This window comes from Cherax quadricarinatus, unplaced genomic scaffold (genome assembly GCF_038502225.1).
Source record: "Cherax quadricarinatus isolate ZL_2023a unplaced genomic scaffold, ASM3850222v1 Contig2372, whole genome shotgun sequence".
Taxonomy (NCBI): Eukaryota; Metazoa; Arthropoda; class Malacostraca; order Decapoda; family Parastacidae; genus Cherax; species Cherax quadricarinatus.
Genome location: NW_027197398.1, coordinates 1 through 62,336, shown reverse-complemented (window position 1 = coordinate 62,336; position 62,336 = coordinate 1). Strand labels below are relative to the sequence as shown.

Below are 62,336 nucleotides of genomic sequence, written 5' to 3'. Positions count from 1 at the left end.
CTCATCAAAGGTGAAGGTATATCAAAGGTATACTTTATTTACTTTATTATAAGTACTCTACTGTGCTATAAGCACTCTGTTGTGCTAGAAGTACTCTGCTACACTTTATTTATTAAAGGTAGTAGGTTGGTAGACAGCAACCACCCAGGGAAGTACTACCGTCCTGCCAGATGACTGTGAAACAAAAACCTGTAACTGTTTTTGCATGATGGTAGGATTGCTGGTTTTCTTTTTCTGTCTCATAAACACGCTAGATAACAGGGATATCTTGCTACTCCTACTTACACTTTGGTCACACTTCACAGACACGCACATGCATATATATATATATACATACATCTAGGTTTTTCTCCTTATTCTAAATAGCTCTTGTTCTTTTTTATTTCTTCTATTGTCCATGGGGAAGTGGAAAAGAATCTTTCCTCCGTAAGCCATGCGTGTCGTATGAGGTGACTAAAATGCCGGGAGCAATGGGCTAGTAACCCCTTCTCCTGTATACATTTACTAAAAAAGAGAAGAAGAAAAACTTTATAAAACTGGGTTGTTTAAATGTGCGTGGATGTAGTGCGGATGACAAGAAACAGATGATTGCTGATGTTATGAATGAAAAGAAGTTGGATGTCCTGGCTCTAAGCGAAACAAAGCTGAAGGGGGTAGGAGAGTTTCAGTGGGGGGAAATAAATGGGATTAAATCTGGAGTATCTGAGAGAGTTAGAGCAAAGGAATGGGTAGCAGTAATGTTAAATGATGAGTTATGGAAGGAGAAAAGAGAATATGAATGTGTAAATTCGAGAATTATGTGGATTAAAGTAAAGGTTGGATGCGAGAAGTGGGTCATAATAAGCGTGTATGCACCTGGAGAAGAGAGGAATGCAGAGGAGAGAGAGAGATTTTGGGAGATGTTAAGTGAATGTATAGGAGCCTTTGAACCAAGTGAGAGAGTAATTGTGGTAGGGGACCTGAATGCTAAAGTAGGAGAAACTTTTAGAGAGGGTGTGGTAGGTAAGTTTGGGGTGCCAGGTGTAAATGATAATGGGAGCCCTTTGATTGAACTTTGTATAGAAAGGGGTTTAGTTATAGGTAATACATATTTTAAGAAAAAGAGGATAAATAAGTATACACGATATGATGTAGGGCGAAATGACAGTAGTTTGTTGGATTATGTATTGGTAGATAAAAGACTGTTGAGTAGACTTCAGGATGTACATGTTTATCGAGGGGCCACAGATATATCAGATCACTTTCTAGTTGTAGCTACACTGAGAGTAAAAGGTAGATGGGATACAAGGAGAATAGAAGCATCAGGGAAGAGAGAGGTGAAGGTTTATAAACTAAAAGAGGAGGCAGTTAGGGTAAGATATAAACAGTTATTGGAGGATAGATGGGCTAATGAGAGCATAGGCAATGGGGTCGAAGAGGAATGGGGTAGGTTTAAAAATGTAGTGTTAGAGTGTTCAGCAGAAGTGTGTGGTTACAGGAAAGTGGGTGCAGGAGGGAAGAGGAGCGATTGGTGGAATGATGATGTAAAGAGAGTAGTAAGGGAGAAAAAGTTAGCATATGAGAAGTTTTTACAAAGTAGAAGTGATGCAAGGAGGGAAGAGTATATGGAGAAAAAGAGAGAGGTTAAGAGAGTGGTGAAGCAATGTAAAAAGAGAGCAAATGAGAGAGTGGGTGAGCTGTTATCAACAAATTTTGTTGAAAATAAGAAAAAGTTTTGGAGTGAGATTAACAAGTTAAGGAAGCCTAGAGAACAAATGGATTTGTCAGTTAAAAATAGGAGAGGAGAGTTATTAAATGGAGAGTTAGAGGTATTGGGAAGATGGAGGGAATATTTTGAGGAATTGTTAAATGTTGATGAAGATAGGGAAGCTGTGATTTCGTGTATAGGGCAAGGAGGAATAACATCTTGTAGGAGTGAGGAAGAGCCAGTTGTGAGTGTGGGGGAAGTTCGTGAGGCAGTAGGTAAAATGAAAGGGGGTAAGGCAGCCGGGATTGATGGGATAAAGATAGAAATGTTAAAAGCAGGTGGGGATATAGTTTTGGAGTGGTTGGTGCAATTGTTTAATAAATGTATGGAAGAGGGTAAGGTACCTAGGGATTGGCAGAGAGCATGCATAGTTCCTTTGTATAAAGGCAAAGGGGATAAAAGAGAGTGCAAAAATTATAGGGGGATAAGTCTGTTGAGTGTACCTGGTAAAGTGTATGGTAGAGTTATAATTGAAAGAATTAAGAGTAAGACGGAGAATAGGATAGCAGATGAACAAGGAGGCTTTAGGAAAGGTAGGGGGTGTGTGGACCAGGTGTTTACAGTGAAACATATAAGTGAACAGTATTTAGATAAGGCTAAAGAGGTCTTTGTGGCATTTATGGATTTGGAAAAGGCGTATGACAGGGTGGATAGGGGGGCAATGTGGCAGATGTTGCAAGTGTATGGTGTAGGAGGTAGGTTACTGAAAGCAGTGAAGAGTTTTTACGAGGATAGTGAGGCTCAAGTTAGAGTATGTAGAAAAGAGGGAAATTTTTTCCCAGTAAAAGTAGGCCTTAGACAAGGATGTGTGATGTCACCGTGGTTGTTTAATATATTTATAGATGGGGTTGTAAGAGAAGTAAATGCGAGGGTCTTGGCAAGAGGCGTGGAGTTAAAAGATAAAGAATCACACACAGGGTGGGAGTTGTCACAGCAGCTCTTTGCTGATGACACTGTGCTCTTGGGAGATTCTGAAGAGAAGCTCCAGAGATTGGTGGATGAATTTGGTAGGGTGTGCAAAAGAAGAAAATTAAAGGTGAATACAGGAAAGAGTAAGGTTATGAGGATAACAAAAAGATTAGGTGATGAAAGATTGAATATCAGATTGGAGGGAGAGAGTATGGAGGAGGTGAACGTATTCAGATATTTGGGAGTGGACGTGTCAGCGGATGGGTCTATGAAAGATGAGGTGAATCATAGAATTGATGAGGGAAAAAGAGTGAGTGGTGCACTTAGGAGTCTGTGGAGACAGAGAACTTTGTCCTTGGAGGCAAAGAGGGGAATGTATGAGAGTATAGTTTTACCAACGCTCTTATATGGGTGTGAAGCATGGGTGATGAATGTTGCAGCGAGGAGAAGGCTGGAGGCAGTGGAGATGTCATGTCTGAGGGCAATGTGTGGTGTGAATATAATGCAGAGAATTCGTAGTTTGGAAGTTAGGAGGAGGTGCGGGATTACCAAAACTGTTGTCCAGAGGGCTGAGGAAGGGTTGTTGAGGTGGTTCGGACATGTAGAGAGAATGGAGTGAAACAGAATAACTTCAAGAGTGTATCAGTCTGTAGTGGAAGGAAGGCGGGGTAGGGGTCGGCCTAGGAAGGGTTGGAGGGAGGGGGTAAAGGAGGTTTTGTGTGCGAGGGGCTTGGACTTCCAGCAGGCATGCGTGAGCGTGTTTGATAGGAGTGAATGGAGACAAATGGTTTTTAATACTTGACGTGCTGTTGGAGTGTGAGCAAAGTAACATTTATGAAGGGATTCAGGGAAACCGGCAGGCCGGACTTGAGTCCTGGAGATGGGAAGTACAGTGCCTGCACTCTGAAGGAGGGGTGTTAATGTTGCAGTTTAAAAACTGTAGTGTAAAGCACCCTTCTGGCAAGACAGTGATGGAGTGAATGATGGTGAAAGTTTTTCTTTTTCGGGCCACCCTGCCTTGGTGGGAATTGGCCAGTGTGATAATAAAAAAAATAAAAAAAAACATTTCTGAACAACTTAAAATTTATTAGAGACTGTTTTTTTTTGGGTGTATATTGCTTCAAGATTGTGTGTGTTTCTTGTATGAATGGGAGTCCAAACAAAACAAAGCTGAAGGGGGTGGGGGAGTTTCACTGGGGAGAAATAAATAGGATTAGGTCAGGAGTATCTGAGAGAGTTAAAGCTGCGGAATGTGTAGCAATAATGCTGCAAGGATCGGTTATGGAAGGAGAAGAGGGAGTATAAATGTATAAAGTTAAGGATTATGAGAGTTAAAAATAAGGGTGGGGAGCTAAAAGAAAAGAGGAGTGTTGAGGAGAAAGAGAGAGAGAGAGATGTTAAGTGAGTGTTTAGGAAGTTTTACCAAGTGAGAGAGTGATTGTTGTGGTATGGGACATAAATGCTAAAGTGGGAGAAACAGTTATAGAGGTGTGGTTGGTAAGTTTGGGGTGCCAAGTGTAAATGATAATGGGGGACCCTTGATTGAACTTTGTATAGAAAGAAGTTTGGTAATAGGTAATACATATTTTAAGAAAAAAGAATGATAAATAAGTATTCAAGATATGATATAGAGAGTAATGACAGTAGTTTGTTGGACTATGTATTGGTAGATAAAAGATTGATGGGTAGAATTCAGGATATGCATGTTTATAGAGGGGCCACAAATATATCAGATAATTTTTTAGTTGTAGCTACAGTAAGAGTAAAAGGTAGAAGGGATACAATAAAAATGGCATCAGCAAGTAAGGAAGAGGTGAAGGTTTATAGACTAAAAGTGGGCAAAATCGACGATGTGTAAATATCGCCAAGACCGCTGACTTCGCTAGAGTGTAATTCTCTAAGTTTTTCATCAAATTTTGAACTTTTGGTTTCATTACCTTTGGAAAAAGATTCTCTGTCATTTCATAGGAAAAAATAATTTTTTTCAAATTCTTCAACACTATGAGCAAGTTTGTGTGCAGGAGTCTTGACACTCAGAAGGTTAAGTACAAGGTAGAATGATGCACGATGAACAGGTAAACATTATAGAATGGGAATAAGGTGACCTAAACTGAGAAATTTGTAGGCAGAATGTGAGGTATAAAATAGGTATAAATTTGTCGCTAAGTGAGGAGCGTACTATAATGGTAGTGGGTTTGTGACACCCGTCTTTGATATTGCTTGAATGTCACTTTTGCACCATTTGTAACATGTCTGGTATATTTTTAAATGTTTTTACAGGAGTGTACTGTACATGTATACTGTAATAAATAGAATAGAGGAAATCAGCTCTAATATACATTATTTAGGTATGGATACTGGTCAGAGAGCCTGTCACAAGTCCGAGTCATCAGTAAACGAGTACATCACTAAGTAAGGAGAGGCCGTGTACAGTGGACCCCTGGATTACGACGTTAATCCGTTCCAGAGAGTGTGTCTTATACCAAATCTGTCGTAATCCGAATTAATTTTCCCCATAAGAAATAATGAAAATCCAGTTAATCCGTTCCAGACTCCCAAAAGCATTAAACAAAATAATTTTTTAAATGAAATATACGTTTCCCTACACAGAAAACAATGAGACATGCAGAATAAATAAATAATTAAATGACACTTACCTTTATTGAAGACTTATTGATGAGTGATGAGATGGGAGGGGAGAGGATAGAGGTGTACTAGTGTTTGGAAGGGGAATCCCCTTCCATAAAGACTTCAGGTACCAAGTCCCTATCTGGGGTTACTTCCCTTATTTGTTTTTTAATGCCACTAGGACCAGCTTCAGAGTCACTGGACCCCTGTCACACAAAATATCTGTCCAGAGAGCTCTGTTTCTGGCGTCTCTAAGATTTCCCTAAAATGGGACACAACACTGTCATTGTAGACGTTGCCAACACGGCCTGCAACAGCTGTGTCAGGGTGATGTTCATCCATAAATTTTATTTTTTTTTATTATCACACCGGCCGATTCCCACCAAGGCAGGGTGGCCCGAAAAAGAAAAACTTTCACCATCATTCACTCCATCACTGTCTTGCCAGAAGGGTGCTTTACACTACAGTTTTTAAACTGCAACATTAACACCCCTCCTTCAGAGTGCAGGCACTGTACTTCCCATCTCCAGGACTCAAGTCCGGCCTGCCGGTTTCCCTGAATCCCTTCATAAATGTTACTTTGCTCACACTCCAACAGCACGTCAAGTATTAAAAACCATTTGTCTCCATTCACTCCTATCAAACACGCTCACGCATGCCTGCTGGAAGTCCAAGCCCCTCGCACACAAAACCTCCTTTACCCCCTCCCTCCAACCCTTCCTAGGCCGACCCCTACCCCGCCTTCCTTCCACTACAGACTGATACACTCTTGAAGTCATTCTGTTTCGCTCCATTCTCTCTACATGTCCGAACCACCTCAACAACCCTTCCTCAGCCCTCTGGACAACAGTTTTGGTAATCCCGCACCTCCTCCTAACTTCCAAACTACGAATTCTCTGCATTATATTCACACCACACATTGCCCTCAGACATGACATCTCCACTGCCTCCAGCCTTCTCCTCGCTGCAACATTCATCACCCACGCTTCACACCCATATAAGAGCGTTGGTAAAACTATACTCTCATACATTCCCCTCTTTGCCTCCAAGGACAAAGTTCTTTGTCTCCACAGACTCCTAAGTGCACCACTCACTCTTTTTCCCTCATCAATTCTATGATTCACCTCATCTTTCATAGACCCATCCGCTGACATGTCCACTCCCAAATATCTGAATACGTTCACCTCCTCCATACTCTCTCCCTCCAATCTGATATTCAATCTTTCATCACCTAATCTTTTTGTTATCCTCATAACCTTACTCTTTCCTGTATTCACCTTTAATTTTCTTCTTTTGCACACCCTACCAAATTCATCCACCAATCTCTGCAACTTCTCTTCAGAATCTCCCAAGAGCACAGTGTCATCAGCAAAGAGCAGCTGTGACAACTCCCACTTTGTGTGTGATTCTTTATCTTTTAACTCCACGCCTCTTGCCAAGACCCTCGCATTTACTTCTCTTACAACCCCATCTATAAATATATTAAACAACCACGGTGACATCACACATCCTTGTCTAAGGCCTACTTTTACTGGGAAAAAATTCCCCTCTTTCCTACATACTCTAACTTGAGCCTCACTATCCTCGTAAAAACTCTTCACTGCTTTCAGTAACCTACCTCCTACACCATACACTTGCAACATCTGCCACATTGCCCCCCTATCCACCCTGTCATACGCCTTTTCCAAATCCATAAATGCCACAAAGACCTCTTTAGCCTTATCTAAATACTGTTCACTTATATGTTTCACTGTAAACACCTGGTCCACACACCCCCTACCTTTCCTAAAGCCTCCTTGTTCATCTGCTATCCTATTCTCCGTCTTACTCTTAATTCTTTCAATTATAACTCTACCATACACTTTACCAGGTACACTCAACAGACTTATCCCCCTATAATTTTTGCACTCTCTTTTATCCCCTTTGCCTTTATACAAAGGAACTATGCATGCTCTCTGCCAATCCCTAGGTACCTTACCCTCTTCCATACATTTATTAAATAATTGCACCAACCACTCCAAAACTATATCCCCACCTGCTTTTAACATTTCTATCTTTATCCCATCAATCCCGGCTGCCTTACCCCCTTTCATTTTACCTACTGCCTCACGAACTTCCCCCACACTCACAACTGACTCTTCCTCACTCCTACAAGATGTTATTCCTCCTTGCCCTATACACGAAATCACAGCTTCCCTATCTTCATCAACATTTAACAATTCCTCAAAATATTCCTTCCATCTTCCCAATACCTCTAACTCTCCATTTAATAACTCTCCTCTCCTATTTTTAACTGACAAATCCATTTGTTCTCTAGGCTTTCTTAACTTGTTAATCTCACTCCAAAACTTTTTCTTATTTTCAACAAAATATTTGCACATAAGAAAGCAGGAACACTGCAGCAAGCCTGTTGGCCCATACTAGGCAGGTCCTTCACAAACCATCCCATTAACCCAATTTTCAATGCTTCCCAAGTAATAAGTTTTGATTATTCTATTCACTCATGCGCAAGTCCCACTCAAATCAAATTGTGTGTGTGGGGAAGTACCCTGGCTGGTGTGTGGGGAAGTACCCTGGCTAGTTTGTGGGGAAGTACCCTGGCTGGTGTGTGGGGAAGTACCCTGGCTAGTTTGTGGGGAAGTACCCTGGCTGGTTTGTGGGGAAGTACCCTGGCTGGTTTGTGGGGAAGTACCCTGGCTGGTGTGTGGGGAATTACCATGGTTGGTTTGTGGGGAAGTACCCCCTGGCTGGTGTGTGGAGAAGTACCCTGGCTGGTTTGTGGGGAAGTACCCTGGCTGGTGTGTGGGGAATTACCATGGTTGGTTTGTGGGGAAGTACCCCCTGGCTGGTGTGTGGAGAAGTACCCTGGCTGGTTTGTGGGGAAGTACCCTGGCTGGCTTGTGGGGAAGTACCCTGGCTGGTGTGTGGGGAATTACCCTGGCTGGTTTATGGGGAATTACCCTGGCTGGTTTGTGGGAAAGTACCCTGGAAGTACCCTCTACCACCACCACTTTGGTATCTTTCTACAAACTTTTTCTTGAATTCTATAGTGAGAAACACTAGAAGCTTTCTTTGGGCCCATAGTGGCTTATTTAGCAGTTACAAGCACTAAAAACAATGGAATAATACAAAATGCATCGCATGTACACGTGGAATCATCCTCACTGGCTTGTAAACAATGGCACACTGGCTGTACATGGAGTGTCTGGGCTGCTCACGCCGCGCGGACACGTTCAGGACGAATGACTTTAACTGAGTTCTTTGTCATTAACTGAGCCAATATTTTGGTGCAAAAATGTTACTTTATCCGATTTTTACGTAATCTGATGATGTCATAATCTGGGGGTCCACTGCATATATATTTTTTCAACACGTCGGCTGTCTCCCACTGAGGCAAGGTGACCTAAAAAAGAAACACTTTCTCCATTTTTCGTACATAATCACTGTCTGCAGTTTAAATGTCACTTCAAACAACCAGTATCTCAAGCCCCTCCTTTATAGTGTAGGCACTGTTCTTCCCACCTCCAGGACTCAAGTCCAGCTAACCATTTTCCCTGAATCCCTTCACGAAATATTACCCTGCTCGCACTCCAACAGCTCGTCAGGTCTTAAAAACTATTCGTCTCCATTAATTCCTATCTAACACACTCACACATGCCTGCTGCTTGTCCAAGCCCCTTGCACACAAAACCTCTTTTACCCCCTCCCTCCATGCTTTCCTATGATGACTCCTACCCTCCTCCCCTCCAGTACAAATTTATACATCCTCCAAGTCATTCAACTTTGTTCCATCCTCTCTAAATGACCAGTCCATGTCAGCAACCCCTCTTCAGCCCTCTGACTAATACTTTTAGTAACTCCACACCTCTTCCTAATTACCACACTACAAATTCTCTGCATAATATTTACACCACATATTTCTCTTAGACACAACATCTCCACTGCCTCCAGCCTCCTCCTCGCTGCAGCATTCACAGCGCATGTTTCACACCCATATAAGAGTGTTGATACCACTATACTCTCATACATTAACTTCTTTGCTTCCATGGATAATGTTTTTTTTTGTTTCCACAGACACCGCAGTGCTCCACTCACCTTTTTTTCTTTATCAGTTCTATGATTCACCTCATTTTTCATAGATCCATCTTTTGACAAGTCCACTCCCAAATATCTGAATACATTCACTTCCTTCACACACCCCTCCTTCCAGTCTGATATCCAATGATTCATTACAAATATTTTTTGTTATCTTCATGATCTTACTCTTTCCTATGTTTACTTTAATTGCTTTCTTGTACATACTCTCCCAAACTCATCCACCAACCTCTGCAGCTTTTCTTCAGAATCTCCCAAAAGCACAGTGTCATCAGCATAAAACAACTGTGACTACTCCCACTTTGAGCTTTAATTACAAGTGCTTTGGTAAGATGCGGCAGGTTGTGCAGCATTAACTGGTGCAGGTGCAGGTGCAGGGGTAGTCTTTTCCCTGCTGGGGAGAGTTTGAATAGGTGTGGGTGTTGTGGGGGGTACATTCACTCCAGGTTGAGGGGTGGGACTCATTAATTAGTGCACTGTATCTGAAATGATTATAGCTGATGCTCCATTTGCAAATAACAGCTCGTTGATGATGGCAGAGCAAAGCTGGTCATCGCCCCGTGCCATCTCACGGGCCATCATGTACATCAGAGTCCCCTTCATTACTCCTTGTATAGATCCTGGGGAGATAGGGTAGGAGAGTGGACTTTGGGTTTGTTGCATACCAGGGTTAGATTGGGGGTAGTTGGGCAATGGAAGAGGTCCAGACATTATTGTTGGTAGAGGAGGCAGTATGTGCCCTGCCAGAGCTTGGTAGATTGGGGAAGGATTCTTGGGACTGCATGGGTGGTGTTAGTGGAGCAGTTTTCTTGGCATTCACCAGTTTCTTGTCTTCCAGAATTTTCTGGACTGTGGATTTCCTAACAGGGCAACTAGGGAAGACAGCATGATGCTTCTCACTGCAAAGGGCACACTTGGGTTTGCTCTGTAAATATGTTCGTCTCAGCAGATACTGTAGCCTAGACTGTTTTTGTACTGGTGCATTTGTTTATATTATGGCTGAAACCATAACACTTGAGCCACTGAGTGATATTCACAAACCTTTCCATAGATACTTGGTCTGGTGTGCATTTGGTACCATTGGCACAGATGAATTTGGCTTCTTCTGGAGTCTCGAGAATTAATTTCAGAGACAGGTGGTTGTTTGAATTCTTTGCAGACTTATATGCCTTAAGGTCATTGATCTCAGAGTTTGCACTGTTTATCTCCCCAACGAGTTCTTCAGCAGAATTTTCATGCATAAAGCTGTTGATGTGTGCAACAAACACAGAGCGCTAGACCTGAAAGTTGTCAGGGGGAATGGGGGTGATACCTTCATTGAGGAGTTTGCCAAGAACATCTTTCTTTAACAAGTGGAGTAGCTCTTCTTCCAAGGTGAGAAGTAGTACTGCACCAGAGTGAGTCTGAAATAAGTCTACCAGTGCAACTGTGGCATTAGTACAAATGCAGCTTAAAATTTTGTTTTTGTACTTCTGGCCATCAGCGACCCAAAGTCTGACTCTTATATAGGGCATGGTGCCCAGTTAACTCGTAAATGGTCCAGACATATATATACGTTTTTTCAACATTTAAAAGTACGTAAAAATAGTAGATCTTTTTTTTTTTTTTACATTTGAAAACGTGTAAAAAACTTTGATCTACTTTTGGAGCACTGCGCATGTGAACATAGATCTGCTTAGACAGTTTAAGGGTTAAGGTAAAGCTGTTCCAGATAATATGCTGGAAAAAAGAAGAACTTTCCTAAATGCCCTACATTCCTACTTCAGCTGATTTATGAAGGTCAGCCCCTAACATAGCCTACCCTCAAGGAAGTGAGGGGGATGGGGCCCCTAACATAGCCTAAACTCAAGGAAGTGAGGGGGATAGGGGCCCTAACATAGCCTAAACTCAAGGAAGTGAGGGGGATGGGGCCCCTAACATAGCCTAAACTCAAGGAAGTGAGGGGGATGGGGCCCCTAACATAGCCTAAACTCAAGGAAGTGAGGGGGATGGGGCCCCTAACATAGCCTACCCTCAAGGAAGTGAGGGGGATGGGGCCCCTAACATAGCCTACCCTCAAGGAAGTGAGGGGGATGGGGCCCCTAACATAGCCTAAACTCAAGGAAGTGAGGGGGATGGGGCCCCTAACATAGCCTATCCTCAAGGAAGTGAGGGGGATGGGGCCCCTAACATAGCCTACCCTCAAGGAAGTGAGGGGGATGGGGCCCCTAACATAGCCTACCCTCAAGGAAGTGAGGGGGATGGGGCCCCTAACATAGCCTACCCTCAAGGAAGTGAGGGGGATGGGGCCCCTAACATAGACTACCCTCAAGGAAGTGAGGGGGATGGGGCCCCTAACATAGCCTACCCTCAAGGAAGTGAGGGGGATGGGGCCCCTAACATAGCCTACCCTCAAGGAAGTGAGGGGGATGGGGCCCCTAACATAGCCTAAACTCAAGGAAGTGAGGGGGATGGGGCCCCTAACATAGCCTAAACTCAAGGAAGTGAGGGGGATGGGGGCCCTAACATAGCCTAAACTCAAGGAAGTGAGGGGGATGGGGCCCCTAACATAGCCTAAACTCAAGGAAGTGAGGGGGATGGGGCCCCTAACATAGCCTACCCTCAAGGAAGTGAGGGGGATGGGGCCCCTAACATAGCCTACCCTCAAGGAAGTGAGGGGGATGGGGCCCCTAACATAGACTACCCTCAAGGAAGTGAGGGGGATGGGGCCCCTAACATAGACTACCCTCAAGGAAGTGAGGGGGATGGGGGCCCTAACATAGACTACCCTCAAGGAAGTGAGGGGGATGGGGCCCCTAACATAGCCTAAACTCAAGGAAGTGAGGGGATGGGGCCCCTAACATAGCCTAAACTCAAGGAAGTGAGGGGGATGGGGCCCCTAACATAGCCTAAACTCAAGGAAGTGAGGGGGATAGGGGCCCTAACATAGCCTAAACTCAAAGAAGTGAGGGGGATGGGGCCCCTAACATAGCCTGAACTCAAGGAAGTGAGGGGGATGGGGCCCCTAACATAGCCTACCCTCAAGGAAGTGAGGGGGATGGGGGCCCTAACATAGTCTAAACTCAAGGAAGTGAGGGGGATGGGGCTCCTAACATAGCCTAAACTCAAGGAAGTGAGGGGGATGGGGCCCCTAACATAGCCTACCCTCAAGGAAGTGAGGGGGATGAGACCCCTTACATAGCCTAAACTCAAGGAAGTGAGGGGGATGGGGGCCCTAACATAGACTACCCTAGAGGTGTATAAATGGAAGACAGGAATAAATAAAGGGGATGTAAATAGTGTGCTGAAAATATCTAGCCTAGACAGGACTCGCAGCAATGGTTTTAAGTTGGAAAAATTCAGATTCAGGAAGGATATAGGAAAGTACTGGTTTGGTAATAGAGTTGTGGATGAGTGAAACAAACTCCCGAGTACAGTTATAGAGGCCAGAACGTTGTGTAGCTTTAAAAATAGGTTGGATAAATACATGAGTGAATGTGGGTGGGTGTGATTTGGACCTCATAGCTTGTGCTACCAGGTCGGTTGCCGTGTTCCTCCCTTAAGTCAATGTGACCTGACCTGACTAGGTTGGGTGCATTGGCTTAAGCCAGTAGGAGACTTGGACCTGCCTCGCATGGGCCAGTAGGCCTTCTGCAGTGTTCCTTCGTTCTTATGTTCTTAAGTGAGGGGGATGGGGCCCTAACATAGCCTACCCTCAAGGAAGTGAGGGGGATGGGGGCCCTAACATAGACTACCCTCAAGGAAGTGAGGGGGATGGGGGCCCTAACATAGACTACCCTCAAGGAAGTGAGGGGGATGGGGGCCCTAACATAGACTACCCTCAAGGAAGTGAGGCGGATGGGGGCCCTAACATAGACTACCCTCAAGGAAGTGAGGGGGATGGGGGCCCTAACATAGACTACCCTCAAGGAAGTGAGGGGGATGGGGGCCCTAACAGACTACCCTCGGGGAAGTGAGGGGGATGGGGGCCCTAACGTAGACTACCCTCGGGGAAGTGAGGGGGATGGGGGCCCTAACATAGACTACCCTTAAGGAAGTGAGGGGGATGGGGCCCTAACATAGCCTACCCTCAAGGAAGTGAGGGGGATGGGGGCCCTAACATAGACTACCCTCAAGGAAGTGGGAGGGATGGGGGCCCTTATATAGCCTACCCTCAAGGAAGTGAGGGGGATGGGGGCCCTAACATGGACTACCCTCAAGGAAGTGGAAGGGATGGGGGCCCTAACATAGCCTACCCTCAAGGAAGTGAGGGGGATGGGGGCCCTAACATAGACTACCCTTGGGGAAGTGAGGGGGATGGGGGCCCTAACATAGACTACCCTCGGGGAAGTGAGGGTATGGGGGCCCTAACATAGACTACCCTCAAGGAAGTGAGGGGGATGGGGGCCCTAACATAGCCTACCCTCAAGGAAGTGAGGGGGATGGGGGCCCTAACATAGACTACCCTCGGGGAAGTGAGGGGGATGGGGGCCCTAACATAGCCTACCCTCAAGGAAGTGAGGGGATGGGGGCCCTAACATAGACTACCCTCAAGGAAGTGGGAGGGATGGGGGCCCTAACATAGCCTACCCTCAAGGAAGTGAGGGGGATGGGGGCCCTAACATAACTACCCTCAAGGAAGTGGGAGGGATGGGGGCCCTAACATAGCCTACCCTCAAGGAAGTGAGGGGGATGGGGGCCCTAACATAGACTACCCTTGGGGAAGTGAGGGGGATGGGGGCCCTAACATAGCCTACACTCAAGGAAGTGAGGAGGATGGGGGCCCTAACATAGACTACCCTCAAGGAAGTGAGAGGGATGGGGGCCCTAACATGGCCTACCCTCAAGGAAGTGAGGGGGATGGGGGCCCTAACATAGACTACCCTCAAGGAAGTGAGGGGGATGGGGGCCCTAACATAGACTACCCTCAAGGAAGTGAGGGGGATGGGGGCCCTATCATAGACTACCCTCAAGGAAGTGAGGGGGATGGGGGCCCTAACATAGCCTACCCTCAAGGAAGTGAGGGGGATGGGGACCCTAACATAGACTACCCTCAAGGAAGTGAGGGGGATGGGGGCCCTAACATAGACTACCCTCAAGGAAGTGAGGGGAATGGGGGCCCTAACATAGACTACCCTCGGGGAAGTGAGGGAGACAGGGCCCAAGGCAATGATCGACCAGAGTTTAAAATACCACATGGGCTACTGGATAGTCGCCTTGCCTTGTTTTAAAATACCAGAAGCGAAGTTGCCAACGAAGAAGACAGGAAAGGTAGATGACAGCAGTATGTTTGTGGTTAGGCCATTGTATTTGTTGGGGAATTGAGAGGGGGTAGGATGGGAGTGATGGGATGAGAGGGGAGAGCAAGCAAGCTAATCACTGCCTTACCGTCTTGATGGAGTGACAGCAAGCAAGTTTCTTCTCAGTTCTGAACTCAGGATAACCCAGAAAATATCTTGGGGTCTTAGTGCTTGTAGTGAAATCACCAACATCCTCTCTCTGCGCTGTCCACTTGCAGAATCAAATCAGCTCCCACTTTTGTGTTAAATTCTTTATTTTTTAATCACACACCTCTTGCCAACACCCGAGCATTCACTTTTCTTACAACCCTATGTATAAATATATTAAACAAACATGATGACATAATGCATCCCTATCTAAGGCCTACTTTTATTGTACTAGGAAATAATTTCACTCTCTCCTGCATACTCTGAACTATGCCTCACTATCCTCATAAAAACTCTTAACTGCTTTCAGTAGCCTACCACCTATTCCAACTTCTGCCACATTGCTTCCCTATCCACCCTATCATATACCTTTTTCAAATCCCTAAATGCAATGAAAACCTCTTTACCCTTATCTAAATATTGTTCATTTGTATGTTTCACTGTAAACACTTGGTCTACACACCCCCTACCCTTCCTAAAGCCTCCTTGTTCATCTGTGATCCTTCTCTAAATCTTAATTCTTTCATTAATAACCCTACCATACACCTTACCAATATACTCAACAGGCTTATTCCACTATAATTTTTATGCTCTCTTTTGTCCCTCTCTTCTTTATACAAAGAAACTATGCATGCTTTCTGCCAATCCCTAGGTACTTTCCCCTCTTTCATATATTATTAAATAAAAGCAACAACCATTCCAAAACTATATCCCCACCTGCTTTTAACATTTCCTTCTTGATCCCATCAATCCCAGTTGCTTTACCACCTTTCATTCTACCCACAGCTTCACACACCTCCCCCACACTCACATCTGGCTCTTCCTCACTCCTACAAAATAATATACCTCTCTGGCCAAAGCACAAAAATCACAGCTTCCCTATCTTCATCAACATTTAATTGTTCCTCAAAATATTCCCTCCGTCTTCCTGATACCTCTAACTCTCCCTCTAATAACTCTCCACTCCTGTTTTTAGCTGTCAAATTCATTTGTTCCCTATGCTATCTCAACTTAATCTCACTCCAAAACTTTTTCATATTTCCAACAAACTACTGTCAATGTGCCCTATATATATATAGTTCCGTCACAGGCCCCCCATTACATTAATTTATAATTTTTGTAGGATGACTCAGATAATGAATGCAATTTAATGTTTTCAAGTATTGAGATGAAAGAAGACATGAAGGAGGAGAGTAATGAAGTTAGTGAAGAGTTAAGAGTAGAGCCAATAGTAGCAGCAGCAGCGGTCGTTGTCGCCGAGGATAAAGTCGCTGATGATACTGAAGAAGACACTGAGCCTCTCAGAGATTACAAAATGGAGAAAACCAAGTAAGTTTAATGTATAATATATATGACAGGTATTGTCAGTTTTATTAATAAAATAAGTTTATATTGTGTATTATATCCTTTGGCTTTCAACTTTGACACACTATAATTTCTTATCCTATGTATTTCTAACCTATATATTTAACCCTTTCACTGTTGGTCTCGTAATATTACAGCTTTGAAGCCAGTATCAATCCCATAATACTATACCAAAATTCTAGCAGCTTCCAATTTTGTGAGAGACAGCTGGTATGCCTACATATGACAGAATGGTGAATATCAAAATGGTATACAATACCGAGAGGTTGGTAGGTAAGACACAGTTAGACAACTTTATTCTGAAATGTTTCGCCTACACAGTAGGCTTCTTCAGTCGAATACAGAAAATAGGTAGGAACAGTAGAGATGTGAAGACGATGTAATCAGTCCATCACCCTTGAAGTCGTAGATTGAGGTTGTCAGTCCCTCAGCCTGGAGAAGCTCAGTTCCATAGTCAGGAACTATCTGAAGATCAAGTGACATTGCGGAGACTTAAATACTGTCGGAAGGGCAGTGGCTGCATTCTCACTATTACTACTCTGCACCTCTCCTTCCGACAGTATTAAAGTCTCCGCACTGTCGCTTGATCTTCAGATAGTTCCTGACTATGGAACTGAGCTTCTCCAGGCTGAGGGACTGACAACCTCAAATCTACGACTTCAAGGGTGATGGACTGATTACATCGTCTTCACATCTCTACTGTTCCTGCCTACTTTCAGTATTCGACTGAAGAAGCCTACTGTGTAGGCGAAACGTTTCAGAATAAAGTTACCTAACTGTTGCCTATGTGTCTTACCTACCATATGAGAGAATGGGTCTGAGTGGTCAGTGTCCACAGTATAAAAAAAATCCTGCAGCATGCAGTGCATAATGAGGAAAAAAAACTGCGACCATGTTTTTGGTTTAACCCTTTGAGGGTTTTGGTCGTACTAGTACGTCTTACGCGTAGGGGTTTTTGTCGTACTAGTACGCATAAATTCTAGCGGCCTCAAATCTCACAGGAAAAGGCTGATAAGCCTAGATGTGAGAGAATGGGTCTGTGTGGTGGGTGTGCGCAGTAGGAAAAAAATCTGGCACCCAGTGGTGCATTGTGGGAATGCCATCATAGTACACAATTTCCACCGTGCCTCGCGGTAAGAAGTTCCTCACTCCTCGGCGAATTGGGACACTTTTGTTCCCCAGTGACAGTTCTAATACAGATGGAAGTGACAGTGAAGATGAGTTTCAAGGTTCTGGTGAGGTTTTGACCGAAACTAATGACCATAATATGGGTAATAGTGAGGAAAACCCAGACAACCCACAGCCTTCCACCTCTGGTGCTGGGCCATCTTGTTCATGTTCAGTTGTACCAGAATCAAAGAGGAAACTCCTATTTTCCAAAATCCCAGACTCAGATGTGAGCATTGGTGATGATAGTGATAGTGATTATGAACTACAAGCTCTTCAAACTTGTTCCAAGAATGGAGGAGGAGGAGGAGGCAGAGGAGGAGGAGGCAGAGGAGGAGGAGGCAAGAGGAGGAGGAGGCAAGAGGAGGAGGAGGCAAGAGGAGGAGGAGGCAAGAGGAGGAGGAGGCAAGAGGAGGAGGAGGCAGAAGAAGAAGAGGAGGAGGAGGAGGAGGAAGAAGAAGAATACGTAATGATAACAATAATACATAATAATAATAATACATAATAATAATAATACATAATAATAATAATAATACATAATAATAATAATACTTAATAATAATAATAGGTAATAATAATAATAATATGTAATAATAAATGTTCACCCATGACAGTAACAAGATAAGGGGAGATAACATCTGATAAGTGCTGACGTTTGATGAGGGTAAATGAGGGTAGAGCTGATGCCAAAAGATGAGATAAACATCTCCCTCCCTTTGTTTTTGCTGGTATACTAACATTTCTGTCTGTCTATTTGCCTGTCTGTCAAGCTCCCTGTCTATCCGTCTAGCTCTCTGTCTCAGAGAGCCACAAGACTGTGTCATCACTTTTACTCACATCTTCAAGCAGAGTATAGCACTTTGTCTGGGTTTCTTGGGTTATCCTAGGTAATTTATACTATGTATACTTGTATTTATGTGTACCTGTGAGACAGAGATAAAAAGACAGATAGAATGAGGGAGAAAGATAATTAGAATGGAGGAAGGGAAGCAGCATCCGACCCCATTGTTTTGACAGGCGGGAGGGGGGAGTGAGTAATGAGACAATATGTCATTTTGACAGCTGCCGACTCCTGGTAATTTACACTATGGAGGAGAAGGAGAAGGAGGAAGAGTAGGGGGAAGAGGAAGAAGAGGAGGAGGAGGAAGAGGAAGAGTAGGAGGAAGAGGAATAAGAGGAAGAGGAAGAGGAATAGTAGGAGGAAGATTAGGGGGAAGAGGAAGAGTAGGAGGAAGAGGAAGAAGAGGAGGAGGAGGAAGAGGAGGAGGAGGAGGAAGAGGAAGAGTAGGAGGAAGAGGAAGAGTAGGAGGAAGAGGAAGAAGAGGAGGAGGGGGAAGAGGAGGAGGAGGAGGAAGAGGAAGAGTAGGAGGAAGAGGAAGACTATGAGGAAGAGTAGGGGGAAGAGGAGGAAGAGGAAGAAGAGGAGGAGGAGGGTGGAACACTAGTACACTGGTACTGGTACACTAACATTTCTGTCTGTCTATTTGTCTGTCTGTCAAGCTCCCTGTCTATCTGTCTATCCGTCTAGCTCTCTGTCTCAGAGAGCCACAAGACTGTGTCATCACTTTTACTCACATCTTCAAGCAGAGTATAGCACTTTGTCTGGATTTCTTGGGTTATCCTAGGTAATTTATACTATGTATACTTGTATTTATGTGTACCTGTGAGACAGAGGTAGACAGACAGATAGAAAGAGAGAGACAGATTGAAAGAGATAGAATGAGGGAGAAAGATAAAACACCATTGTGTATGACACCATGTTTCAGAGTTCCACAAGCTGCAGAACTAATAGGAATATGTTCAGTGACTGTATATTGGTATATATATTATAGAACAATAATAATATACAATGTTTTGTATTGTTTGTTTTTGTAAACAAGTTTTGTAAACAATATATTGATAATTATGTTTGTGTGCTTATTGTGTTGTATACAACGAGTGTATATATGTACATTGCACCTTACTTTGGTCTCACAGGCCACATAAGTTATGTGAAAAAATAAAATAGTGAAAAAAACAACAAACCTTCAAATACAAGTAAACTAAAGTTTACCGGGTGAGCGGCAGTCGCCGCTGTTGCCATACGCGGCTCATTTTCTGCAAACTTCATGCATCCATATCTCCGTAAGTATTGATGGTAAATTTTTTTTGTTTATCCTATAATGTTTAGAAAAAAAAACTCTATTTTTTCATAAGAAAAAATAATTTTTTTTTTTTGAAATTTGGCCGACCCTGAGAACGAGTTTCGGAGAGGGCCTGTCGACCCTCAAAGGGTTAAAACAGCAACTTTGTGGTGTATTTTCATATGGTATTTATGGTTGTATTCTTGTTTTCTTGGTCTCATTTGATAGAATGAAAGACATATTACAGAAATAGAGATGATTTTTCAATGGTTTAAACACTAAAAGTAGCTTGAAATTGAGCTCAAAGTAGTGGAAATGTTAGATATTTGCTGATGTTTAAGAGTAAAAAAATCAAGTCACGCATCCAATACATGTCATCTAGTGGGTCTAATATGCGCTGATATTATTTATACAATTATTACAATAATGCAGTACAGGGATGTATCGGATGTGAAAATTTAGGTATATGCGGATGTGTATTCGGATGTCTTACTTATTTTGTGGATGTGGATGGGAATGCGGATATCTGCTTACAGTACAATGCAGATGCGGATTGCGGCTGTCACATCTTGACATCCTCATGGATGTGGGTTTTGCAGGATAGTCATAGAACACCAGATTTTTTTTTTTTTTACCGTAAGACAAATACTCTTGTTGAGTGAGGGACTGAACACATCGATTCCAGGCTGAGGGACTGGTTAACTGAAACTCCTCTCCTTATAACTTCCTGCTTTGTATTGAACTGATGAAGCCACTGTGTGGCAAAACGTTTCTTCAATAAAGATTCCCATATGTTGCATAAGTGTCTCAATTCTTCAAGCTGTCAGTTTCCAAACCATTTATCACATGGTTACTTGTATTTACCACCATTTCAGCAATTTCCCCATCAGTCAAGGACTGCGCAACAATGTAGAGATGACTGACGCTCCACACAAAAGAAGGAACACTGCAGCAGACCTACTGGCCCATGCGAGGCAGGTCCAATTCTCCCACCTTGGGTAGTTTCAAATTTAGGTTGGATAAATACACGAGTGAGAGGAGTTGGATTTGAGTGGGACTTGCACGTGAGTAAATAGAATTATCAGAGCTTATTATGATCAAGGTTAGAACCTTGGGTAGCTTTAAAGAGAGATTGGAGAAATATATGAGTGGGAGGGGATGAGTTTGATTGATGTGGTGGGTGCGAGAGTGAATTCTTGAGTAGCTGGGTAGTGGTGGTTTTGATAAGGACCTGCCTTGTATGGGCCAGTAGGCCTTCTGAAGTGTTGCTTCATTTTTATGTTCTTCTTATTGCTTGGGTAGCGTCTATTCTGTTAGTGGGTTGGATTTGTGAAGGACCTGCCTAGTATGTACCAACAGGCCTGCTCCAGTGTTCCTTCTTTCTTATGTTCTTAGTCGGGTCATACATACCAGGACATACCAGGCAGTACACCACCAGTGGTACTAATGAAACACAAAGCGAGACAAAACATTCCACTTGGTAATTCCTGCTTCATATTTGAAAATATACAGGGTTTGAAATCAAATAAAAATGATAAAGTTAGTTATGTCAGTGGGCTCCTAACAGAAGCGAATGCCATATTCGGAGCATTTACAGAAACACATACAAGGGATGTTTTGGACGGAGAGATAAAGATAGAAAACTACAACATGTATAGATGTGATAGAATCAATAGGTCACAGGGAGGAGTAGGAATCTATGTAAAGGATACTTTCTGTTGCACAGAAGTGCTGAATTCTATGAATGATATACAGTAGTAGAAATTCTAGGCATTAAAGTTGAAAATAGGAATTTCATAATTATCCTAGTATACAAACCACCATCAGCAACTGCTGAGAAATTCACAGATCAGTTAAGGAAGATAGATAGCTATTTTCTAGCCTAGATAGATATCTAGATAGCTATCTAGGCTAGAAAATCCTACACCAAATATTTTACTCCTTGGAGATTTTAATCTCCCTCATGCAAAATGGAAGATGGCGCAACGTAATGTTATACCAGAAATATCTCCGGGAAGCACCCTGGATCAACAGGTACATACCAGGGAAATAATGAGGTTTTGTGAAAAGTACTCTTTAACCCCTTCAGGGTCCAAGGCCAAAATCTGAAGGGGTGCTCCAGTGTCCAAGAAATTTTGAAAAAAAAAAAAAAAAAAAAAATTTATTACAGAATTAAAGAGCATATTTTTGTGAAGGTAATAAGACAAAAAAAAAATTCTGATCAGTACTTACCGAGACACAGTGCCAAGAAGTTTGTCCAAAATGATGTGGTGGCGGCAACATCGACAAATTCCACATATGAGCATTACATTATTTAGCGATTTTTATAGTTTTTTTCTTTTCTTTTCCAATTTTTTTCTTTTCCTACTAACATTTGGGGCCTGAGAGACCAATACTGTATATTTTTTATTTTTATTTTATTATCACACTGGCCTATTCCCACCAAGGCAGGGTGGCCCGAAAAAGAAAAACTTTCACCATCATTCACTCCATCACTGTCTTGCCAGAAGGGTGCTTTACACTACAGTTTTTAAACTGCAACATTAACACCCCTCCTTCAGAGTGCAGGCACTGTACTTCCCATCTCCAGGACTCAAGTCCGGCCTGCCAGTTTCCCTGAACCCCTTCATAAATGTTACTTTGCTCACACTCCAACAGCACGTCAAGTATTAAAAACCATTTGTCTCCAGTCACTCCTATCAAACACGCTCACACATGCCTGCTGGAAGTCCAAGCCCCTCGCACACAAAACCTCCTTTACCCCCTCCCTCCAACCTTTCCTAGGCCGACCCCTACCCCACCTTCCTTCCACTACAGACTGATACACTCTTGAAGTCATTCTGTTTCGCTCCATTCTCTCTACATGTCCGAACCACCTCAACAACCCTTCCTCAGCCCTCTGGACAACAGTTTTGGTAATCCCGCACCTCCTCCTAACTTCCAAACTACGAATTCTCTGCATTATATTCACACCACACATTGGCCTCAGACATGACATCTTCACTGCCTCCAGCCTTCTCCTCACTGCAACATTCATCACCCATGCTTCACACCCATATAAGAGCGTTGGTAAAACTATACTCTCATACATTCCCCTCTTTGTCTCCAAGGACAAAGTTCTTTGTCTCCACAGACTCCTAAGTGCACCACTCACCCTTTTCCCCTCATCAATTCTATGATTCACCTCATCTTTCATAGACCCATCCGCTGACACGTCCACTCCCAAATATCTGAATACATTTACCTCCTCCATACTCTCTCCCTCCAATCTGATATCCAATCTTTCATCACCTAATCTTTTTGTTATCCTCATAAACTTACTCTTTCCTGTATTCACTTTTAATTTTCTTCTTTTGCATACCCTACCAAATTCATCCACCAATCTCTGCAACTTCTCTTCAGAATCTCCCAAGAGCACAGTGTCATCAGCAAAGAGCAACTGTGACAACTCCCACTTTATGTGTGATTCTTTATCTTTTAACTCCACGCCTCTTGCCAAGACCCTCGCATTTACTTCTCTTACTACCCCATCTATAAATATATTAAACAACCACGGTGACATCACACATCCTTGTCTAAGGCCTACTTTTACTGGGAAATAATTTCCCTCTTTCCTACATACTCTAACTTGAGCCTCACTATCCTCGTAAAAACTCTTCACTGCTTTCAGTAACCTACCTCCTACACCATAAACCTGCAACATCTGCCACATTGCCCCCCCTATCCACCCTGTCATACGCCTTTTCCAAATCCATAAATGCCACAAAGATCTCTTTAGCCTTATCTAAATACTGTTCACTTATGTGTTTCATTGTAAACACCTGGTCCACACACCCCCTACCTTTCCTAAAGCCTCCTTGTTCATCTGCTATCCTATTCTCCGTCTTACTCTTAATTCTTTCAATAATAACTCTACCATACACTTTACCAGGTATGCTCAACAAACTTATCCCCCTATAATTTTTGCACTCTCTTTTGTCCCCTTTGCCTTTATACAAAGGAACTATGCATGCTTTCTGCCAATCCCTAGGTACCTTACCTTCTTCCATACATTTATTAAATAATTGCACCAACCACTCCAAAACTATATCCCCACCTGCTGTATTGAACACAATAACTGAACTAAAGTTATTATCATATTATTGTTTACCACTGTTGTTTATTACAATAAACATGCACAAATCTTGTATAATACTAATGTTCTATCATATATTTACATATTTACAATCACTGGACATGGTTTTAGAATTGCTGGAGCTTGTGGAGCTCCTTGAAACAAGGCACCATGCACAGAGGCACCTTACATTCCTCACACATAAACCTAGTGTCTTTGCGTCTTTGTTGCCATTGTTTTGTTTGTGCACAGACGATGCATCTCTTCTGAGCAAATTTCTTCTGAGTTGAAGGAAGCTGTATTATGAAATGATTACCTTCCCTCCTCAAATGCTTGGGTATATCCTGAGTAATTCGAGGACCTTGTTGTATAGCAGGTGTTCTTACCTGGTACTTCATTATGAGTTGTCTGACAACAGACAAACAAAATTCACCATACGGTGGTCTGTTGCCAGTCTTCATTTGGTACATATTATATGCATTGAGCATTGAAATGTCCATGAGATGGAAGAAAAGTTTCATGTACCACTTGTAACTCTTACGAACACAGTCAACAAAACCAATCTGCATGTCACATTTGTCAACCAAGCGCATGTTTTGTGTATAATCAATCACTGTCACTGGTTTTCGAATACAATCATTAATCACTCGATCAACTTTGCCACTGTCTTGCATTTCATTACGGTGAATGGTTGTCAACAATGTGACATCTCGTTTGTCATGCCACCGTAATGCCATGATGTCATTGGCAGTAAACACCTGCACGTCATCACCACGAGCACCTGCGTTGAGCCTGGGCATATGTTTACGATTAGAACGCGCTGTGCCACACACATCTGTCTTGTTCACTCGCATGAAATCACTGAGTAATGGGCTTGTGTACCAGTTATCGGTATATAATGTATGCCCCTTACCAAGATAAGGTGCCATCATGTTTCTCACTACGTCACCTGAGATACCCAATAACATCTTGGTATCTTTCAATGTTTTACTTCCCGTGTATACAACAATATCCAACACCAGGCCACTGTCACAGTCACAGTACAAACAGTTTTGTACCAAAGCGTTTCCTCTTGCTCGGTATATACTGCTTGAATGACAGTCTATCTTTGAACAAAATCAAAGACTCGTCAGTTACAACATTCTTGAATGGATAAAAGTATATGCTGAACTTTTGTTTGAGATACATGAAAACATTTCTAATCTTATATAACCTGTCACTTCTGTCAGGACTGGTTTTGTCAGAGAAGTGCAACATACGTAAGAGTAAGATAAACCTGTTCACTGGGATGATTTCACAGAAGACCGGGGTAGAAATTAGCCAATCTGTGGACCAGTATGCTTTTATATTATGCTTATAGACATGAGGCATAAGCATTATTGTTGCAAAAAGCAAATACATTTCTGCAACAGTCATCTCTTTCCACCTGTGTAGTCTTGACTGTGGTGATATGATCGTATTTGCCATGGTGTACTCAAAATACTTATTACTTTCCCTGACAATAGTTTCCATCAATGGCTTGTCAAAGAATAATTCAAAGAATTCCAGTTCATTGGCCGTAGTTCCAAGGGGACAAGTAGGTAGAATTCCACTTTGAGAGTCATCAAAGTGGTGAGGCTTGGGAACAAAATTGGGATTTTGCTGCCAATCCCACATACGGTTTGCTGGTGGATACTGGACATCATAGGCTGGTTGTGCGGGTGGTTGTGGTTGTGGTGGTCTGGTGGCTGACGCTCCGCTTTGTCCTTGAACTGATGAGTCAGCAGCGTGGGTCCCAGCGTGGGCTGGTGAGTCACGCATGGCAGTGCCACTACCATCACCACTACCAACATCCACTGATGCCTGTGGTCTATCCATGCCAAGTGTAGCCACATCATCCTCACTATCACTACCTAAAACCGGTGTAGGGCCACGGGATGTACTCTGTCCCCTGGGCACAGCAAAGGGTACACTACCCGAACGCATGCGGCGGCGAACATACCGACGCTTCACTGGTGAATATGATTCTTCACTATCACTACTCGAATGATCATCGAGCGCAATAAAATCACAATCCATGTCACTATCATCATCATTACTGAAGTCAGAGGCCTGGCCACGCAAAAATATTAGTTTTCTCTTGCGTTGAGGCACAACCGACCGTGAGTCACGAGTGCCCACACCAGAGGTAGAAGGTTGAGGATCGTCAGGGTTTTCTGCACTATTATTGATATCCTGGTCATTCCTTTCGGTCACTAACTGATCAAAGCCGTAGAATTCGTCTTCATTTCCACTTCCATCAGTGTCAGAACTATCAGATAGGAAGAGGAGAGTCCCAATTTTCCGGGGAGTGAGAGCTGACTTGCGATGAGGCATGGTGAACAAGGGTAATTGAGCTGGCGTTCCCACAATGCTATGCGGGCGCCTAGATTTTTTGTTTATGGCGCACACCCACCACGCAGACCAGTTCACTCACATGTAGGCCTATGAGCGCTTTCGCGCTAAATTTGACGGCGCTAGAATTTTGGTGTAGATCTACGGTTTGGACACTCATTGTGAAGCCGTAGATCTACGGGACGGACCCTGAAAGGGTTAAACCAACAGGTAATTGATCCCACTAGAAATGAAAATACCCTGGATTTGATATTGACAAACAACAATGAACTGATCAGAGACACAACAGTTTCCAAAACTATTTACTCTGATCATAACATCATAGAGGTTCAAACTAGTATTAACTCAGGGGTAGGAAACTGCATCGCTAAAGCTAGAGACGGGATGTTCAGTAAGTTTAATTTTAACAACCATAGAATTAACTGAGAAAAATTAAACCAAGAGCTATCAGATATACCCTGGGAATCAGACATGAGCGACCTCAATGCCCACCAGTGCCTAGAGAAGCTAAATACAGAAGCATACAAAGTATGTATGAAACATGTACCATTGAGGAAACCCAGAGGAAGATCAGATATAGAGAGAGAGCGTTGGAGATAGTACAGAAGAAGAAAACGGGTTACTGAACTGCTTAAAAACACACATATGCTACAACAGAGGAAAGATGGACTTAGCAGTGAGATCGCTGAATTAGAGCAAAAACTTAGGGTGTCATAGCTCACAGAAGAAGTACAAAGGGAACAAAAGGCCATACAGGATATTGCAAGAAACCCAAAATATTTCTATTCCTACACAAAATCCAAGCTAAGAACTACCTGTAGAATTGGACCACAACTGAGAGGAGACTCGTATACTGACAACGAACAGGAAGTGAGTGAAATCCTAAAAAACAGTATGAGTCGGTGTTCAGCAACCCAATAAATGACAGCAAGGTAGAAAATGCAGAAATATTTTTCACTCCAGAAGAAAGCCGCACAGACCAACTAACTGACATTAGTATAAATCTCATAGATTTCTAAAAAGAAATGAAAAACATGCCCACTCACTCAGCACCTGGACCAGATTCATGGAATGTTCTATTTATAAAGAAGTACAAAGTACCACTAGCACGAGCCCTCAGTATTCTTTGGTGAAATACCGGAGGCCTTAAAGAGTGCAGATATAGCTCCTTTGCACAAGGGAGGTAGTAGAGCACTAGCTAAAAATTACAGACCAGTAGCCCTAACCTCTCACATCATAAAAATCTTCGAAGGAGTGATGAGATGGCAGGTTACAAATTTCATGGAGCAGCACAACCAACATAACCCAAACCAGCATGGTTTTAGAGCAGGACGATCATGTCTGTCACAGCTGCTGAACCATTATGACAGAATTACGGAGGCACTGGAAGACAACCAAAACACAGATGTGATTTACACAGATTTTGCAAAGGCTTTTGACAAATGTGATCATGGAGTGATAGCGCACAAAATGAAGGCCATGGGCATTACAGGGAAGGTAGGCAGATGGATTTTCGGTTTCCTAACACTCAGAACACAAAAAGTAGTAGTGAACAGGGCAAGATCCAGCATCAGCGAGGTCAAAAGCTCAGTGCTCCAAGGCACTGTCCTGGCACCTCTGCTGTTCTTCATCCTCATAGCAGACATAGACAAAAACACCAGGCACACTTTGTATCATCATTTGCAGATGACACTAAAATAAGCATGAAAGTCAGTACGGTAAAGGACACTGAAAAAGTACAGGAAGACATAAACGGGGTTTTCCAGTGGGCAGTGGAAAACAACATGATGTTCAGTGGTGATAAGTTCCAGCTGCTTAGGTATGGAAAGAATGAAGAACTCAAAAGGAGAACAAAACTCAAGAGGGTCACCAAATAGAACATAAGGAACACGTAAAAGACCTGGGAATAATTATGTCAGCGGACCTTTCTTTTAGAGACCATAACAAGACAAAGATCACGACAGCCAGGAAGATGACTGGGTGGGTATTGAGAACTTTCAAAACAAGGAAAATAATGCCGATGGTGACACTCTTCAAATCGCTAGTGCTCCCTCACTTATAATATTGCTCAGTGCTGACGGCCCCGTTCAGGACAGGAGAAATATCGGAGCTGGAACAAATACAGAGATCGTTTACGGCTCACATTGAGCCAGTAAAGCACCTAAACTACTGGGAACCCCTGCAAGTCTTGAACATGTACTCATTGGAGCGGAGGAGAGAGAGGTACATGATAATATATACCTGGAAGGTACTCGAGGGCTTGGTCCCAAATCTGCACACTGCCATAACAACATACTGGAGTGAGAGATATGGGAGGAAGTGTAAAATAAACCCAGTGAGGAGCAGGGGTGCAGTGGGGACACTAAGGGAACACTGTATCAACATTCGGGGTCCCAGACTTTTCAACATCTTACCAGAAGATATCAGAAACACTGCTGGAACAAGTGTTGAAGCCTTCAAGAGGAAACTAGACAAGTATCTTCACCAGGTGCCAGATCAACCAGGCTGTGATGGATATGTGGGGCACTGGGCTTCCAGCAGCAACAGCTTGGTTGACCAGGCAAGCACCAGACGAGCCTGGCCCATGGCCGGGCTCAGAGAGTAGATATACTCTCGAAATTCTTCAAAGGTATATTAAAGGTAAGGCCAGGTCACATTCACTTTAAAACATAAGAAAGAAGGAACACTACAACAAGTCTGTTGGCCCATGTTAGACAGGTCCTTCACAATATGTCCCACTAACAGAATATTTGCCCAACCCAATTTTCAATGCTACCCAAGCAATAAGCTCTGATAATTCTACTTACTCATGTGCAAGTCCCACTCATATCCAACGCCTCTCACTCACGTGTTTATCCAACCTAATATGTTTATCAAACGCTATTTACATCCCCTATATTCTTGTTTTCCACTCATACACCTCCATAGTGTGAGTGACTGTGTGTGAGTCTCACACACACAGTCACACAGTCTCACACACACAGTCAGACAGTCTCACACACACAGTCAGACAGTCTCACACACACAGTCACACAGCCTCACACACACAGAGGAACTTAAACATGTGTAGTTTCAAATTTAGGTTGGATAAATTCAAATTACAGTGGTCCCTCAATAATCGTCCGGCCTGAAAGTCGTCCATTTCGGAAATAGTCCTGTTTTTTCGTCAAAATATTGGCTTGCAAATGGTCCGGTAACTTGCTAATAGTCCTTCGTCCCGGACGTGTACTCACACTCTGAGCCGCCTCGGCCTTTCCTTCCCAGCCAGTGTGCCATTGTTTACCAGTGAGCGACGGTCCCCTCATGTGCTCCAGCGAAATATTTCATAATATTCCATTTATTTTAGTGCTTGCAAGTTATTTAAGTGCTAAATAAGCTACCATGGCTCCAAAGAAAGCTCCTAGTGCCAAGCCTTTGGTAAAGAAGGTGAGAAATACGATTGAATTTAAGAAAAACATCATTGAACAATATGATAGTGGCATACGTGTGGGCGAACTGGCCAGGATGTATAACAAATCCTGTACAACCATATCTTCCATCATAGCCAAGAAAAAGGGTAGGATGGAAAGATTTATGGAGAAACATCACCCAGAGAAGGATGTTGCAAGCCATATCGGCAACTTGTACAGTGACACAGTCTTGGCCCATTTTAGGGAAGTTTTAAAAAGACGCCAGAAACAGAGCTCTCTGGACAGTTTTTTTGCGAGACAGGACTCCAGTGACTCTCAAGGTGGTCCTAGTGGCATTAAGAAACAGAGAAGTAACCCCAGAAAAGCAATTGGTACCCGAGGTGTTCAAATTCAAATTCAAATTCAAAGTTTATTCTCTATAAAGATTACAATGTTGAATTTACAGAATTTGCTTGTTGTGTGGTTTACATGTAGTTAAATAATGATTACAGAGTGTACCACTAGAACGCCTAGCATGGCTAGGCATTTCGGGCAGACTTAGTTTAATTCTTTATTTTAAAATATTACAAATTATGAGGTAAGTTGGTATTATGGCTAAGTGACTAAATACTAGTTTGTGAGTTTAGCAATGTGAATGCTTTTGTTTTGGCACAGTACATAGTTTCAGTATTGGAGTATCATAGGATTCATTATTTTAAGATTGAGATTAATATTTCTGTTTATGGTCAAATGGGTGAGTGAGTGTAAGTGTGAACCACCAGGTGGTATTCGTGTAGTTAGTTGATGGGGTTTATCAGGGAGATAAGATGTTTTCTAATGGTAGTTTTGAAGGTGATGAATGTGTCTGCAGTTCTAGAGTTCTCAGGTAGGGTGTTCCAGATTTTAGGGCCTTTGACATACATTGAATTTTTGTAAAGGTTTAGTCGGACATGGGGAATGTCGTAGAGATGTTTGTGTCTGGTGTTATGCCTGTGGGTTCTGTCACAACTATCAAGAAAGCGTTTTAGGTCAAGGTTGATATTGGAGTTTAAGGTCCTGTAGATGTAGATTGCACAGTAGTAAGTGTGGATGTACTGAACAGGGAGTAAGTTTAGATCTATGAAGAGTGGTGGGGGGGGGGGGTGTGTTGCCAGGGATGGGATTTAGTGATTATTCTTACTGCAGCTTTTTGTTGGGTTATTATTGGCTTTAGGTGTGTTGCTGCAGTTGATCCCCAAGCACAAATAGCATAGGTGAGGTATGGATAAATAAGTGAGTGGTATAGTGTGAGAAGGGCATTTTGCGGCACGTAGTATCGTATCTTGGAGAGGATCCCAACTGTTTTGGATACTTTTTTGGTTATGTGTTGGATATGGGTGCTGAAATTCAGGTTGTTGTCAAGGTATAGGCCTAGGAATTTGCCCTCATTATGTCTGGTAATTAGAGTGTTGTCGATCTTAATGTTAATTTGTGCATCTCCTGCTCTGCTACCAAACATAATATAGTAGGTTTTGTCAGTGTTAAGCGTAAGTTTATTGGCTGTCATCCAAGTCGATATTTTGATCAGCTCCTCGTTAACAATGGTGTTGAGGGTGGCAAGATTAGGGTGAGAGATGACATAAGTCGTGTCGTCAGCAAAGAGAATGGGTTTCAGGTGTTGGGATACGTTTGGAAGATCATTGATGTATATGAGGAAGAGCAGGGGACCAAGGACACTTCCCTGCGGAACTCCAGTATCAAGTGGCCGTGTTGTTGATGCTGTGTCTTTAATGGTAACATACTGATACCTATTAGTAAGGTAAGATTTGAAATAAGCAAGCGCATGGCCTCTTATACCGTAATGGTCAAGTTTGTGGAGTAGGATGTCGTGGTCTACTGTGTCAAAAGCTTTTCTTAGGTCAATAAAAATTCCTAGTGGATATTCCTTATTTTCCAATGCTGTGTAAAGCAGATCTAGCATTTTTATGATTGCATCATTAGTGCTTTTATTTTTCCTAAATCCAAATTGGCAGGGGTTGAGTATGTTTTGTGCTGTTATAAATGAATATAGTCTCCTGTGCACGAGTTTCTCAAAGATTTTGGATAGCAATGGTAAGTTTGATATTGGCCTATAGTTGTTTAAGTCTGTAGGGTCACCACCTTTATGTATTGGTGTAACCCTTGCCATCTTGAGTAGTTTCGAGAAGGTGCTAGTTTCTAGTGACTTGTTAAAAAGTAATGAAATAGCATGCGAAAGGATATGGGCCGCTCGCTTGTACAGTAATGGTGGGACATTAGACAGATTCCCTGAGTTGTTTTTAAGTGACTTTATAATCTCGGTGACTTCCGAGGGCTCAGTTGGTGCAAGATAGAAGGAATTTGGGAAATTCCCATCTAGGTAGTCCCCGGCATGGGCATTAGTATGTGGGATTTTATTGGCGAGATTAGATCCTATGGTTGAGAAGAAGTCGTTTATCTTGTTAGCTGTGTCAGTGGGATGTAGTGGTGTTTCATTAGGTTTAGTTAGGACAATATTCTTGGTTTTTTTCAGTTTGTGGGTCCCTAGAATCTGAGAGAGTGTTTTCCAGGTCTTTTTTATATCTCCTCTAGTGTCTGTGAATCTACTGGAGTAGTATAGTTGTTTGGCTTTCTTTATTACTTTGGTGAGAACTGATGAATAGTGTTTAAGAATATCTTTGTGTATTAAGCCCTGTCTATATTGCTTTTCATATTGGTGTTTCTTGTCAATGGATTTCAGAATGGTGCTGGTTAGCCATGGGCAACCAAGCCGTTTGTTTGTGATCTGTTTCGTTTTTATAGGACAATGTTTGTTGTATAGTCTAAGTAATTTGTTAAGAAAAATGTCTGTCCAGTCATCAATACCATTGGCCTTGGAGAATTCTGTAGGCCAGTCAACAATCTCTAGGTCAGTTGTGAACTTCCTTATTGAGGCCTCGTCATGGAGTCTAAATGAGACTTTGTTGTATTCAAGTGGTGGTTTATTAATGTTTGTCAGGAGGAAGGTAGGGTAGTGGTCTGTAGTGCTATCTGTGATTATCCCTGATTTAAGGGGGGCTAGTATATTGGTCCATATGTGGTCTATTATGGTTGCACTTGTCTCAGTGAGCCTGGTTGGTTTAGTTATTGTTGGTATGAGAAGTGTGTTGTTCATATTGTTGATGAAATCAGTTACAGGCTGATCATCTAGTAAGCCAAGGTTGATGTTGAAGTCTCCAGCTAAGAGAAGGTGGTGCTTATTCATTTGTCTGTTTGTTATTAGTGACTTTAATTTCTCACTGAAATTTGGGATGTTTGTGTGAGGTATCCGGTAAATGGCACCGATTGTTATAGGTGTCTTAAGGTTTTTTACAGTAAAATTAGCAAAAATGTATTCCCCATATTCATCACTAAAGCAAGTGGTGCTAATACAAGATAATTGGTTAGAGTAATAGATTGCAATACCACCCCCAACTTGGTTTGGTCTGCAGTTGTGAATTGCTGTGTATCCTGGTAGAGGGTAGATATCTATTGTGTCCTGCTTAAGCCAGGTCTCAGTAAGAATAATGCAGGAGAAGGGTGTCTTTAGTGATTCAAGGAGTGCCAGGAGGTCATCATAGTGTTTGCTTAAGGACCTGATGTTGTAGTTAAGTACTGATAGACTTTTAGCATTGTTTAGGATAGTGCTGGCTTGTGATGCTGTGTAATAAAGGCAGTTACTTTCCAATAGGTTTTGATTGGGTGTCAGATTATGGAGGTTTAGATCAGGGTCAACGTGATCAATCATCTTCTAGGTTTAAATTATGGTTATTTATATCCTGAGTTATGTGTTGAGTTCTAGTACTGATATCTGTAGTGGTGGGAAGCTTGGATAAGTATATAGCTAGAGTATTTTGGTCATATAGAGTATAGTCACTACTACACATAATGAAGTTGATGTTGTCTATGTGTTGTGCTGGAATGAACTAAAGTACAACTAGGTATAAACTAGTAATATAAAAATACAAATTTAAAATAGAACAAGACTCTCACTTGTAATTGCACTAAGGTCTAATATAATGACTTTTGTGGAGTCTATGTTTTGAGCTAGAATGAGCTATAGTACAACTAGATTTAATCTAATAATATAAAAATACAAATTAAAAATAGCACCAGTCTCTCACTAGTAATTGCAATATGGTCTAATATAATGAATTTGGTATTGACTATAGTACAACTGAGTTTAATCTAATAATATAAAAAAGGCACAAGACTCTCAATTGTAATTGCACTAAGGTGTTATATAAGTTGTTTACAAGAATTAGAGTATAACTAGATTTAAATTGACAAGATAAAATATACAAGTTAAGGTAGCAAAAGAATAAAAAAGTAGAAAAAAAAAATATATATATATATATGAGGTAGTTGGTACTAGTTAGCAAAAGATAGTTAAGGGCCTTGAACAATAATATAATTGAAATATACACTAATTGTGCACACAATATAGTCACTAAGATATGAAAACAATCTTAGAGTAGGAATTATAATATAAACTTATAATATAAAAATACAAATTGAAATGGTACTTGCAATTGCACTAGAGTCTGGTATAGGTTGTTAACAAGATCAGGAGTATAACTAGATTTAAATTGACAAAATAAAATTCACAATTAAAGTACCAAAAGAATAATAGTAAAAAATAACAATGGTAATGTCTTGGTTATAATATGATAGTAAGATGGTAGACAGGTACCCAGGTACAAAGGATAATACAAAGGTTGGGGTTGAATATACAAACTTGAAAATTTGGCAACAAAATGTTATGGGAAGTATAAAATAATGTTTAATGTACAAAAGTAAAATTGACTGGTAGTAAATATGGTGTTTAATAAAATTTTAGTAAGTAATAATGATTACAAAAAAGTGAAAAAGTAATGTTTATTTCATTCAATATTGCACTGGTAGTTATACTAGAGGTTATATGGCAGTACAAGGTAATTAAGAGTAATCTAAGATAGTAAATGTGGTATTAAAACAGGTAAAGGTAATTAGACAAGTAATGGTTATTAAATGTCAAAAATGTTAAGAGTAAATTGAAATTATAGTAAAAATGATAGTTATTAATTTTAGTACGTAATATCAAGTGATAGTATTTAAAAAAATATGAGGTAGTAATATGGACAGAGAAAGTATCAATTCAGCTAATGTTTAAGCGAACAATAGTAAATAACAAAATCACATAAGGTGACTTATGCTTACTAGTAAAATCACAAAATGAGGTAGTTGATTATTTAATTACTAAGAGATTGTACAATGAAATTTGAACAATAATGGAGCAAAACATACACTACACTACGTAGGCTTTTAGGTTGGACATTGTTTAGTTATTCTCTGTAAGATTAGTATCCCTGAGAAATCGTGATAGATCATTCTCGTTCATGATTGTGTACAGTTGACCTACATTTGTTTTCCTAACAAGAATTTTCCCATCCCGTGTGAAGCATTGGTGTATTGTGTCATTATTCTCCCGCTTAAGTTTTCTGACTCTATACAGGAGGTTCTGACGTTTTTTGGTAAGACACTCATTTATGTATACCTCTTTCTTTACTTTAATAGATGCAATAATTAAGTCTTTTTTCCTGTCATGTGAGTGGAATCTAAGCATAACACTTTTTCTACCATGGGATCCTAGTAACCTGGCTTCTTTTATTTCAGACTCTGGTACAATAACACTTGTTTGGTCCTTTATGATCTGCAGAGTAATTTCTTTACTGTTTGTTTTGTTCATATCACTGGGAAAAAGTGGACTGTTAACTATTACTGCGTCCGATAGTTTATCTTATTCAGTTTTATCTTCTTGGAGAGCAAAGTAGTCACTGAACTGGTTATCTAAGTTGTTCTTCCATTCTTTTACTGCTTCTTCAACCTTTGTATTAAGAGATATTATTTGTTGGGTATGGCTATCTATGACTGTTTGGATGGTCTTGTCACAGTTAGTCATTCCTGGTGTTGATAACTTTTGTTCAAGACTGAGGATTTTGTTCTCGAGTTGTGTCATCCTGGTGTCTTGTTTTGTTAGCGTCTCTCGAAGATTCATATTTTCAATAACTAAGTTGGAGATGCATGTCTTTAGGGTATCTGGATCGTTGGTCATACCTGAGAGACTACTTGGTAGGTTGAATCCGGGGAAGAGAGGGGAGGATGGGCTGGTGGCAGCCATGTTTGTTGTTATTGTTGTGGTGTCGCCTTGAGCGGTGGTGAGTGGGGTGGTTGCTGGGCCGGCGTCCTCCTGGCTACACTTGTTGAATAGTTGATTTTTCGGTGTTTTCTTGCTGGCCTTGGTGCTGTTTCCTCTTAGATTGCACCTCATAATACTACAGGAATTGTTGTAGTTAAGAAGAAGTTGTAGTTATACAAAGCTTAGGGTTACGTTGTTCGGCTGGCAGCGGGGTGTTGCTTTCGATTTGTGGGCAGTCTTCCTTTGATCTCTATTATTTTCGATTTGTAGGTTTCACTGTTGGTAATCTTTGGTCATTCTGGGTGCTACGTTGGGTAGTGCAGTTTGTTTTGCTTGTAACTAGGTCATCATAGGAGCATTGGTAGCTCTGATAGTTGGAGAAAAGTACGGAGCTTGGAAGTCGCTGCTGCCGCTGCCGGCTGAGAGGTTGGTGTTGATGGAATAAAGGTAATAAAGGTAAGTGTTATTCTGTTAATGTTTAATTCATCATGTGCCATTGTATTGTTTATGTACTACATCTATATTTCATGTAAAATAAATTTTTGTTTTAATACTTCTGGGTGTCAGGAACGGATTAATTGAATTTATATTATTTCTTATGGGGAAAATTGATTCGTAAATCATCCATTTCAATAATAGTCCCACTTCCAGGAACGGATTATGGACGATTATTGAGGGACCACTGTAGATAAGTTTAGATTTAAAAAGGATATAGGAAAGTATTGGTTTAGTAATAGGGTAGTTGATGAGTGGAACGGTCTACCTAGTAGGGTTATCGAAGCTAAAACCTTGGGGTAGTTTCAGATTTAGGTTGGATAAGTACTTGAGGGAGAGGGGTAGGATTTGAGCGGGACTTGCACATGAGTAAATGGAATTGTCAGCGCTTATTGCTTAGGTAGCATTTATTCTGTTAGTGGGTTGGATTCGTGAAGGACCTGCCTAGTATGGGGCAACAGGTCTACTGTAGGGAAATAAACATGCAAGCTCTGTAATTTAGGTTATAATATCCGCCACATCCTCTTTGTTTGGTGCGGATGCAAATGTGGATATTTATTTAATCGTGATTATGGATGCGGATATCTCATTTAGAAAAAATAAGGATGCGGATGCGGATGTGAGAAATTGTGCGGATATGGATATCTGATACATCCCTGATGCAGCACTCTGAATAACAGTAAATCTTTTATTTTTTGTGTGAATAAAAATTCAAAATGAAAAGCAAGTGCAATATAAGAGGAGCTGGAGACATGACTAATGAAGAGATAAAATGTTATTTTAGTGCCAGGAATATCTGCATTGTTTATGCTGGACTCTATTTTGAAATGGCCTTTATTGAATTTTGTGTGATATTGGTCAAATTAGTAATTTCAGGACACTTTATTGGGTAATTGAAATAGGTAGATGGACAGTTTCTTGTACTCAGTTGATAGAATAAAAGGAGTTCTGGCAAAATAGCTATGAGTTTGGTTGACTGGAACAATGGAATTGGCCAAAAATAGGGGTCAAAGTGGATGAAATTGCCAATGTGTAAATATTGCCGAAACTGCTAACTTTGCGGGAGTGTTATTCCATAAGTTTTCCATCAAATTTTGTACTTTTGGTTTCATTACCATTGGGAAAAGATTCTCTGTCATTTCATAAGCAAAAAATTATTTTATTTAAATTCTTCGGCACTGAGAGCAAGTTTGCGGCAGGGGTCTTGACAATGAAAGAGTTAATATCATTATTTAGCTTGTTATAAAATTTAGAGTGAAACTGGGGGATGGGGTCATCCCAGGAGGGTGTGAATGGAGTGTGTTAAGAAAGTTAATTTGTAGGGGCTTTAGCATCCAGCAGGTATATATATAAATGTTCCACAATGCTTACAGTCCAGTATGTTGTTGGACTGTGAGCATGGTAAAAGTTCTGAAGGGATTCAGGGAAACCAGTTAACCAGGCTGGAGGTGAGAAGTACACTGCCTGTACTCTGAAGGATGGGTGAGGATGTTACAGTCCTGGAGGTGGGAAGTACAATGCCTGTACTCTGAAGGATGGGTGGGGATGTTACATTCCTGGAGGTAGGAAGTACAGTGCCTGTACTCTGAAGGATAGGTGAGGATGTTACAGTTCTGGAGGTTGGAAGTACAATGCCTGTTCTCTGAAGGATAGGTGGGGATGTTACAGTCCTGGAGGTGGGAAGTATGGTGCCTGTACTCTGAAGGATACATTCTTGGATCATTGAGGTAGAGGGGGCTGAATTGAGGGATATAAGGGATACCATCTTGGATCATTCATAGGTCAAAACAAATGTAGCTACAGTTTGTTATTGTTGTAGTGTTTAGAGCCTGGCATGTTGAATCCTTTTAGCAAGGTGCTCTCAAGGTGACCACTCTTGTCATGTTAATCATTAAGTCAGTCTAACACTGTTGAGTTAATATTAAGAGAGCACTGTGTTATCTTCTCATTGTTAATTCAGACAGTTAACTGAAGGAAGTTAAGGAGTGTTGCTTATTTCAATTGGGATCCTAAATTGTGACTCACAACAGTCTGTTGACTTCTGTGTGTACAGGAGGGTCCTGCTTTGCAGCACTTTGCTTTACAACATTTTTCTAATGCACTGGTTTTTCAATTATACACATTATTCATACTTCCTACAATAAATGTATTCATTCACTATAAGCTAAGGATGAAAATATTTTAAGGTAAGTAATGTGTGTACTGTATATGCATTTTTTAGGTCTAGCTCTATTACTCACTTAATATATGATAGTGTAAACATGTTATCAGGCTGTTATTTGCATTTCAAAGTGAAAAAAAGGCTGTTTCACCTTACAGCAATTTTCATTTTACTTCAGTAGCCTGGAACCTAACCTGTGTTTGTTTACTTCCAGGAAAACAGGCATCAGGTGTTATGAGATGTGTTGATATCTCTCACACAACCTGGGCTTTAACCCAGGTCTGTTTCATTTTGAACTGAGAACTGTCATTAAACTACAAGGTTTTGTACCTTTACAAAAATAGTCTTGTAGAACATGCTTGCCTTTTGGCCTTAGAAATTCAATCTAAATTTTGTTATACAGGTACGAAGAAGAAAAGAGAAGACTACCACGTAAGGGAGCATCCAGGGAGGAACTAACACTAGCACTGCTTCAGAGATTCACAGCCAAGGTGACCAAGGCTGTGTATGATGAACACTCTGGCAGTGAGGAGGAGCATCAGGATGATGATGATGCATCCAGGAAGGATAATGATGATGATAATGATGAAGGATGGTAAGATGATGTGTAGTCTCTCAGTGTAAGATGATGTGTGGTCTCTCAGTGTAAGATGATGTGTGGTCTCTCAGTGTAAGATGATGTGTGGTCTCTCAGTGTAAGATGATGTGTAGTCTCTCAGTGTAAGATGATATGTAGTCTCTCAATGTAAGATGATGTGTAGTCTCTCAGTGTAAGATGATGTGTGGTCTCTCAGTGTAAGATGATGTGTAGTCTCTCAGTGTAAGATGATGTGTAGTCTCTCAGTGTAAGATGATATGTAGTCTCTCAATGTAAGATGATGTGTAGTCTCTCAGTGTAAGATGATGTGTAGTCTCTCAGTGTAAGATGATATGTAGTCTCTCAATGTAAGATGATGTGTAGTCTCTCAGTGTAAGATGATATGTAGTCTCTCAATGTAAGATGATATGTAGTCTCTCAGTGTAAGATGATATGTAGTCTCTCAGTGTAAGATGATATGTAGTCTCTCAGTGTAAGATGATGTGTAGTCTCTCATTGTAAGATGATGTGTAGACTGTCTCTCTCGGTGTATTGAGTATATCTATTTTCCATAAAATTTCATGAATTGCAAGAATCATTTATTGCACTTATACAGCTTGGATAGAAGGACATTTGTTGCACTTATAAAGCTTGGATTAAGAATAGTTATTTCACTTACAAAGCTTGGAAGGAGGACAGACCTAATGATGCAAGACAGTATTCCAGCTGGGGCTGCCTTGGAAGACAGTGCCTGTATAGATCTAGAAATGTGAGTCAGTGTACCAAATGGTCCTGGTATTTCTGAAGAAACAAGCACAGACATAGACATACAAGATCTAGAAATACAAAATAGCACTTCAGCTGGCAGTGTCAAAAGTGCAGATGTTTCGGGGGGAACAATGTGGATACATTACTAGAAATAACTGGTGGTGGTAGTGATGCTGGTACAGGTGCTGAAGATAGTCTGGGGTCAGATCCACAAACTTCACTAGTGGGAACCCAGCATCACAAATCCTAGCCAACAGAAAACGAATTCGTGCAGGTTCTATGTCTGGGATGCCTGTAGTCATGGAATATCTGGGAAAAACAAATGGGATGTACAGCTTTGACCATCCCCAAAAAATGCTGTTACCTCATGACCAAAGGAGTATGTCCTTCAGCCTGTAAACTTTTTCATCAGTCCATGAAAAATAATGTTACACCACAAACTGTCAGGCACACCATTTGAAAGGGACCAGAAGGTACAGATCCCACAAACCTTGGGAAACTAACCAGGGCTATTACAACCACTCAATAGAAAGAGATTTTTTAATGTAAGAAAAAGGAAAAAATTGGCAGGTAATGACAAAGGTGCTCCATCTCCTTGGAGCCTTGTTGGAGTGTAGGCACAGTTAGTGCCCCCACTCAAGTACAACAGATATTAGTACAGGAGGGCACTGGTGTATGGCACTTTGCTTCTTGGTGCTTCACTAATACAGACATTTCAAATTATACCCAAAAATTTGTATACATGTATATGGCTCCTGATTCACTATCACGGCCTGAGCTCCCGGCAGGGCATCCGCACATCATTTTCCTTTTCTCAATTTGTTTGCATCCTCAGTGAGCTCCATGTCTCCCCTGATACTGTCTGGTAGGTGTCCAAAGTTTTAAGTGTTTTATAGTTATTATGTATTTTATATTATACAGTTTTTTTTGTGTTACAATGGCATCTAAGAGTAGTTTTGATAGAGAGAGTTGTTGTAAAGCTCTTACTTAAATTGCAAAGTTAGAAATGATTAAACTCAGTGAGCAAGGTATGACTTGAGATAGTACTGAGATACTACTGATAATTATACTTATACATGTATGTACCTGTGCCTTAAAAAACTTATACAGTGGAACCCTGAGTTTCGGCCGCCCTGAGTATCGGCCACTTCGTTTTGATCGCTTTTTTCGGCCAAATTTTGCCCCGAGTTTTGGCTGTTGCAGGCGGACAGTTCTGGTACGCCAACTGCACAATCTGGTCTGCCTCCCCGCGCAGGTGTCATGATCCAGTCTAGCATTGTTTATCCTTGAGTGAACATTACCCTGCACACTCCTCCAAACATTTCGCAATAAATTCATTGTGTTTAGTGCTTCTTCATTGACCCTCAAACTGTCCAAATGTAGATCTATGTTTGCACGCATAGCGCTCCAAACGTAGGTCAACGTTTTATTTTTCATTCCTTCAGATTTGGCACAATAGGCTTGAGTCGCCTAGACATTAAAGAATGGGTCTGTGCACTCAGTGTGTGCACTATTAAAAAAATCTGGGAGGACTTAGTACCTTGTGGGAGCAGCAGTTCAATTGAGCGCCAGCTAGAGCAAATAGCGTGGCAAACACCGGGGATTCACTGATGCCATGTCGCATTAACACTCCAATTTTAAGAGGAAAGTAAAAACAGGTTAGATAAATACATGAGTGAGTGTGGGTGGGTGCGAGTTGGATCTGACTAGCTTGTGCTACAAGGTCTGATGTCATGCTCCTTCCTTCAATGGGTGTGACCTGACTAGGTGGGTCATAGGTCTAAGCTGGGGGGGTGGGGGAAGGTGACATGTATTTGCCTTGCATGGGCCAGTAGACCTGCTGCAGTGTTCCTTCTTTCTTATGTTCTTATGTATTCAGCAGGCTGGCCGTCTGGCTGTCTGGCTTTGGCTCTCTCTGGCTGTTTCTCTCTCTATATCTCGATCTGTCTTTATCTCTGTCTATCTATATCTCTGTCTATCTATATATCTGTCTCACAGGTACACATAAGTACAGTTATTGTACATAGTGTAAATTACCTAGGATAATCCAAAAATTCCAGGCAAAGATAGATAGACAGAGAGATAGACAGACAGACAGACAGAAACATGTTTGTGTGTATCAGTGAAAACAAATAAAGCCTGGGTTCCCCGAGCTCCCATTTATCAAATGTCACCAAGCTGATAACAAATGCCATAACACGATTCTTCAAGGAGTGCGATATACATATACTCCAGGCAGACAGAAAGACAGATAAGCAGAGACAGACAGACAGGCAGGCAGATAGACAGGCAGATAGGAAGATAGACAGAGAGACAAGACATGTTTGTGTGTAACAGTGATAAATAGAGCGAGGGTTAGCTGGAGCAGTGGGCATTTATCAGATGTCACTAGGCTGTCAACAGTATAGGGATACCTTTCATAACACCATGCTTCAAGGTATATGCCAGGATATCTAAAACATTGCTGGGATCTATGACCTATAAATACTTTGTATATATTTCTAGACAATAGTAAATAACCCAGGCAGGTGTAAATGTTCACCTGTCAATGTGATTGTGACTATTTGAGCACTATTTCAGTACCTAATATTAGTGTCTGAACAAAGATTGGCTATGAAATTACAAGAACTGTTATAAATTGTAATTATCAGAACATAAAAAATATATAAATTAAAATAAAAATGAGAAAAAAAGGTATATTGGCAACACTTCTGCAAGCGGCAGGAGTTGAAGTTGCCAACAGGTGAGCATCCAGAGCCAACTTCATGGCCTTATATCTCGGTAAGTACTCACCCTAAAAATTTTTTTTAATCCTATAACATGTAGAAAAATGTGCTCTTCACTTTAAAAGAAAAAAACAATTTTTTTATTTTTCAAAATATTCGGGGCGCCACGCGAGTGAACGTAGATCTATGTTTGGACAGTTTAAAGGTTAATTGTGACTGTGAAATAAGCCATCATGGGCCCAAAGAAACTTCCTAGTGGCAGCCCTCTGGTAAAGAAAGTGAGGAACACCATAGCATTGAAGAAGGAGATAGTAGAAAAATACGAGAGTGGCGTTCGTGTGAGGGAGCTTTTCAGGATTTACGGCAAAAACAAATCAACTATCACTTCTATCCTGGCGAAGAGAAAAGAACTGAAGGAAGCTATGTTGCCAAAAGTGTTGACATGTTATCCAAAAATAGATCAGAAACAGTCGAAGAGATGGAGAAGTTGTTGGTGGTGTGGATCAACAATAAACAGATAGCGAGTGATAGTAGTTTCAGAGTCAGTCATTTGTGAGAAGGCAAGGCAGTTGCATGCCGATCTTATAAGGAAAGTCCCTGGAACCAGTGTTGATTTTAGTGAATTTAAGGCCAGCAGAGGCTGGTTTGACAGATTTAAGAAGCGTAGTGGCATAGACAGTGTTGTGAGGCATGGTGAGGCAGCCAGTTCAGACAAACGGGCAGCTGAAAAATTTGTGCATGATTTTAAGGGGTACATAGAGACTGAAAAATTCAAACCCCAACAAGTGTTCATTTGTGACAAAACAGGCCCGTTTTGGAAGAAAATGCCAAAGAGGACCTATATTACTCAGGAGAAAAAGGCACTGCCAGGACACAAGCCTATGAAAGACAGGCTAACGCTTTTGTCCTGTGCTAACGCAAGTGGGGATTTTAAAGTGAAGCCTTTACTGGTGTATCACTCAGAAAATCCCAGTGTTCAAGAAAAACAATGTCATCAAGAATAAATTGTGTCTTGTGGAAAGCAAATAATAAGGCATGGGTCATGAGGCAAATTTTCAAAGAGTGGGCCCACGAAATGTTTGGCCCCAGTGAAAAAATACCTCATGGAAAATAATTTGCCACTCAAGTGCCTTCTGGTAATGGACAGTGCTCCTGCTCATCATCCAAACTTGGAAGACCTATTGTCTAGGGACTTCAGTTTTATAACAGTGAAGTTCTTGCCTCCTGACACCACTCCTCTCCTCCAGCTCATGGACCAGCAGGTCATTTCTAACTTCAAAAAACTCTACACCAGAGCAGTGTTTAAAAGGTGCTTTGAAGTGACCTCAGACACTCAGTTGACTTTTAGAGAGTTTGGAGGAATCACTTCAGTTTCCTCCATTGCATAAGCCTTATGGTAAGGGTTGGGAGGGAGTGACTTCCATGACTTGGAACTCTGCTTGGAGACAATTGTGGCCACAATGTGTTGTCCAGAGGGATTTTGAGGCTGACCCTGACCCTGCTGACCCTCTGCCTGTTGTGGACTCGGTTGTGGCATTGGGCAAGTCCATGGGGTTGGAGGTGAATGGCAAGGATGTGGAAGAGTTGGTGGAGGACCACAGGGAAGAGCTAGCCACTACAGAGCTTCATCTGGAACAGCAACAGGCCACAGCTGAGGAACTTGCTTCAGAGGAAGAGGAAGATGCAGCGGCGGCAGCATCCGCCATTTACTCTCCCACTGATTACAGTATCTTCCCATGCTCTTATTATAAGAGAAAATGGAGTGTTTGTGAAGGCTAACTGCATTAGATCACTACGTAGTTTCATAAGGAAAACATAATGTAAAGAAATAAACTGGTGTATGTAGTACTACAAAATTTACCTTGGCGAAGAGACGCTTGCAGAGGTTGATGGTGGAGAAGAGATGTTTGTGGAGGTTGATGGTGGAGAAGAGATGTTTGTGGAGGTTGATGGTGGAGGAGAGATGTTTGTGGAGGTTGATGGTTGAGAAGAGATGTTTGCGGAGGTTGATGGTGGAGGAGAGATGTTTGTGGAGGTTGATGGTGGAGAAGAGATGTTTGTGGAGGTTGATGGTGGAGGAGAGATGTTTGTGGAGGTTGATGGTTGAGAAGAGATGTTTGCGGAGGTTGATGGTGGAGGAGAGATGTTTGTGGAGGTTGATGGTTGAGAAGAGATGTTTGCGGAGGTTGATGGTGGAGGAGAGATGTTTGTGGAGGTTGATGGTGGAGAAGAGATGTTTGTGGAGGTTGATGGTGGAGGAGAGATGTTTGTGGAGGTTGATGGTGGAGAAGAGATGTTTGCAGAGGTTGATGGTGGAGGAGAGATGTTTGTGGAGGTTGATGGTGGAGAAGAGATGTTTGCAGAGGTTGATGGTGGAGGAGAGATGTTTGTGGAGGTTGATGGTGGAGAAGAGATGTTTGCAGAGGTTGATGGTGGAGGAGAGATGTTTGTGGAGGTTGATGGTGGAGAAGAGATGTTTGCAGAGGTTGATGGTGGAGGAGAGATGTTTGTGGAGGTTGATGGTGGAGAAGAGATGTTTGCAGAGGTTGATGGTGGAGGAGAGATGTTTGTGGAGGTTGATGGTGGAGAAGAGATGTTTGCAGAGGTTGATGGTGGAGGAGAGATGTTTGTGGAGGTTGATGGTGGAGAAGAGATGTTTGCAGAGGTTGATGGTGGAGGAGAGATGTTTGTGGAGGTTGATGGTGGAGAAGAGATGTTTGCAGAGGTTGATGGTGGAGGAGAGATGTTTGTGGAGGTTGATGGTGGAGAAGAGATGTTTGCAGAGGTTGATGGTGGAGGAGAGATGTTTGTGGAGGTTGATGGTGGAGAAGAGATGTTTGCGGAGGTTGATGGTGGAGAAGAGATGTTTGCGGAGGTTGATGGTGGAGAAGAGATGTTTGTGGAGGTTGATGGTGGAGAAGAGATGTTTGTGGAGGTTGATGGTGGAGAAGAGATGTTTGCAGAGGTTGATGGTGGAGGAGAGATGTTTGTGGAGGTTGATGGTGGAGAAGAGATGTTTGCGGAGGTTGATGGTGGAGAAGAGATGTTTGCGGAGGTTGATGGTGGAGGAGAGATGTTTGTGGAGGTTGATGGTTGAGAAGAGATGTTTGCAGAGGTTGATGGTGGAGGAGAGATGCTTGTGGAGGTTGATGGTGGAGGAGAGATGTTTGTGGAGGTTGATGGTTGAGAAGAGATGTTTGCAGAGGTTGATGGTGGAGGAGAGATGTTTGCGGAGGTTGATGGTGGAGGAGAGATGTTTGTGGAGGTTGATGGTTGAGAAGAGATGTTTGCAGAGGTTGATGGTGGAGGAGAGATGCTTGTGGAGGTTGATGGTGGAGGAGAGATGTTTGTGGAGGTTGATGGTTGAGAAGAGATGTTTGCAGAGGTTGATGGTGGAGGAGAGATGTTTGCGGAGGTTGATGGTGGAGGAGAGATGTTTGTGGAGGTTGATGGTTGAGAAGAGATGTTTGCAGAGGTTGATGGTGGAGGAGAGATGTTTGTGGAGGTTGATGGTGGAGAAGAGATGTTTGTGGAGGTTGATGGTGGAGGAGAGATGTTTGTGGAGGTTGATGGTTGAGAAGAGATGTTTGTGGAGGTTGATGGTGGAGAAGAGATGTTTGCAGAGGTTGATGGTGGAGGAGAGATGTTTGTGGAGGTTGATGGTGGAGGAGAGATGTTTGTGGAGGTTGATGGTGGAGGAGAGATGTTTGCAGAGGTTGATGGTGGAGGAGAGATGTTTGTGGAGGTTGATGGTGGAGAAGAGATGTTTGCAGAGGTTGATGGTGGAGGAGAGATGTTTGTGGAGGTTGATGGTGGAGAAGAGATGTTTGTGGAGGTTGATGGTGGAGAAGAGATGTTTGCAGAGGTTGATGGTGGAGGAGAGATGCTTGTGGAGGTTGATGGTGGAGAAGAGATGTTTGTGGAGGTTGATGGTGGAGAAGAGATGTTTGCAGAGGTTGATGATGGAGGAGAGATGTTTGTGGAGGTTGATGGTGGAGGAGAGATGTTTGTGGAGGTTGATGGTTGAGAAGAGATGTTTGTGGAGGTTGATGGTGGAGGAGAGATGTTTGCAGAGGTTGATGGTGGAGGAGAGATGCTTGTGGAGGTTGATGGTGGAGAAGAGATGTTTGTGGAGGTTGATGGTGGAGGAGAGATGTTTGTGGAGGTTGATGGTGGAGGAGAGATGTTTGTGGAGGTTGATGGTGGAGGAGAGATGTTTGTGGAGGTTGATGGTGGAGGAGAGATGTTTGTGGAGGTTGATGGTGGAGAAGAGATGTTTGTGGAGGTTGATGGTGGAGGAGAGATGTTTGTGGAGGTTGATGGTGGAGGAGAGATGTTTGTGGAGGTTGATGGTGGAGGAGAGATGTTTGTGGAGGTTGATGGTTGAGAAGAGATGTTTGTGGAGGTTGATGGTGGAGAAGAGATGTTTGCGGAGGTTGATGGTGGAGAAGAGATGTTTGTGGAGGTTGATGGTGGAGGAGAGATGCATGCAGAGATTGATGGTGGAGAAGAGATGCTGGTGCTTAATCACTTAACTTAATTGCTACACTCTTAACCCATAAACGGTCCAAACGTATATATACGTTTTTTCAACATTTGAAAGTATGTAAAAAAAAGTAGATGATTTTTTTTTTTTTACACTTGAAAATGTGTAAATAAAAACTTTGATCTACTTTTTTTTTTGTTATTTTGAAAATATGTAAAAAAAACATAGATCTACTTTTGGAGCACTACACATGTGAACGTAGATCTGCTTGGACCGTTTACGGGTTAATACTACACTTAATTGCTACACTTTTAATGCTACACTTTATCACTGAACTTACCTGCACTGTCCTTTGCACTTGCTTTCTTAGGACCCATGGTTAGAAAAAAGAAATTTGGCAAAATAACTGCACAAAACGTAAAAAAGCCGAGAATTCCTTCCACTGTGAGGTAAGCTTCATAAGCACATGTGCACTGGTAGTGTTGTTTTGGTACTCAGTCTGCCATCTGGTGGTGGCGCTTTGAATCTTGCTTGTTATTATAATTATTATTATAGTATCTATTACGTACTAATATATTATTATTATACGTACAGGTAGTAGGTTGGTAGACAGCAACCACCCAGGGAAGTACTACCGTCCTGCCAGATGACTGTGAAACAAAAACCTGTAACTGTTTTGCATGATGGTAGGATTGCTGGTGTCTTTTTCTGTCTCATAAACACGCTAGATAACAGGGATATCTTGCTACTCCAACTTACACTTTGGTCACACTTCACAGACACGCACATGCATATATATATATACGTACATCTAGGTTTTTCTCCTTTTTCTGAATAGCTCTTGTTCTTCTTTATTTCTTCTATTGTCCATGGGGAAGTGGAAAAGAATCTTTCCTCCGTAAGCCATGCGTGTCGTATGAGGCGACTAAAATGCCGGGAGCAATGGGCTAGTAACCCCTTCTCCTGTAGACATTTACTAAAAAAGAGAAGAAGAAAAACTTTATAAAACTTGGGACCTTGATCAAGGTCCCAGGACCGAAACGTTTTCTAATAAATATGTTATAGTGTTTGCTTACGTGTCTTTCTAAACCAACTTGTCGGTATTTATTACCAAGGTTTATACCATGCTTGAATGTGCGTGGATGTAGTGCAGATGACAAGAAACAGATGATTGCTGATGTTATGAATGAAAAGAAGTTGGATGTCCTGGCCCCAAGCGAAACAAAGCTGAAGGGGGTAGGGGAGTTTCGGTGGGGGGAAATAAATGGGATTAAATCTGGAGTATCTGAGAGAGTTAGAACAAAGGAAGGGGTAGCAGTAATGTTGAATGATCAGTTATGGAAGGAGAAAAGAGAATATGAATGTGTAAATGCAAGAATTATGTGGATTAAAGTAAAGGTTGGATGCGAGAAGTGGGTCATAATAAGCGTGTATGCACCTGGAGAAGAGAGGAATGCAGAGGAGAGAGAGAGATTTTGGGAGATGTTAAGTGAATGTATAGGAGCCTTTGAACCAAGTGAGAGAGTAATTGTGGTAGGGGACCTGAATGCTAAAGTAGGAGAAACTTTTAGAGAGGGTGTGGTAGGTAAGTTTGGGGTGCCAGGTGTAAATGATAATGGGAGCCCTTTGATTGAACTTTGTATAGAAAGGGGTTTAGTTATAGGTAATACATATTTTAAGAAAAAGAGGATAAATAAGTATACAAGATATGATGTAGGGCGAAATGACAGTAGTTTGTTGGATTATGTATTGGTAGATAAAAGACTGTTGAGTAGACTTCAGGATGTACATGTTTATAGAGGGGCCACAGATATATCAGATCACTTTCTAGTTGTAGCTACACTGAGAGTAAAAGGTAGATGGGATACAAGGAGAATAGAAGCATCAGGGAAGAGAGAGGTGAAGGTTTATAAACTAAAAGAGGAGGCAGTTAGGGAAAGATATAAACAGCTATTGGAGGATAGATGGGCTAATGAGAGCATAGGCAATGGGGTCGAAGAGGTATGGGGTAGGTTTAAAAATGTAGTGTTAGAGTGTTCAGCAGAAGTTTGTGGTTACAGGAAAGTGGGTGCGGGAGGGAAGAGGAGCGATTGGTGGAATGATGATGTAAAGAGAATAGTAAGGGAGAAAAAGTTAGCATATGAGAAGTTTTTACAAAGTAGAAGTGATGCAAGGAGGGAAGAGTATATGGAGAAAAAGAGAGAGGTTAAGAGAGTGGTGAAGCAATGTAAAAAGAGAGCAAATGAGAGAGTGGGTGAGATGTTATCAACAAATTTTGTTGAAAATAAGAAAAAGTTTTGGAGTGAGATTAACAAATTAAGGAAGCCTAGAGAACAAATGGATTTGTCAGTTAAAAATAGGAGAGGAGAGTTATTAAATGGAGAGTTAGAGGTATTTGGAAGATGGAGGGAATATTTTGAGAAATTGTTAAATGTTGATGAAGATAGGGAGGCTGTGATTTCGTGTATAGGGCAAGGAGGAATAACATCTTGTAGGAGTGACGAAGAGCCAGTTGTGAGTGTGGGGGAAGTTTGTGAGGCAGTAGGTAAAATGAAAGGGGGTAAGGCAGCCGGGATTGATGGGATAAAGATAGAAATGTTAAAAGCAGGTGGGGATATAGTTTTGGAGTGGTTGGTGCAATTATTTAATAAATGTATGGAAGAGGGTAAGGTACCTAGGGATTGGCAGAGAGCATGCATAGTTCCTTTGTATAAAGGCAAAGGGGACAAAAGAGAGTGCAAAAATTATAGGGGGATAAGTCTGTTGAGTATACCTGGTAAAGTGTATGGTAGAGTTATTATTGAAAGAATTAAAAGTAAGACGGAGAATAGGATAGCAGATGAACAAGGAGGCTTTAGGAAAAGTAGGGGGTGTGTGGACCAGGTGTTTACAGTGAAACATATAAGTGAACAGTATTTAGATAAGGCTAAAGAGGTCTTTGTGGCATTTATGGATTTGGAAAAGGCATATGACAGGGTGGATAGGGGGGCAATGTGGCAGATGTTGCAGGTGTATGGTGTAGGAGGTAGGTTACTGAAAGCAGTGAAGAGTTTTTACGAGGATAGTGAGGCTCAAGTTAGAGTACATAGGAAAGAGGGAAATTATTTCCCAGTAAAAGTAGGCCTTAGACAAGGATGTGTGATGTCACCGTGGTTGTTTAATATATTTATAGATGGGGTTGTAAGAGAAGTAAATGCGAGGGTCTTGACAAGAGGCGTGGAGTTAAAAGATAAAGAATCACACATAAAGTGGGAGTTGTCACAGTTGCTCTTTGCTGATGACACTGTGCTCTTGGGAGATTCTGAAGAGAAGTTGCAGAGATTGGTGGATGAATTTGGTAGGGTGTGCAAAAGAAGAAAATTAAAAGTGAATACAGGAACGAGTAAGGTTATGAGGATAACAAAAATATTAGGTGATGAAAGATTGGATATCAGATTGGAGGGAGAGTGTATGGAGGAGGTGAATGTATTCAGATATTTGGGAGTGGACGTGTCAGCGGATGGGTCTATGAAAGATGAGGTGAATCATAGAATTGATGAGGGGAAAAGGGTGAGTGGTGCACTTAGGAGTCTGTGGAGACAAAGAACTTTGTTCTTGGAGGCAAAGAGGGGAATGTATGAGAGTATAGTTTTACCAACGCTCTTATATGGGTGTGAAGCATGGGTGATGAATGTTGCAGCGAGGAGAAGGCTGGAGGCAGTGGAGATGTCATGTCTGAGGGCAATGTGTGGTGTGAATATAATGCAGAGAATTCGTAGTTTGGAAGTTAGGAGGAGGTGCAGGATTACCAAAACTGTTGTCCAGAGGGCTGAGGAAGGGTTGTTGAGGTGGTTCGGACATGTAGAGAGAATGGAGCGAAACAGAATGACTTCAAGAGTGTATCAGTCTGTAGTGGAAGGAAGGCGGGGTAGGGGTCGGCCTAGGAAAGGTTGGAGGGAGGGGATAAAGGAGGTTTTGTGTGCGAGGGGCTTGGACTTCCAGCAGGCGTGCGTGAGCGTGTTTGATAGGAGTGAATGGAGACAAATGGTTTTTAATACTTGACGTGCTGTTGGAGTGTGACCAAAGTAACATTTATGAAGGGGTTCAGGGAAACCAGCAGGCTGGATTTGAGTCCTGGAGATGGGAAGTACAGTGCCTGCACTCTGAAGGAGGGGTGTTAATGTTGCAGTTTAAAAACTGTAGTGTAAAGCACCCTTCTGGCAAGACAGTGATGGAGTGAATGATGGTGAAAGTTTTTCTTTTTCGGGCCACCCTGCCTTGGTGGGAATCGGCCAGTGTGATAAAAAAAATAAATAAAAAATATACGTATTATTATTTATTTTGTTATTATATTATACATATTATTATTATTATTAGTAGTAATACATACGTATTATTGTATTATTGTAGCAATAATAATTCTTCTTATTCTTATTCTTATTATTATTATTATTATTAATTTAGTGAACTGGAGGACAGATCCAGTTCCCTTGCTCAAGAGCCCCTCACCACATACGTGCTACCACTACTAATAATAATTATTATAACAATTGTAATAATAATAATAATACAGTGGACCCTCGACTAACGCTATTAATCCGTTCCTGAGAGCTCATCGTTAGTCAAAATAATCGTTAGTCAAGTTAATTTTCCCCATAAGAAATAATGGAAATCAATTTAATCCGTGCAAGACACCCAAAAGTATTGAAAAAAAAAAATTTACCACATGAAATATTAATTTTAATACACACAAACTGAAGAAGACATGCACAGTTACATGACACTTTCCTTTATTGAAGATCTGGTGATTATTGATAAGATAAGATAAGATAAGATAAGATTTCGTTCGGATTTTTAACCCCGGAGGGTTAGCCACCCAGGATAACCCAAGAAAGTCAGTGCGTCATCGAGGACTGTCTAACTTATTTCCATTGGGGTCCTTAATCTTGTCCCCCAGGATGCGACCCTCACCAGTTGACTAATACCCAGGTACCTATTTGCTGCTAGGTGAACAGGACAACAAGTGTAAGGAAACGTGTCGAAATGTTTCCACCCGCCGGGAATCGAACCCGGGCCTTCCGTGTGTGAAGCGGGAGCTTTAGCCACCAGGCCACCGGGAAGAATGGGAAGAGGGGAGTGTGTTGATGGTCTTAATGTATAGAAGGGGAATCCCCTTCCATTAGGACTTGAGGTGGCAAGTCCTTTTTCGGGGTTACTTCCCTTCTTCTTTTAATGCCACTAGGACCAGCTTGAGAGTCACTGGACCTCTGTCGCACAACATATCTGCCCATAGAGGCCTGTACCTCCCGTTCCTTTATGACATTCCTAAAGTGTTTCACAACATTGTCAGTGTCACCATTAAACACTTGTTCAGATTTTAGTCCTTCACTGTCGATGTACTCCTTGAATTCCTGCACATATTTTTCAGCTGCTTTTTGGTCCAAACTGGCAGCCTCACCATGCCTTATCACACTATGTATGCCACTACGATTCTTAAATCTCTCAAACCAACCTTTGCTGGCCTTAAATTCACTCGCATCACCACTAGTTGCTGGCATTTTTCTAATTAAATCGTCATGCAACTTCCTAGCCTTTTCACATATGATCGCTTGAGATCATATGTGCTATCTGTTTTTCGTTTATCCATACCAATAACAGTCTCTCAACATCTTCTATCACTTGCGATCTCAGTTTCGAAAACATAGTTGCACCTTTGGCAAGAACAGCTTCCTTGATTGCCGCTTTCTTGGCCACAATAGTAGCGATGGTTGATTGGGGTTTTGTGTACAGCCTGGCCAGCTCGGAGACATGCACTCCACTTTCATACTTAGCAATGATCTCTTTCTTCATATCCATAGTAATTCTCACCCTTTTTGCTGTAGGGTTGGCACTAGAAGCTTTCTTGGGGCCCATGGTGACTTATTTTGCAGGTGCAATCACTAAAAAGGCTGTGATAATATGAAATGTTCCGATTGTATGCTTGGAAGCGACCGCGGTGGGTGGCTGGCTTGTAAACACTGGCCAGAAGTGGACGCGTCTCAGACGGAAGGAATAGTGTTGGTCGAGTTTTTTAGCGCTAATCGAGGCAAAATTTTTGCGATAAAATGTATCGCTAGTCAGATTTATCGTTAATCGATGCCATCGCTGGTCGAGGGTCCACTGTAATACATTATAATAGTAATACAGTGGTACCTTGACTCACGAGTTAAATTCGTTCCCTGACTGAGCTCGTAACTCAATTTGGTTGTATGTCAAATCAATTTTCCTCATTGAAATTAATTGAAATGCCATTAATTTGTTCCAGCCCCCAAAAAAAACACCCCAATCTTTTTTTGTTTTCTGTTTTTAAATAAGAAAAATGTATTTGTATATAAGAAATATTGCATACTCCACCCACCACCCTCACTACTCCACCCACCACCCTCACTACTCCACCCACCACCCTCACTACTCTACCCACCACCCTCACTACTCCACCCACCACCCTCACTACTCCACCCACCACCTTCACTACTCCACCCACCACCACTACTCCACCCACCACTATCACTACTTCTCCCACTGCCACTACTCCACCCACCACCACTACTCCACCCACCACCCTCACTACTCCACCCACCACCCTCACTACTCCACCCACCACCACTACTCCACCCACCACTATCACTACTTCTCCCACTGCCACTACTCCACCCACCACCACTACTCCACCCACCACCCTCACTACTCCACCCACCACCCTCACTACTCCACCCACCGCCACTACTCCACCCACCACCCTCACTACTCCACCCACTGCCACTACTCCACCCACCACTATCACTACTTCTCCCACTGCCACTACTCCACCCACCGCCACTACTCCACCCACCGCCACTACTCCACCCACCACCACTACTCCACCCACCATCACTACTCCACCCACCACCACTACTCCACCCACCACCACTACTCCACCCACCATCACTACTCCACCCACTGCCACTACTCCACCCACCACTATCACTACTCCACCCACCACCACTACTCCACCCACCACTGCCACTACTCCACCCACCATCACTACTCCACCCACTGCCACTACTCCACCCACCGCCACTACTCCACCCACCGCCACTACTCCACCCACCACCACTACACCCACTGCCACTACTCCACCCACCGCCACTACTCCACCCACCACTATCACTACTCCACCCACCACCACTACTCCACCCACCGCCACTACTCCACCCACCACTATCATTACTCCACCTATCATGTGGGGTTCGAACACATGGATAGGGTGGTGGTGGGAGTGACGCTCGCTGGCGCTCACTGGCGCGCACTCCACTCACTACCCACGAAGGTGGCTTGATAAGCCACTCTATGCCACAGGAATGGTGAAATTCACTCTTAGCATCCAACAGGGAGCACAAAGCGATATATGAAACAATACTTCAGAGGAACTTGCGTGGCTTACTTCTCTCTCTCAGCTGGGTTAGAAGCTGGGTTGGCTGACTGGCTTAACCCACGAGAATGGCTGACTGGAAGACGGGTAACGATGCACACAGCATGAAGGAGCAGGTGGATGACAGGCTGACTGGCGTTCTCCACAGTCTGGCTTACTGACTGGCTTAATTGCAAAATCCGGGTCAACCCCTCGGAGATTGAAGCAATTAGCACACGAACTAAGCCAGGAAGCTTGAAAAACAGCTGCAACAGGCTTGCAGGCTGGAGTACAGAGTGGAGGTGGTGAGTGAGGGTAAGCGGCTACGTGAGTACAGTGGACCCCTGCATACCGTACGCATCGCATACCGTACAATCCGCATACCGCTCACTTTTTTCACAAAAATTTTGCCTCGCATACCGCCCAAAAACCCGCTCACCGCTCTTCATCCGAGACGCGTCCAATGTGCGCCCTTAGCCAGCCTCACATGTTCCGCCGGTGGCATTGTTTACCAGCCAGCCTCCGCGGTAACATCCAAGCATACAATCGGAACATTTCGTATTATTACAGTGTTTTTGGTGATTTTTTCTGGAAAATAAGTGACCATGGGCCCCAAGAAAGCTTCTAGTGCCAACCCTACAGCAATAAGGGTGAGAATTACTATAGAGATGAAGAAAAAGATCATTGATAAGTATGAAAGTGGAGTGCGTGTCTCCGAGCTGGCCAGGTTGTATAATAAACCCCAATCAACCATCGCTACTATTGGTGGTACAGCTGCTGCTGCTGCTGTACCACCGTCAGCTGCTGCTGCACTGTCAGCTGCTGCTGCTGCTGTAGCATCGTCTGCTGCTGCTGTAGCATCATCTGCTGCTGCTGTAGCATCGTCTGCTGCTGCTGCTGCTGTACCACCATCTGCTGCTGCTGTAGCATCGTCTGCTGCTGCGTCTGCTGCTGCTGTAGCATCGTCTGCTGCTGCTGCTGCTGTACCACCGTCTGCTGCTGCTGTAGCATCGTCTGCTGCTGCTGTACCACCGTCAGCTGCTGCTGCACTGTCAGCTGCTGCTGCACTGTCAGCTGCTGCTGCTGCTGTAGCATCGTCTGCTGCTGCTGTAGCATCGTCTGCTGCTGCTGCTGCTGTACCACCATCTGCTGCTGCTGTAGCATCGTCTGCTGCTGCTGCTGCTGCTGCTGTACCACCGTCTGCTGCTGCTGTAGCATCGTCTGCTGCTGCTGCTGCTGTACCACCGTCTGCTGCTGCTGTAGCATCGTCTGCTGCTGCTGCTGCTGTACCACCGTCTGCTGCTGCTGTAGCATCGTCTGCTGCTGCTGCTGCTGTACCACCGTCTGCTGCTGCTGTAGCATCGTCTGCTGCTGCTGTAGCATCGTCTGCTGCTGCTGTAGCACTGTCAGCTGCTGCTGCTGCTGCTGCTGCTGCTGCTGTAGCACCGTTGTTGGTGTGGCTTATTGAGAATATCAAGAAACAATTAACCCCAGAGGATTTACTACCCAGGATAACCCAAAAAAGTCAGTGTCATCTAACTTATTTCCATTGGGGTCCTTAATCTTGTCTCCCAGGATGCAACCCACACCAGTCGACTAACACCCAGGTGAACAGGGAAAAATGCCTGGAACTAGTGCTCATATTGGTGAATTTAAAGCCAGCAAAGGTTGGTTTGAGAGATTTAAGAATCGTAGTGGCATACACAGTGTGATAAGGCCTGTTCTGGAAGAAAATGCCAAACAGGACCTACAGTACTCAGGAGGAAAAGGCACTCCCAGGACACAGTGTCTCATCAGTCATTGCTGCATCTTCAATAAAGGTAAGTGTCATTTATTCTTCATTTAGTAGAGTAGTACATGCACAATATATATTGTGCATGTACTACTCTACTATTGTGCATGTATCCTTCTCTTTGTGTGTAGGAAAATGTATATTTCATGTGGTAAAAATTTTTTTTTCATACTTTTGGGTGTCTTGCACGGATTAATTTGATTTCCATTATTTCTTATGGGGAAAATTCATTCGCATACCGAGCATTTCGCATAACAACGAGCCCTCTTGCACAGATTAAAGTCGCTATGCGGGGGTCCACTGTATTACTTTACCCTATCCACGTGTTCGAACCCCACATGATGCACCCACCACCACTACACCCACTGCCACTACTCCACCCACCACCACTACTCCACCCACCACTGCCACTACACCCACCATCACTACTCCACCCACCACCACTACTCCACCCACTGCCACTACTCCACCCACCACCACTACTCCACCCACTGCCACTACACCCACCGCCACTACTCCACCCACTGCCACTACTCCACCCACCACCCTCACTACTCCACCCACCACCCTCACTACTCCACCCACCACCCTCACTACTCCACCCACTGCCACTACTCCACCCACTGCCACTACTCCACCCACTGCCACTACTCCACCCACCACCCTCACTACTCCACCCACCACCCTCACTACTCCACCCACCACCACTACTCCACCCACCACCACTACTCCACCCACCACCACTACTCCACCCACTGCCACTACTCCACCCACTGCCACTACACCCACCACCACTACTCCACCCACTGCCACTACTCCACCCACCGCCACTACTCCACCCACCACACCATCTCTACTACACCCACAACCCTCACTATTCCACCCACCACCATATCTACTCCACCCACCACCATCACTACTCCACCCACCACTATCACTACTCCACCGACCACTATCACTACTCCTCCCACCACTATCAGTACTCCACCCACCACCATCACTACTCCACCCACCACTATCACTACTCCACTGACCACCATCACTACTCCACCCACCACCATCACTACTCCACCCACCACTATCACTACTCCACCCACCACTATCACTACTCCACCCACCACTATCACTACTCCACCCACCATCATCACTACTCCACCCACCACTATCACTACTCCACCCACCACTATCACTACTCCACCGACCACCATCACTACTCCACCGACCACCATCACTACTCCACCCACCACTATCACTACTCCACCCACCACTATCAGTACTCCACCCACCACCATCACTACTCCACCCACCACTATCACTACTACACCCACCACCATCACTACTCCACCCACCACTATCACTACTTCACCGACCACTATCAGTACTCCACTCACCTTAATTAATGTTTCTGGACAAACTCTGAGTGTTGAAATGGAGGTTACCTCTTCCCTGGATTTATATGAGAACCAAACAAGGGAGAAGGTGCCTCACTACAATCTGGGATTAGTGTGGGAGTATTATCCTTCCACTTATGTCTTGGAAGAGCATGTGGGATGGGACAAAGTACCTGACATTCTTAAGAACATAAGAAAGAAGGAACACTGCAACAGGCCTACTGACCCATGTGAAGCAGGTCCATGTCCCCCCTCCCGGATTAGCCCAGTGACCCACCTAATCAGGTCACTTCTGGGTACAGAGTTGGATTTGACTTCAGATAAGCCTCCAATTAGTGGCAGTGTATCTGGAGCTTGCTCTTAACTTGGATTTTGGCTTGCAACTCGGCAAAAAATTGACCAAGCGATGGCTCGTAACTCGGATAACTTGTAAGTTGGGGCACTTGTAATCAAGGTACCACTGTAATATGTAATAACAGTTAGGAGAAATTCAGAAGGCTGCCATTAGTTGGTGCCACGATCAGCAAAACATTGATAACCACTACACTACATTTCACCTGTCTAGACTTAAGTAATCTATAAGTACGTATTAGGTTAAGTCTGCCTGAAATGCCTTGGCATGTTAGCGGTTTTCTTTACTCCAGTCATATTATGGTAGGTAAACACATGTTACCTTTACAAAGAAATAAATATTTTGCTTATTTATTTATTTATTTATTTATTTATATATTTAAGGTTCCTCCCTTGAGGGGGAAATTCGCATCCTGAAATTTCATTCGTATCCAGAAGCAAAAAATCGACCGAGTGACTGTTCATAGCCTGAAAAATTTGCATGGTGGGGCATATGTAAGCCGAGGTTCCACTGTACTTGCTCTGAGGCACTCAAAATGTCATGTGGTATTATAGACATTTTTGTTAATCCACCCATGACATTTTTTCAGAATTATATAACATGCTACACATCATATAAACATAATACATGCAACCATATTAGAAAAAATTCACAATTGTAAGGTGTGGTAGTTGGGCAGCTTGTAGGAGTATATGGCAAGAATTTCAAAAAGATGTTCTCTCTAGTCCACAACCACCAGAGAAACTGTGTACAGAAGACCGTTATAAAACATTGGTTTATTTATGTATCACATTTTGTTATAACACTATTGCAGAATGGCGGCATATTTTTATATAACACTTCATAAAATTTACTCAACACGGCTCCATTTCTGGGTGGAGGAAAAGTTTGAAGTGCCACGAGCTGGATCGAGGGATATATATTTTCCCTCCATGAAGTGGGCTGTATGGCAATCAGATCTGGGTCTTTGCAGGGAAGGCCTACCTTCCTCCCCTGCCACCTCTGTCACAGTGCCCATACATACACGTCCCATGTGATACCCAGATCTGTGTTTGTGAATCGGTCTTTTCATTACCATATCTTGTGTCTACCAAGCAACCATGGCATCTAAGAAGCATGTGAGTGATGCGGCAAGTGGCAAGAAAATTTTAGTTTAAGATTGACAAATAAACCTGAATAAACTGATTGACTTGACTGACTGGATTTACTTAACTGACTTGATTGACTAACTTGACCTACCTGACTGATGACTTGATTCAATGATTTGACTTGACTTACTGACTGGACTGACTGACATGACTTACTGAATGACTTGATCAGCTGAATGACTTACTGAATTGACTGACTGACTTTAATGACTGACATACTGACTTTACTGATTGACTTACTGACTGACTTATTTACTTGACTTAATGAACTGACTGACTGACTTTACTCACTGACTTACATACTGACTTGATTGACTTGACTGACTTGACTGACTGACTTACTGGGCTGAATTGACTGACTTAGTGATTTGACTGCCATCCACCTCTGCCCAGTAGGGACACAGCATGCCTTTGTACTCTCTTCACAATCATCAATGAACACCAGCAACTACAATTTAATAGAGACATATTGATGCCTGTTAGTAAGGTAGGATTTGAAATATGTAAGTGCGTTGCCTTTTATACCATAATGATCAAGTTTGTGGAGTAAGATGCTGTGGTCTACTGTATCAAAAGCTTTCCTTAGGTCAATAAAGAGTCCTAATGGATATTCATGTTTTCAAGTGCTGTGTAAAGCAGGTCTGGCATCTTTACAATTGTGTCATTTGTGCTTTTGCTTTTCCTGAAGCCCAACTGGCAGGGGTTGAGGATGCTTTGGGCTGTTATAAAGGAGTATATTCTCTTGTGCACGAGTTTCGAAGATTTTGGATAGCAACGGTAAGCTTGATATTGGCCTGTAGTTGTTTACATCTGTGGGGTCACCACCTTTGTGTATTGGTGTAACCCTTGCTGTCTTGAGTAGTGTTGGGAAAATGCTGGTTTCTAGTGATTTGTTAAAGACTACTGAAATAGCGAGCGAAAGAACACGAGCTGCGTGTTTGTACAATAATGGCAGGACTTGAGCCAGATTTCCTGATGTATTTTTAAGTGACTTAATAATCATGGTGACTAATGTGGGGCTCAGCTGGTGCAAGATGGAAGGAGGCTGGGAAATTACCATCTATGTAATCACTTGCTCAGGCATTGGTACCTGGGATTTTACTGATGAGATTTGATTCTATGGTTGAGAAAAAGTCATTTATCTTGTTAACCGTATCAATAGGCTGTAGTTGTATTTCATTCAGTTTAGTTAGGACAATATCCCTAGTTTTTTCAGTATGTTGGCCCCCAGAATCTAAGAGAGTGTCTTCCAGGTCTTTTGTATATCTCCTCTTGTTTTGGTGAATCTATTGGAGTAGTACAATTGCTTAGCCTTTCTTATTAGTTTGGTGATTACTGATGCATATTGTTTAATAATATCTTTGTTTATTAAACCCTGTCTATATTGCTTTTCATTTTGATGTTTCTTATCAATGGATCTTAGTATGCTGTTAGTTAGCCATGGGCAACCTAGCCAGTTTTATAAAGTTTTTCTTCTCTTTTTTAATAATTTCTACAGGAGAAGGGGTTACTAGCCCATTGCTCCCGGCATTTTAGTTACCTTGTACGACATGCATGGCTTACGGAGGAAAGATTCTTTTCCACTTCCCCATGGAGAATAGAGGAAATAAAGAAGAACAAGAACTATTAAGAAAAAATAAGAAAAACCTAGATGTATGTATAGTAAGGCCCCGCTTTATGGCGTTTCGCCTTACGGCGTTCCGCTAATACGGCGATGTCAAATTATGACCAAAATTTGCCATACGGCAAGCGGTCTTTCAAATACAGTGCCCCCCCACCCGGTTTGTTTACATTTTCCGTGACCACATCTATTATGTCAGGTAACTTTCCAAAATTTCAAGTGTTTTAAAGTTACTGCATATTTTATATGTACTCTGATAATTATACTTATGTGTACCTGTACCTAAATATACTTACACACTGTGCTGGTGTGCAGGTACACATTAAAATCGCTAAGTCTCTCTCTACTCATGGCGCCAATACTATGTAATAATAATCACTCTTGGGCACACTAAATGTCTTATTTTACATCAATATAGGCATTTTCATTAATCCATCTATGATATTTTCCTCAAAATTATATATGGAACCCATTACATAGCATATAAACATGATGCATGCACTCACAGAATAAAAATTGATGTAAATATGAGACTTGTTTACAAAGCAGCTGTGTAGGTAGTGTTGGAAGAATTACGTTTTCTCTAGTCAAACTGGGGGATAACTGTAGAAAAACATTCTTTTCATATGCCTTTACTCTATATATAGAAATTCACGATCCTTGTGGATTTAGTGCTTTTTATAATAATAATAATATTATTATTATTATTATTAATAATAATATTATTATTATTATTATTATTATTATTATTATTATCTTCATTCACTCTAAAAATGGTGTGTTGCTCTTTGTTTATTCTGAACTAACTTGTACACAATGTAAGAGCATTTGTATTGTGAGGTAATTATTATTATAATAAAAAAGTATTGAGGTAAATGTTTTACAAGCTCTTACAAATGGACGTGAATGAACTAAAAGTAGACACATATTAATACGCATTTATTTCGCCTGACCAATTGATCGTCCACTACCTGTTCAGTTTGTGTTTTTACATTGTCTCAACTCTGCATCTCGTTCTCTCTCTCGTTTACTCTTTCGTTAACTAGTTGGCTCTCATTGACGATGGCATCTAAGGTTAGCTGTGATAAAAAGAGAAGTCGTAAGCCTCTTGCTTTAAGTGCCAAGTTAGAGGATGATGGTGTGCCATTCTGATTTTATTCAATAAACACCCTGCCACTTACCTCTCACACATTAATATCAATATTTTAAGGTAAGTAATAAGTGTACTCTGTGTGTATCTTACCTTTTATTGTGTTTTTAATGCCTATTTCTATTGCTAACTTAATATAAGTTAGTGTAAACTTGTTGTCTGGCATTTATTGCATATTTTATGTGTGCTCTGATAATAATACTTGTGGAGCTGTGTGGTAGCCGAGTGGAGGGACAGCATTACGTTTTCTCTGCTCAGCCATCAGAGAAAACGTGTATGAAGCTGCGTTTGGCCCAGCCACTCCCTCACTCCGCTTTTGTTTACAATTTTCGGCATGAATTATTCATTACTTCTACCTTCGTTTATGATGGCATCTAAAGGTAGCGGTTACAAATGATTAAATTCAGTGAACAAGACATGTCGATGTTAATAATATGGCTCTGGGCCACAGTGTAGGTAGCCGGTAGGTGTAGCTCAGGCGGGCTACACCTACCGGCTACCTACACTGACTTCCTACAAATAAATACTACTCACCTCTCCTCCTATATTAAGACTACACATATTTTAAGGTAAACAATGAGTGTACTGTATGTGTATTTTACCTCTCTGGGATGTTTTAAATATCGTATATTAAGTATAAGACGGGGAGCCAGGGCTACCTACACCTGGGCTACCTGCACCTGGCTTCCTACAAGTAAGTACTACTCACCTCTCTCCCTACATTAAGATTAC

General features: G+C 42.3%; 1 protein-coding gene across 1 annotated transcript; it reads left to right on the top strand.

Annotated features, from left to right (window-relative positions):
- Positions 1-15,871: 15,871 nt before the first annotated feature.
- Positions 15,872-38,807, top strand: LOC138851840 (spliceosome-associated protein CWC27 homolog). Its single transcript, XM_070081337.1, has 2 exons — positions 15,872-16,134; positions 38,589-38,807. The coding sequence occupies exons 1-2, from the start codon at positions 15,956-15,958 to the stop codon at positions 38,782-38,784; spliced, it is 375 nt and encodes a 124-aa protein (XP_069937438.1). The 5' UTR covers positions 15,872-15,955; the 3' UTR covers positions 38,785-38,807.
- Positions 38,808-62,336: the final 23,529 nt, after the last annotated feature.

What these genes read in the sequence shown, in the direction of transcription:
- LOC138851840 (XM_070081337.1), top strand. Translation starts at nt 15,956, where the DNA reads ATGTTTTCAAGTATTGAGATGAAAGAAGACATGAAGGAGGAGAGTAAT. An exon ending in TACAAAATGGAGAAAACCAA is followed by an intron (nt 16,135 to 38,588) that starts GTAAGTTTAATG and finishes TTTGTTATACAG; the next exon opens with GTACGAAGAAGAAAAGAGAA.